Source organism: Carcharhinus amblyrhynchos, chromosome 4, assembly GCF_965287045.1.
Source record: "Carcharhinus amblyrhynchos chromosome 4, sCarAmb.v2.hapA, whole genome shotgun sequence".
Lineage (NCBI taxonomy): Eukaryota > Metazoa > Chordata > Chondrichthyes > Carcharhiniformes > Carcharhinidae > Carcharhinus > Carcharhinus amblyrhynchos.
In genome coordinates, this window is record NC_137327.1 from 135,682,751 (window position 1) to 135,754,839 (window position 72,089).

Here is a 72,089-nt window from a genome sequence, read left to right on the forward strand (position 1 = left end):
GTTCTGTACCCAGACATCTCTTCTCCAGGCCTGCCGAGCTGGGAAAAGAAATCACTCCAGTACAGTTGCCGCCTTTTTGTAAATGTGTTCATGTTCCCACCTTTCCAGTTTAAGTTTTTTTTTAAGCTTTTTAACTAAAGCGGGGGGTAGGGGGTGAATTATACTCTTCCCCATCAGCAGGTTTGCAGGTACCTTGTGGGGGCTGTGGTCACCTCCTTCAGCGACCTCCGTTCCACATGGGGAACCACACCCACACAGAGACCTCCCCTGACACCACGACCCCCCCCAAACTCCCCCTCACCAACAGGTACTCACCCCCCCACTTCCCAGGTTTCCTATCGAGACCTCCACCTCCCACTCACCCCTAACCCTCACCTCCCCCTCCCCCCAGCCATCACCTCCTCCTCTCCAAGCCCTCACCTCCCCCTCTCTCCAGCCCTCACTCTCCTCCCTAGGCCTCACCTCCCCTCCCCCTCACTCCCAACCCTCACCTCCCCTTCTCCCCAGTCATCACCTCCTGCTCTGCCAGCCCTCACCCCCATCTCCCCTAGCTCTCACCTCCCCCTCCCCCAGCCCTCACCACCCGCTCCTCCCCAGTTTCACCCGTACTCCCCCCAAGTCCTCTCCTACATTACCTGCTGTGAAACCACCCATATTTCCACATTTACCCAATCCCGGCACCAGGATTTTGGCTCTGGCCTGTAGTCCTAGCCCTGACCATGGTGCTACTGGTACCCCTGGGAATTCTAAGCTCCTAATCAGAAGATTGGGCCGATAGGTCTCTGAGATGGAACTTCTTTCTGAGAAAGAGAATATAAGAACATAAGAACTAGGAGCAGGAGTAGACCATCTGGCCCCTCGAGCCTGCTCCACCATTCAATAAGACCATGGCTGATCTTTTCGTGGACTCAGCTCCACTTACCCACCCACTCACCATAACCCTTAATTCCTTTACTGTTCAAAAATTTATCTATCCTTGCCTTAAAAACATTCAATGAGGCAGCCTCAACTGCTTCACTGGACAGGGAATTCCACAGATTCACAACCCTTTGTGTGAAGAAGTTCCTCCTCAACTCAGTCCTAAATCTTCTCCCCCTTATTTTGAGCCCATGCCCTCTAACTCTAGTTTCACCCACCAGTGGAAAAAACTTCCCTGCTTCGATCTTATCTATTCCCTTCATAATCTTACATGTTTCTGTAAGATCTCCCAATGAGTATAGCCCCAGTCTACTCAGTCTGTCCTCATAAGCCAACCCCCTCAACTCCGGAATCAACCCAGTGAATCTCCTCTGCACCCCCTCCAGTGCCACTATATCCATTCTCAAGTAAGGAGACCAAAACTGAACACAGTACTCCAGGTGCGGCCTCACCAGCACCTTACACAGCTGCAACATAACCTCGCTGTTTTTAAACTCCATCCCTCTAGCAACGAAGGACAAAATTCTATTTGCCTTCTTAATTACCTGCTGCATCTGCAAACCAACACCTTGTGATTCCTGCACAAGGACACCCAGGTCCCTCTGCACAGCAGCATGCTGCAATTTTTTACCATTTAAATAATAGTCATTTTGCTGTTATTCCCACCAAAATGGATAACCTCACATTTACCAACATTGTACTCCATCTGCCCGACCCTTGCCCACTCACTTAGACTATCTATATCCCTTTGTAGACTTTCAGCGTCCTCTCTACACTTTGCTCTGCCACTCATCTTAGTCTCATTTGCGAATTTTGACACACTACACTTGGTCCTCAACTCCAAATCATCTGTGTAAATCGTAAACAATTGCGGTCCCAACACTGATCTCTGAGGCACACCCCTAGTCACTGATCGCCAACCAGAAAAACACCCATTAACCCCCATTCTTTGCTTTCTGTTAATTAACCAATCCTCTATCCATGCTAATATATTACCCGTAACACTGTGCATCTTTATCTTATGCAGCAGTCTTTGATGCAGCACCAAGCCTGGAGAGGCAGATGTCCCGTCTCCAGCCAATTAACGTTCCTTAGGGGATGCGTTCCTCGTCACTCTTCAAGTGGTGGGAAACCCAGCCATCGAACAACCTCACCTAAGCTGTTTTCCCACACCATATGCCCCTCATTTTCCCTGGACCTCAGCCCCTGCCTTTGTGGACCCATCAGCAAGGTAGGCCTGGGGTAATTTGTCACCTGGGCCTCAGCTGCAGAATGATCCAGGCGACACGGTGACACAGTGGTTGGCGCTGCTGCCTCATAGCACCAGGGATTCAGGTTTGATCCCGGCTTAATCCGTGTGGAGTTTGCACATTCTCTCTGTGTCTGCGTGGGTTTCCTCTGGATGCTCCGATTTCCTCCCACAGTCCGAAAGACTTGCTGATTGGCCATGCTAAATTCTCCCTCAATGTACCCAAACAGGTGCCAGAGTGTGGCGACTAGGGGATTTTCACAGTAACTTTATTGCAGTGTTAATGTAACTCCACTTGTGACTAACAATAAAATAAAAACAAATTCAATCACTCCTTCTGTTGGGAGAAAATTTTTATTCAAAGCAAAACAAGAGAATTAAAAATCTTTCCAAATCTTTAGCGATAGAAGTGCAAAAGAAAGTTCCCTTTGCTGTGCTCTAACCTCATTCTCAGAAAAATGCATTTCCCATACTATTATTCTTAGCCTTCACTGAGTGAACCCGAATATAATGCCACGTAGCTAGTGGAGAACCATGAGAGATTTCATGCTGCCAAAATCTCCCCATGAGAAATTGTACTGAGGCCCCCCAGTCGTTTCATCAAAACCCCTTTACAGCCACTGCAATCTAATGTAAGTCCCTGTGGAGAGAGGGAGGTGTTCTTACTCACGGGGCTATCCTTTCTTGTCACCAGTCACAATAACACAATGCAGTTCTTCGCGAGTTTTTTGATATGGCTTCATTTTTAACCAATTTCATTGCTACAAGCGGCAATTTTGGTGTTTACAAGTCATTAACCAGATTTGACCTTAGCTTTCACCTATGTGTTTTCTGTACCTTTAAGTGCCCGTTGAAACTGTGACAGGGCATGTTCCTAACGCCTCAGTACTTGCTAGATTTCAATTCCAGCATTAGTTGCTCCTGCCTACCTGCTGTGCACTGGCCTCGTCGTCCGAGAGCCTCACTTTAGGAGAATTACCATTCTGGCAGCCGGCCAGGGTTAAGGAGGTAAGCATACTTGTCCACTCCTTGGGGAGATCTAGCGATTACTTCAACAGTGTTGTCAGAAATGTGGAGGAGTCAGCAGTCCTCTACTGCTGTCAAGGCTGCAGGTTACTTATGGCAGTTTATACATAATTATCTTTGGCTAAGACCTAAGGATGAGGAAAAATGATATTAGAGTCAGAGAGATACAAAGCACGGAAACAGGCCCTTCAGCCCAACTCATCCATGCCAACCTGGTTTCCTAAGCCAAACTAGGCCCATTTGCCTGAATTCCATCCATATCCCTCTAAACCTTTCCTACGCATGTACCTGTCCAAATATCTTTTAAATGTTATAATTGTGCCCGTCTCCACCACCTCCTCTGGCAGCTCACTCCATATACTCATCACCCTCTGTGTGAAAAAGTTGCCCCTCAGGTCCCTTTTAAATTTTTCTCCTACGCCCTCTAGGTTTGGACTCCCATACCCTGGGGAAAAGACCTTGACTATTCACCTTATCTATGCCTTTCATGATTTTATAAAAGGTCGCTTCTCATCCTCATAAGTTCCAGGGAAAAAGGTCCCAACCCACCCAGCTTCTCCTTCTAATTCAAACCTCCCAGTCCCAGTAACATCCTTGTAAATCTTTTCTGCACCCTTTCTAGTTTAATAACATCCTTCCTATAGTAGGGCGACCAGCATTGTACGCAGTGCTCCAACTGTGGCTGGACCAATGTCTTGTACATCATGTCCCAACTCATGTACTCAATGTTCTGACCGATGAAGGCAAGTGTGCCAAACGTCTTCTTCACCACCCTGTCAAACTGTGACTTTCAAGGAACCACATAGCTGCACTCCTATTAATTTGAATTCCTGTGAAGATAAATCTCAATCTTTTCCTTTCCAGCCTGTTGAATGGGTTACATGATATAAACCAATTTTCGGTTCAATTTTGCAGACTTTTCATTCCTGTTTGGTTCTCCAGAAGATGTTGATCATTTGTTGGATGCATTTCTACAATCATCAGCCATCCCTCACTGACCTGGGAAACACTCTGTGAATCTAAACTAATTGATGATAATGGAATTCAAAGTCTCAATCCCACTTCTCTTATCATCCAATCTCTGCAAGAACCTACAAAGAGTTGTGAATGTGGCCCAGTCCATCACGCAAACCAGCCTCCCATTCACTGACTCCGTCTACACCTCCTGATGCCTCGGAAGAGCAGCCAGCATAATCAAGGACCCCACACACTCCTGACATACTTTCTTCCACTTTCTTCCATCAGGAAAAAGACACATAAATATGAGATGACATATCAACCGGCACATAACAGTTTCTTCCCTGCTGCCATCAGACTTTTGAATGGTCCTATCACAAATTAAGCTGATCTTTCTCCTCACCCTGTTAGTAACTGCAATGCTTTATTCGGCATCCTCTCCTTTCCTTTTCCCCTATGTATTCTTTGAATGGAATTTTTTGCCTGTATAGCACACAGGAAAGAATAATTTTCACTGTATCCCAATACGGTGGCACAGTGGTTAGCACTGCTACCTCACAGAACCAGGGACCTGGGTACGATTACGGTTTGGGTCACTGTCTTTGTGGATTTTGCACATTCTCCCCATGTCTGCATGGGTTTCCTCCGGGTTCTCTGGTTTCCTCCCACAGTTTGAAAGATGTGATAGTTAGGAGAATTGGCCATGCTAAATTCTCCCTCAGTGTACCCGACCAGGTGCCCAATGAGGGGAATTTCACAGTAACTTTGTTGCAGTGTTAATGTCAGCGTACTTGAAACTAATAAATAAACTTTAAGTAATGAATCATGTCAAATCAAATGTCTGCAGAGCAATATTTTCCAACAGGAATCGCTAAAGGAGTAAAAATGGTATAACCACTTTTTAATCCCACTTCCCTAAACATGGATGCTGAGGACAGTTGTAAAATTCCCACCACAATCCTATCATTAACTGAGTGGAAACAGACCAGGACTGAACAGAAACTGTCTGCCTCAGTTCTGCGGTGAATATTATATTTACTAAGTGAGGCACCAGGAGATTCCGTAGTTGGATCTTTGTTGAAAGCCAGCAACCCTTTTGCTGGTTTGCAAAGACTAGTTCAGGATTACGAAAAAATATAAAATTAATAACATTTACCACTCTGCAGCACACTTCAAACTTCTAAACAGACTGAATACTGAACCTACCTTTGCATATGACATATTTTTCAATAAAACAATGTGGAATATTTTCCTCTGTGGCTAAGTATTTTAACATCTTTCATTAAACAGGATGTGGAAGCATTGAAGAGAGGGCAGACGAGATTTACCAGGATGCTGCCTGGTTTGGAGGGTAGGTCTTATGAGGAAAGATTGAGGGAGATGGGGCTTTTCTCTTTAGAGCAGAAGAGGATGAGAGGCAAATTAATAGAGGTTTATAAGATGATGAGGGGGATAGATGGAGTGGACGTTCAGAGACAATTTCCTCGGGTGGATGTAGCTGTTACTAGGGAGCATAACTAGAAGGTTCATGGTGGGAGATACAGGAGGGATGTCCAAGGTAGGTTCTTTACTCAGAAAGTGATTGGGATGTGGAATGCGTTGCCTGCTGTGATAGTGGAGTCGGACACTTTAGGAACTTTCAAGTGGTTATTGGATAGGCACATGGAGCACACCATAATGATAGGGAGTGGGATAGCTTGATCTTGGTTTTGGACAAAGCTCAGCTCAACATCGAGGGCCGAAGGGCCTGCACTGTGCTGTACTGTTCTACGTTCTATGTTCTACTTATGGGCTCACAATAGTTTGTAAAATACTTTTTGATAACTTTGCACAGAAGAAAATGTACCCCAATATTGTTTAATGAGCACAGAAGGATAGTTATGTTTTTAGACAAATTTATTGTATGATTGCTGCCAGGGCAGGCTTATTTTCTGTACTTAACTTGCTGCACATCAAGTGAAATAAAGAGAGGATAAAACTTACAGTATCCAATCCTGGCAAACGTTTTGTAGAGAAAATAGAAACCAAAGTAGACAAGACTATATGCTTCTCTTGAAATTGTTGCAGCTTGTTAAATATTTTTTAATATAAAGTTTTTTTTATCATTTTGTGTCAAAGACATAAGGCATCCGCATGATTTGAAATAAAAAGTAATTTGTCACAACGCCCTAATCTCTATCCATTTTTAAAAAATTTGAACAAAACTAAATCACATTGTTAAAAATTGCTCTAAGTGCAGTGAATGTATTGATGAAGGAGCAGCGCTTCAAAAGCTGGTGATACCAAATAAACCTGTTGGACTTTAACCTGATGTTGTGAGAATTTGTACTTTGAGTGAATATCTCAGACACATTGGCCGGAACGCTACACCTCGCTCGCCATGGAATCTGATCTCTGGCCTCCCTCCTTCCCCAACTAATCACACCTGCAGAGTGGCAGCTGGACACCCCACCCCCACTGATCACCTCCTAAGCCCCACCCCATCAGGTCTTGCCCACCCCCCCCCCCCAAGGCCCTCCCATATGCCTCCTGTCTTGGCACTGCCCCCTGCTCATTGGAACTGTGCTGATTCCCAAAACTGACCCTAACTGCATCCTTTATATGTTGGTAAAACAGTGTCTCCAACAACAAGTCTAAGAACCCCCTTTAACATTCAATGGCATTATCATCACATAAGTAGAGTACAAGGTGAGAGGCTAGGAATCCTACAGTGATTAATTCACCTCCTGACCTCCCAGCTACTGTCCATTAACTACAAGGCACAAACAGGAGTATGACAGAATACTTTCCACTTGTCTTGGCAAACGCAGTTCCAACATCACTCAAGAAACCCAATACCATCCACAGCAAAGCAGCCCATTTGACCAGAACCATATCCAATACCTTAAACGATTGCCAACGCAGTGTGTCCCATCTACTGTGCAAAATGTACTGCATTTCACCAAGCTTGCTTCAACATATTGTCAAATCCATGACTTCGACTAACTAGAAGGACAAGAGCAGCAGGCACACCACCATCTCAAAGTCCCTCTTTATGGAACACCCCATCCCTACTTGGAAATATATAGCTTTATTTATACGCTCACAGGATTCGGGCGTTACTGGCTAGGCACTGTGAGAAGTCTATCCCAGTGCACTGTGAGAAATTTACACCAGTCCTACGCCGGCATCTCCACATCATAGGCCCTGTGAGCCGAGGGTAGCATAATTGCTCTTGAAAAGCGGTAAGGAGTTGCCTCTTGAACCACTGCAGTCCATGTGGTGTAGGTGCATCCACGATGCTGTTAGGGAGGCAGTTCCTGGATTTTGCCCTGTGATAGTAATAAAAAGGCGATATATTTCAAAGTAAGGGTGTGGCATGAGGGTGAACTTGTAGGTGTTGCATATTCCCACATATCTATTTTATCTACTTATTATTAGTGTCACAAGTAGACTTACGTCAGAACTACAATGAAGTGAAAATCCCCTAGTCCCCACACTCCGGTACCTGTTCAGGTACACTGAGGGAGAATTTAGCATGGTCAATTCACCTAACCAGCACGTCTTTCCGACTATGGGAGGAAACAGGAGCATCCAGAGGAGACCCACACTGACACAGGGAGAATGTGCAGACTCCGCACAGACACTAACCCAAGCCGGGAATCGAACCCGGGTCCCTGGTGTTGTGAGGCAGCAGTGCCAACCACGGTGCCACCTGCTGCCCCCCAATGATGTTCCTTCATCATCACTAGGTCACAGTCTTGAAACTGCACATCAAACAGTGCTGTGGGTACACCAAGATGACACAGCACTTTCGACGAGGGATAGGCAATAAATGTGGACTTGTCAGTGATAATCACATTCCGTGAACAAATGGAAAAAGCCTTTCTCTGAAAACAGACGATTAACTGAAATTAACACATTTATTCCATGGACAATGAGACTCCTACCTGTAACCTTCAGTTGCCCAGGCCACCCACGTCAAGCACCTCTCCCCAGTGGCGATTCAGATATCAAGGGCAAACAGGCACTGCGTTTTGATTGTGCTGCCTATTGCTGATCCAATGTTTAAGTTTATCCATTACTGTGACAAGTAGGCTTACATTAACACTGCAATGAAGTTGCTGTGAAAATCCCCTAATTGCCACACTCCAGCACCTGTTCAAGTACACCGAGGGAGAATTTAGCACGGCCAATGCACTCTAACCAGCACGTCTTTCAGGCTGTGGGAGGAAACCCACGCAGACACGGGGATGAAGAGCAGACTCCACACTGACAGTGACCCAAGCTGGGAATCGAACCTGGCTCCCCAGTACTGTGAGGTAGCAGCGCTAACCACTATGCCACCACAGTGGACCACCTCCCACAAGGCATGTTAATGATGCCAATCATCCATAAAAATCTGTGCCCTCATGGGGGAGAAGACTGTGAAAAAGTGAGTGGTTAAATAAAAAAACTGCACCCCACTCAACAATAAAAAGCAAAGTTTGGGATGTTATGCACTGCAACTCTTCAATTAACCACCTGGTGGTGCTGCAATAAGAATTAAAATTACAAATAATCATGCACTTGTTTCATTCATTAATTAAGTTGTTTTTTTTAACTTTCCCTCTCCCTGTGCTGCTTCTCAGCCTCCTACTCATTGCATCACTGAATTATTTTTGGTGTCCTAAGGTTTGTCCTAACTTTTTCTGATTAGGTTAGGTTGATTGGCCATGCTAAAATTGCCCCTTAGTGTCCTGAGTGGGTTAGAGGGATTAGTGGGTAAATATGTAGAGATACTGGGGTAGGGGCTGGGTGGGATTGTGGTCAGTGCAAACTCGATGGGCCAAATGGCCTCTTTCTGCACTGTAGGGTTTCTATGATTCTATAATTCTTTGTGTCAAAAATATGCTCCAGTGAAGCGACTGGGAATTTTGACTATGTTTAAAGACAATTTTATAGAATGTATGACTTCATGGTTTGAGCACAAAAAGCAAGGCTGACAGTCTGGAGCATTACTGAGGGAATGCCGCACTGCCTTCTGAATGAATCGCTAAACCGAGGCTTTGTCCGCTCAGGTGGGTTGGAAGGGATCCCATGGCATAGCAGAGTTATCCTTAGTGTCCTGGCCAATAATTATCCCTCAATTAACCTCAGAAGATGTATATTATCTGATCATTGTCATCACATTGCTGTTTGTGAGCATTTCCTGTGAGCCATTTGGTTCCACACTTTCAACATTACAACAGTGGTGTTGGTTAGCTCAGTTGGTTGGGTGACTGGTTTATGATGCAGAGTAATGCTGACAGCATGGGTTCAATTCCTGTGCTGGTCGAGGTTATTCAAGGAGAGCCACTGTTTCTTAACCACTTTGGTTAAGTCACTTTGAAACTTTAGTCCTCCAGTCAGGTGAGTCTTTAGATGTGTTCTTTCAGAATGCTCCACCCTTTTCAGCAATACATGTAGCAACCTAGACAGCTGTGTGTATGACAAGCATTAAACACTCTGTGAAGTAAGCATGATATCTTGAAGGCTCATCCAAGCACTTTATAACAAATGAAGCAATTTTGGAGTTTGTAACTTGGGACTCATAAAGCTCACAGGATGCCCCAATCAATGTGATAACAGCCAGATGTGCCGTTTTTTAAAGTTGAGGAACGAGCATTAATTGGGTCAACAGGGACACTTCTGCTGCTCTTCCGAGGTACTGACATAGAACAGTGGTTTTCAACTGGTCTGCTGCGGCGCTCTAGTGTGCACTGAGAACTGACCAAGTGTGCTGTAAAACTTGTACAAAGGTAATGGAAATCAATGTAAAGCAAACATATTGGGGGGGTTGGGGGTTGAGGAGGGGTCTCTGGCCGTTCGCACGGCAGGGTTCTCTGACCCGGCTGGCAGCGCACCCCTGCCCGAGGTTTCCTGCCAGAATGGAGCATCTTCAATGGAAAATCCCACTGATAGCGGTGGGATCAGAGAATCCCACCACCAGTGAACAGCATTCCAGCATTGCCAAGAATTCCAGCTCTGGTTTCATCTTAAATAATATTCAATCCAAACAAAACTATAATTCATAAAACTTGTGAAAATCAATCAATAAATACCTTAAAAAGTGAGGTATCGGTCTTTCGATTCTAATATGTGAACATCCTAAATGCAGATGGCCAATGAGATAATGTGATAGTTTTCTACAAGTCACCATAGAAACCATGATGTGGTGTTGGATTGAGGTGGGCACAGTAAGAAGTCTCACAACACCAAGTTAAAGTCCAACAGGTTTATTTGGTATCACAAGCTTTTGGAGCACCACTCTCATCAGCTGACTCACCTAATGAAGGAGCAGTGCTCCGAAAGCTCGTGATACTAAATAAACCTGTTGGACATTAACCTGGTGTTGTGAGACTTCTTACTGTGGCCATAGAAACCAGGCCTTGATGTTAACATGCTTTTTTATTGATAGTGAAGACAAAACAAAGTAGCAGGTGCTGAGAAATCGACTGTATCCACATTTTGTCACCAGATTAATCGAAGCAGAAATGAATAAGTTTGACTCCTCTGCTTATTCAATTCGTGACTACTACCGACATATTCAATTCATAACATGAAAAGGTGCAATCCAGATTCCTGAACCGCGCGCTGAGTGAGGAACAGACTTGGGGCGGTGAATAGTTGCAGAGTTTGAAAATGTGTCTGTGCTCACTATTGAAGCTGTGTACTCTGTGGATTTGTTAGCCTGTTGTATGCACTACGTTGCAAAAATCTCTAGTAAGACCGTAACCATAGTAAATGTGACATTTATGAACAATCGATTCAGCTGAACTGGGTGTGTTGTGTTAACGTAAAGGTTGGGAACTGCTGCCCATAGAACCCTTCACGTCTGCTTAGTGTAGACCTTGAAGTTACTGAATCAAGAGAGAGGAGTCTTCATAGCTGATGACCTTTCACTCAGATTGTTCAAAGAGCTACAAAGGATAAACTACAAATAAGAATTCTGCTTAAATGATCCTTGAAGGATTATAGGGAGCGATACCTGCACTCTTGGTGTGAATGTTAATGGAGCAGCAGAGCTGGTCCTGAGGGCAGGTAGGAAAGTCGGAAGGGGGCAATCCCATTATTCCCTGAAGCTCTGACGCAATCCAATGGCCATCAGGTAATTAACCGCTTGGCGTTGGGGGTTCTGTCCCCTTAACACCTCCAGGTGCTATTGACTAGATGACGGGTAACTCTTCAGTTCCTGCACTGCCACCACGAGTGGTGGTCACTGTTGGTCACTGTTGCTGGCTAGGAGCAGCCACCATGGAGGTGGTCACGCAACCCAGATATATGGATCAGGCTTGCTGAGGTCAGAGTCCCCATCCGGCATTCTACCATTTCCTTAAGAGGCTCAGTTGGCCTGATTGGGGGTTTATTATTGAGGGAAGGGTTGGAATCCTTCTCAGAGGACTGTCCTTGCTACTGTTGGAGAGGCTGTCTGTGGGCCACAAGGTGCTCGATTTTTACTGGACAAGCTTCCCATCTTATCATTCATTTAAGGGGCTCAGTTGACCTCAAGGCTGGAAGGTCATCCTCACCCTCTCCAGCCCCTGACTTCATTGGGCAGAGAGGGGGAAGGTCAAGAAGGCAATGCGCTCTCTACCCCAAACCTTCACTCACAATTCTATGGGTCAGTCGCCAGTGACAACTGTGAGAGAACACAGTTCCACAGCTTGCGAAACCTCCCAGTTAGCAAGGTAAACAGGAAAAAAAATTACCTTTATAAATTAACAATGCATAAGGCCACCCACATATCCTCCACAATGATTGTCACAGTGCTTCAGACCAGTAGAAACTTTTTATTTAGGAAAATAAATAATAAAACAGACATAAAACAGGAACCCAAAGTAGAGATACTAGCTGGTTGTCACAAACTTATAAAAGTGACAGCATGGGACAATGCCACCTTCCTCTGTATATGTACATGGCAAGTGCCCTCACCACCAATGATACTCCAGCCTATGTGAAAAATTTAGCCTGCCCTCTCCCAACACCAATTTCCCCCTCCACCGCCACAAAAAACACTTCTATAAATAAGAACTGCCAAGTACTTGGCAACACTGAAACCTTTACAAAAAATCCCTTTCCAAATGAATTTTATCTGTCAGTGGGAGGATGATACATTTATTGCACATTATAATAACCTCGAGCACACAGGAATTTGCAATGTTATTGTGGTATCACTCCCAGCGAGGTGTAACGTGTGTTATTATATTGCCCCGAGATCCGCTTTGCTGCGCTATACTCACAGCATTTCAGTGTAAAGATTCAGAACAGATCGCCCACCTCGAGGCTATGTTTGCTCCCTCAATGCTGTGACGTGTGTCCTGTTTTAATGTTTCCCAGAGCAAGCAGCACTTCTTCGGGTTCTGTGCTCTTCTTTATCCTCCCCTTCAACAGTCAGTCATTGTTCGTCGCCGCTCTCCCCCTTCTCAATGCCATTCTCTTTCCCCAAGTCGCTGGCATTCATTCCTAAGCTGTCCCTCAGGCCACTGAACGTAGCAAAGAGACAAAAGAAGCTTTCTGATAAATGAAAATGTGTCCGTTTGCCAATCTTTTCAAAGATAATCAGCAGAGTCCGTTCCCTTGGCTCTTTAGATTTTGCCTTTATCTGCTGTTCCTTTCTTTCAGAACGGAGGTTTATCTCAATCCCACTCATTCTCTCTGTAGCATCCAAGGAATATTGGTCTTCTTTGGCAACTAGTCTCCAGCCTTTTTAAATTCTCCCTACACTTTATGTTCTCAGTTTAGTCTAGTGCTATGATGCCATTTGGTACAAGTATGGTCCTTGGCAGTTACTTACACACATACCTTTCTGCAGTCCTCTCACACTTTTTGCAGGTTACATAGCAGCACCAGTGATACTTGCAACTACATCTCTCTATTATTGTCTCTGTGTATGCATTGTATCCCCGGCCGCAGCACATCAGGTTACAGCTGTCGCTGCCTGCAGAAGTCTTGTTGCACTGTCTATAGGTGAAACAGATAAGGGAGATCAATTAAAAATCATTTCAATCTCCAACAACACGCTGCACTATATATACCATGAACCTATAAGTCACAGGACACATCTACTGACTTGAAAGGGTGTTAGCGTGGATAGAGGATTGGTTGTCAAATAGGAGGCAGAGAGTGGGGGTCAATGGGTGCTATTCGGATTGGCGGTTGGTGACTAGTGGGGTGCCCCAGGGGTCGGTGCTGGGGCCTCAGCTATTTACCATTTATATAGATGATCTGGAGGAGGGAACCGAGTGTAGGGTGTCGAAATTTGCTGATGACACCAAGATTGGGGGAAAGGCAAATTGTGCGGAGGGTGTGGAGAGTCTGCAGAAGGATCTAGATAGGCTGGGCGAATGGGCCAGGAAATGGCAAATGGAATTTAATGTTGGCAAGTGTGAGGTGGTCCACTTTGGTAGGAAGAATGGTAGGAAGGACTATTACTTACATGGCGAAAAACTGCAGCAGGCGACGGTGCAGAGGGACCTCGGGGTCCTTGTGCATGAGTCGCAAAAACCCAGCCTGCAAGTGCAGCAGGTGGTCAGGAAGGCGAATGGGATGCTGGCCTTCATAGCGAGGGGGATTGAATATAAAAGTAGGGAGGTCTTGCTGCAGCTGTATAGGGCATTGGTGAGGCCGCAGCTGGAGTACTGTGTGCAGTTTTGGGCGCCGCACCTGCGCAAGGATATTTTGGCCCTGGAGGGAGTGCAGAGGAGGTTTACTAGGCTGATACCGGAGTTGAGGGGGTTGAGCTATGAGGAGAGGCTGAATAAACTAGGCTTGTACTCGTTAGAGTTTAGAAGAATGAGGGGAGATCTCATTGAGACGTATAAGATGATGAATGGGATGGATAGGATAGAGGTGGAAAGACTCTTCCCGCTCAAAAAAGACAGTAGGACTAGGGGGCACAGCCTCAAGATAAAGGGGGGGCGGTTCAGAACGGAGTTGAGGAGGAACTTCTTCACTCAAAGGGTGGTGAATCTCTGGAATTCTCTGCCCATTGAAGTGGTGGAGGCTGCCTCGCTAAATATTTTTAAGAAGCGGGTTGATGGGTTTTTGATAAGAGAGGGGATTAAGGGTTATGGGGAGAGGGCGGGAAAGTGGAACTGAGCCACGACAGATCAGCCATGATCTTATTGAATGGCGGGGCAGGCTCGAAGGGCCAGATGGCCTACTCCTGCTCCTATTTCTTATGTTCTTATGTTCTTATGAAAGACAGAGCCACTAGGTGCTCACACTCAGGCAAATGCGTGGTCCTGAATCTATAACTGGTAAAAAATCTCACATCAAGGGCATTTCACAAAGCAGATCTTCACCCAGGGAGGGGTGAATCTGTGGAATTCATCATCACAGAAAATAGAAGGGAAGAATAGAACAGAATCCCTATAGTGTAGAAGAAGGCCATTTGGCCCATTGAGCCTGCACCGACTACAATCCCATCCAGGCCCTATCTCCATACATTTACACTAGCTTGGCCCCCTGACACTGAGGCGCAATTTAGCATGGCCAACACACCTAACCTGCACATCTTTGGACCGTGGGAGGAAACTGGAGCACCCGGAGGAAACCCACGCAGACACGGGGAGAATGTGCAAACTCCACACAGACAAGTCACTTCCACCGGGAATCGAATCCAGGTTCCAGGCACTGTGAGGCAGCAGTGCTAACGTGTACAGTGGACAATGGGGAACCTGTGGATATGGTGTATCTGGATTTCCAGAATTTGACAAGATGCCGCACCAAAGACTGCTACATAAGATAAAGGTGCACAGTTTTACGGGTAATGTATTAGCGTGGATAGGGGAGTGGTTAACTAACAGAAAGCAAAGAGTGGCAGTAAATGGGTGTTTTTCTGGTGTGTCTCAGGGATCAGTGTTGGGACTTCAATTGTTTATGATTTACACAGATGATTTGGAGTTGGGGATTAAGTGTAGTGTGTCAAAATTGGCAGGTGACACTAAGATGGGTGGAAGAGCAAAGTGTGCAGAGGATGCTGAAAGTCTGCAAAGAGATATACATATACTAAGTGAGTGGGCGATGGTCTGGCAGATGGAGTACAATGTTGGTAAATGTGAGGTCATCCATTTTGGTAGCAATAACAGCAAAATGGACTATTATTTAAATGGTAAAAAATTGCAGCATGCTGCTGTGCAGAGGGACCTGGGTGCCCTTGTGCACGAATCTCAAGGTGTTGGTTTGCAGGTGCAGCAGGTAATTAAGAAGGCAAATGGAATTTTGTCATTCCTCGCTAGAGGGATGGAGTTTAAAAACAGTGAGGTTATGTTGCAGCTGTATAAGGTGCTGGTGAGGCCGCACCTGGAGTACTGTGTACAGTTTTGGTCTCCCTCCTTGAGAAAGGATATACTGGCACTGGAGGGGGTGCAGAGGAGATTCACTAGGTTGATTCTGGAGTTGAGAGGGTTGGCTTATGGGGACAGACTGAGTAGACTGGGGCTATACTCATTGGAATTCAGAAGAATGAGGGGAGATTGTATAGAAACGTATAAGATTATGAAGGGAATAGATAAGATAGAAGCAGGGAAGATATTTCCACTGGTGGGTGAAACTACACCTAGGGGGCATGACCTCAAAATAAGGGGAAACAGATTTAGGACTGAGTTGAGGAGGAACTTCTTCACACAAAGTGAATCTGTGGAATTCCCTGCCCAGTGAAGCAGTTGAGGCCACCTCATTGAATGTTTTTAAGGCAAGGATTTTTGAACAGTAAAGGAATTAAGGGTTATGGTGAGCGGGCAGATAAGTGGAGCTGAGTCCACAAAAAGATCAGCCATGATCTTACTGAATGGCGGAGCAGGCTCGAGGGGCCAGATGGCCTACTCCTGCTCCTAGTTATTATGTTCTAACCACTGTTCTGCCGTTAAAGTAGTTGAAGCCAAAATGTTGTCTGATTTCAAGAAGAAACTAGATATAGCTCTTGAGGCTAAAGGGATCAAACGATATGGGGGGGGGGGGGGAGAAGGGATCAGGATGCTGAATTTGGTAATCAGCCATGATCATAATGAATGTCGGTGCAGTCTCAAAGGGCTGAATGGCCTATTTGTTCTTCTATTTTGTATGTAGATCTCTTGGCCTGTGCTATTATCAGGATTTAGGTGGGACGTTACAATTAGATGTTGTGGCCCTTAACTATTCTGGGGGTGAATGAGTGAGGTTTCACATTCCTGACACTGAGCTGGTGGCCTGTGTTTGATTGTACAAGTTTGCAGACATTTGGTGAAGAGAGAGTCTGTCGGCTGTGGTCTCTGCAGAAAGGTTCATCCCACATTCCCACAATTCCTAACTGCGAGCCATGAATTTTATACAAATGTTGCTTAAGTCACAAGGTGCATCAGGGGGTGATCAAGCAATAATCAGGTATTTTGCTTTGACGCAGGGTTATCTGAACTCAAAACATCAGCTCTTTTCTCTCCTTACAGATGCTGCCAGATCTGTTGAGATTTCCCAGCATTTCCTCTTTTTGGTTTCATATAATTTGCCCTCTTTTCTCCCTTTTTTTTTCTCTTTCGGTTTCTCTTTGCAATTCCTTTCCTTGTGAGATTTGAGAACGATAATCACAAATAATTAAGCTTTTGGCCATTCAGTGACGTAGTATAAGCTCGCGCTTAACGGTATGAATCTTTATAAATGTTTTACAATCCTTGTGATGGCTGTTAAATCAGATCGTAGGGTGGTAGAGATCTCCCATTCTACTCTAATGAGAGAACAAAATAATACTGAGTTATTAATGCAGTGCATTTTAAAGAACAGATTACATCCTTCAGAACTGAGACAAGAACTGGAATTCTCCAGCTGTTCACGCCCTGCTGCTGCTGCCAGCATGAACGGAGAACTTGGCGCTCAGCTAAATCTCTGTTCACAGCAGCGAGACTGGAGAATCCCAGCTGCAGGCAAAGTTGGAGAATCCGGCCCAAGATACATTGAAATCATTACCCAAAGTGGGTCAGCCAATAAGCTGTTGATTTTCAACATCTGAACTCTCACATGAGGAATGGTCACTGTGCAAAGACCTGGGGGACAGGCAGTACCCACAGAATTGCACCTCAACAACATTGTGGGCAGCACGGTGGCACAATGGTTAGCACTGCTGCCCCACAGTGCCACGGATCTGGGTTTGAGTCCCCGCTTGGGTCACTGTGCGGAGTTTCCATGTTCTCCCCATGTCTGCGTGGGTTTCCTCCGGGTGCTCCGGTTTTCCTCCCACGGTCTAAAGATGTTAGGTGGACTGGCCCGTGCTAAATTGCCCCTTAGTGTCGGGGGGAATAGCTAGCGTAAGTGCATAGGGTTATGGGATAGGACTTGGGTGGGATGGTGGTTGGTGCAGACACGATGGGCCAAATGGCCTCCTTCTGTAGGATTCTGTGACTGAATCCCAATGGAGAGGAATAAATCCATCACGTCCAGTACAATTGGCAATGAATAAATACAGAAGCTGAAGATGTTGCAAGAAGCCCCTACCTCTCGTGAGTGCCGTAGGAGCCTTGCTTTTCACTTGCTGTGCAGTAGTCAGGTGAGCCCACGAGGTAGATCAGTTCACTCTCCCTAACTGGTCTGATGTCAAGCTCTTTTGGCACCAGCTGTTTCCTTGTGCCAACATAGCGGTGAATCACTCTGGTGGCTGCCAGGTATTTTGACTTCAGGGTCACAGCAATCTTGTTGAGTTCCTGTAATCCCTTCCAGCAGGTTTTTACTGAACATGAGCCAGAAACACCGTGGCACTTGCACTTGGTTTCCAAAGAATTTATCAATGTCTAGGAAGAGAGAATACAGGTTAGCAAGGCTAGGTTACGGTGCAATTCTTTTTCTGTGCTTTATACAAGGGGCACCCAATACTGGGGAGAATTATTTTGAATCATAGAACCCTACAGTGCAGAAGGTGGCCATTCGGCCCATTGCGTCTGCACTGACCACAATCCCACCCAGGCCCTATCCCCATAACACCATACATTTACCCTAGCTAGTCTTCCTGACACTAAAACGCAATTTACCATGGCCAATCCACCTAACCCGGACATCTTTGGACTGTGGGAGGAAACTGGAGCACCAGGAGGAAACCCACGCTGACATGGGGAGAATACGTAAACTCCACACAAGACAGTGGCCCAAGCCGGGAATTGAACCCAAGTCCCTGGCGTTGTGAGGCAGCAGTGCCAACCACAGTGTACAGTCAGAGCCATAGTGTCATACACTACAGAAAAGGCCCTTCAGCCCATCAAGTCTGCACCAAAAGTAACTACCACTAAAGGAGGACTAATCCCATTTTCCCGCACTTTTCTCATATCCTTGAAGTATGGAATAAGATGATTCATTGACCCCAGGCCGTGTACTTACAATCTAGCCTACACTTTACCCATTTAATCTCCCATAATAAAGGTCAACATAAACCTTCCTGGTCACTATTAAGCATATCGATCAATTCTCACAACTATCTAACTGTGCTCCAAACAATATTCCCTCGTCCCACTTCTCCCCTGGCCCCATAGGCAGAAGAATCCTAGTGCCACAGAGAATTTGTATCATCTCAGATTCAGGAAGTCATCAGCCTATTCCAAAACACCCATTGTAACAGAGAATTCTACGTCAGGTTTGGATGAAGGTTCAGGTAAAGAAAGTCCTTTGACCTAACTAACTTCCTTCCTTTGCAATACAAACCCAATGTGTGCTGCAGCTGACATTTCTGACAACATGACTTAATGCTTTCAATGCTTAATTTAAGTTTAAAAGATCATTGACGTGACAATGTCACTATTTTCTCTATTGTTCCACCAAATTACGTTAGTATCGAGCTCAGATGACACCATGTTCCTCATTGACAGCACAATTGAAGATCAGGCCACCTCTGGCAATGCTTCTTTTGGATTAAAACATGTCCCACAAAGGCCCACGTGCTGGGATTTTGGGATTTTTTTTCTTCCTTCGCTTCTGAAAGCTGCCTCCCTGGGAAAGTGTGGCCAAGGACTGATAATTACTGACTTGTAGTGGATTAATCCGAGTTATACTTTAAGGAGTGGGGCTACCCTGGGTGCACTATATTTTCTCAGTATGTGGGGACGTTGTGGTTATATTGTAAACCCTCTGTACTTGGAACTGTTCTGTAAGTTCTCAATAGGTGGGAGTTGCCCTCCCTGTGTACCTTATATACTCTTACAGGTGGTGCTGTTCCATTGTGCAGTATACATTTGTGGGAGTGTTGGTCCAAAGTTACCCAGGTCATGGGTATATGCTCAATGTGAATCTGATCAGGGGTTCTCTCCATCTCACCAATGCTCTCCTTGTTGCCTTCTCAACTCCTCCATCCTACATAATTCCAACTTGTCTAAACCTCTACTGCTCTTCATTGCAGAGATGGAAATATCAGCAGTGTATCATAGATCATAGAACCCTGCAGTGCAGAAAGAGGCCCTTCGGCCCATCGAATCTGCACTGACCACAATCCCACCCAGGCCCTACCCCCACATCCCTACATATTTTACCTGCTAATCCCTCTACCCTAAGCATCCCAGGACACTAAGGGGCAATTTTAGCATGGCCAATCAACCTAACCCACACATCTTTGGACTGTGGGAGGAAACCAGAGCACCTGGAGGAAACCCACACAGACACAAGGAGAATGTGCAAACTCCACACTGACCCGAGCTGGGAATCGAACCCAGGTCCCTGGAGCTGTGAAGCAGCAGTGCTAACCACTGTGCTACCGTGCCGCCCATAATAGAGAGGAGTTGCCCTGGTTACACTGTGTAGAAGGAAGAGTTCTTATATGGCATGTGATGAGAATGAAGTAGATAAAATGATAGCATTTGCTGTTCCAGTACACTCATGGATTTGGCCTTGACCTGTAAATTTGACACCGATTTGAAATTACTTGTTGAAGACTTGTTAGACTGGCACTGATTTAGATCAGATTAACTTATGGACATTAGCTTTTTTTTTGGGGTGCAGCCTAACTATGGAATATGATGCAGGAAAAATATGCCTCAGCCTTTTATCCGTTTACCTGTCTGCCAACGTCATTGTTATGCTTGTTCATCAGCCGGTTTGCCTGTGTTCCAGCCCTGTTGCCTTTCACTGGTGCATCTGCAAAGACGGAGCCAAGCTGCAGGCCGTAGCGGAGGTTGTCCCCGCAACCACCCCACCTGAAGTCAGGCCCGGGAACCTCGGCTGGCGTGAGACCACAGGAGCAGGTTGGCAACTCACCAGAGGCACAGAAGCGAGCAATAGAGTGACTGAGTGCAGCAGAGGAGAGGGCGTACACGAAGGATGATTCCCTTGTTCCTGAGATACACGCAAAATAAAACAAACAAAAGATGCATGAAGACCAGTCAAACCTCACAGCTATTATAAACACGTATGTTAGGACATCAAAGCTGTCATATGGCACTAAAAAAAATCACATGGCAATATTTTGAACTGTATACTCCCTCACCTAACAACAGTACTACAAAACAGATTAACTGGCCATTATTACATTGCTGTTTGTGGGACCGTGCTGTATGGCTTAAATGGTATACAACCAATTTGCGCATATTGTGTGACTTTTATGTAATAAACTCGCTCATGGTGCATTGTAGGGCAACAGTTGGAAAAATGGAAGAATGTGTTTAAAAGCACTATTTCTTTCCTTTATGAGGATTCAGCAGAATGGCAGCAAGACCACGGGATTTGAGAGACGGAATTCCAAACGGCAAAGGAATGAGGGCGGAAAGCCAGACTGCAGATGACAGTGCAAAGGGAACTGGAATGCTAGATGTCCTGAAATTAGGGCCTGCATTCTTTAGTTGTAGAATTGGAGGTGTTTGCAGAGGCATGGGGGAGCAAGGCCATCGGTGCATTTCATGATGAGGACAATGATTTTAAAAGTGAATGAATTTCAGGCGCAGTTTCCTGAAATGTGGATGCAATATTTTATGAATACCCACCAGCAAGAAGGATCTACTTTGCTCAAGTGAAGAAACCCTTACTTTCAAAACTAACAGGGAACGTTCAAGGATATTTAGCACCTTTTTGGAGTGAATCTCGCAACCAAATTCTGGGTTGACTGTGCAGTGATTTTGATAAAACCAGACAGCAAGAACAAAAGTCTGTTGTTTGATTGCTGCCCTTTATAAAATCCTGTGCAGAGGCACAGTTAAGCACATTTCCCATTTCACTCATGCAAAACTAAAACTACTTTGCTCATGCACCCTTTGTTTTAAATGTCCTGTCTTATTCCAGCTTTGCAGAGTGTAAAAGGTTACCAGGCTTTTGTTTTATTTAAAAAAAAACGCCCATTCAATGGCGGACAATACAATGAAAGACATTATTCAGTGCGATTCTACCTAAAGCGATAGTAAATGCACGTACATAGTGTTAGTAAGCTACGTTTAGGTATCAACATATCATTTTAATTTAATCTTAAAAATTAATATTCGATTTTCATTTATGTAACATGGGATATTATAGAACAGAGACCATAAACCCATTAAATTTGCGTGGCCTTTTTGAAGCATAATTTTTTTAATTCCTGTATCTCAATTGTTTTCTTTATTTATCCAATTCCCTTATGAAAGCTGCTATTGAATCTGTGTTCACTACATAAGGCAGCGCACTCCAAATCCTAATCGCTCACTGCATAAAAAAACCTTTCCTTTACATCACCTCTTTTTATGCTAAACATTAATCTGTGCCTTTTGGTTATTGACCCTTTAGCTGCTTAAAACAATTATCTTTATTTTCCTCAACTTAACCTTCACGATTCTAAACACATTTATCAAATCTTCTGTTAAGCTTTCTGTTCTCTTAAAGAGAATTTCCCAGGTTCTCCAGTCTACTTATATAGTTGTAATCCTTCATCCCTGGAACCATTCGAGTAAATCTCTTCCGTACCCTCTCCAAAGTCATCACTTCCTTCCTATAGTGCAGTGCCCAGAATTGGGTACAATAATCCAGCTGGGGTCAAATTAAATAAGATTTAGCACAACTTCCTGGCTTTTGTATTACAAGTCTCTTATTTATAAAACCTAGGATTACTGAAACTTTACTAATTGGTTTGCTAACCTTTCCTAATGCCTTTAACAAAGTTGCTCTCTCCTTGCATCTCCTTAACTTGTACAATCTTTGCTCAAATTCTCTCTCCTCAATCTTCTGACCAAAATGTATTACCTCACACATTTTTGCATTGACTTCTATCTGCCATGAGTCCACTCATTTCAACTCAGATAAGTCCTCTTCTCCACTGCTTAATACAGTTCCAAGTTCAGTGTCATTTGCAATTTTTGACCCTCAAGTGCAAGTCATTAATAATCCAAACCACCACTACTGAACCCTAGGAAGTAACACTCTACTCTATGCCCCCCCCACCTCCCTCCACCTCAGTCTAAAATACAGCCTTTCCTGATAACTGTCTTGTTTTTTGCTACTTAGCCAATTTGGTGTCCATGCTGCTAATCTTATCTCCTGAATTTCAATTTTGCTGACAAGTCTAGATGGATATTATTAAATGTTAGATCTAGCACTCAGCAAAGAGTAACTTCTCTTTTGAAGAATAATCAGTATCCTACTGGTTGGTCACTTCTGCTCCACCCTCTGTAAGCTCTCATCTATTTTAACATCCTGCTGCTTATATCCTATCTCACACCCAAGCTCACTGACTATCACCCTTGGCCTTTCTGACCTAGATTGTCCGCTGATCCCCGACACTTTGGATTTAAATTTTCATCTGTATGTTTAAATCCCTTCATGGCCTTGACCCTTCCCATCTCTATGGTTTCAACAAGTCCTGCAATAGCCTTTTAAAACTCCATTCCTCTTGTTCATCCAACCCAACACCCTACCATTGGTAGCCATACCTTAAGGCCCTCCTGCACTCAAGTTCCCTGTGTAAGCTTCCCCTTCTCTCTATCTCCCTCTCCATAAAATCTACCTTCTTGGACCAAACCTTAAAATATTTTTCTTTGGCTAAATGGTCAGTTTTTTAAAATTAATTACACTACTGTAAATCGCTCGCAGAAATGTTTCCCTGTTAAAGATGTTAAATAAATGCAAGTTTATTGCATTATGTAAGGGCGGCATGGTGGCACAGTAATTAGTACTTCTGCCTCACAGCGTCAGGGACCCAGGTTCAAATCTGGCCTCAGGACATTGTAAAAAGTCTGACAACACCAGGTTTTAGTCCAACCTATTTATTTGATAATAATATGATGGTGTTGTCTGACTTTTTACTGTGTTTACGCCAGTCCAACGCTGGCAGACCCACCTCAGGACATTGGCCATATTAACTTGCTCCTTATTGTCAGGGGAGCTAGCAAGATAAATACATAGAGTTACCAATATACCTGGGTAGGATTGTTGTCTGTGCAGGCCTGATAAACGGCCTTCTTCTGTACTGCAGGGATTCTATGATTCTAAGCTGTCAGCGCTACATTTTTGGGAAAGGCATGACTTTTATTGATTTAATATCATTCATGACCACTAACATTCCAAGGCATTTTATAGTTGGAATGCATGAAACGTGGCAGGAATTGGAGCATGAGAAACTCCCGCAAACAGCAATGTGATGAGGACCAATTGTTTGTTAATACTGATTGAAGGATAAATATTGACCAGGACAGTGGGGAGAACTCCACTGTTCTGCTTCAAAATGGTGCTGAGGAATCTTTTACATTCATCTAAGGTGGCAAACAGGACCCATTGGTTTAACCTCTGACACTGCAGCACTCCCTCAGTATGCACTGAAGTATAAAGTCCTAACTTTGGAACTTAAGTCCTAGAGTGGGCTTGGCCCCACGGCCTTGCAGCTACCAGCTGAACCATGATATTGGGTAAGATGTTAAAGACAAGGACCCATCTGTTCAGCAAGATGTTGAAGTCTCCGAGGTGGCAATATCTGAAGATCAGCAAGTTTTCTCAATGCACTGACCAACATTCCTCCCTCAATCAACACAGTAACTTCATTGCAGTGTTAATGTAAGCCACCTTGTCACACTATTAAACAAACTTTTAAAAAAACTTTAAAACACTGCCAAAAGATATTATGTTTCCACCTTATGTTTAATGATGCTAGTGTGAAAAATCAGCTGCTGTACTCACATTTCAAAAATAATAATTATTGAATAAATTAAATAATAGCCAATAATAATGAGGTTCAATGAGATTCTGAGCATGGATGGCACTATATAAAGTTCCTTACACTCATAACATTTATTAATTACACTGATGATGGAATGATATCCAGAATAATAGAATTCTTCTTCAAAATAAGCCCTGGGTATCAGCCATACGGTTAGGTTCTCTCCTCAAGGACATGACTACACAATCTAAGTTGGTATTCCTGTGTAGCAGTGAGGCAGTGCTACAAAGTCAGAAATGCCAACTATTGGGTACAATTTAAACTGAGGCCTCTTCCAGTAGATTCCATGTCATCACTGGAAGGGCAGAGGGCTCGCACAGTGACCTGGCTAATATTTATCTCTTAACCAATATTATTGAAGCTGGTTGTGAGAGGTGCTATATAACTAACTAAGTCAGTGAAGTGCAACGTATCCCACCACCTTGGCACTGCAACTTGAAGCATAGAATCCCATCCGGCCCATCGAGTCTACAGCAACTACAATCCCACCCAGACCCAACTCCTATAGTCCCACGCACTTACCCTACTAGTCCCCCTGACACCAGGGTCAATTTATTTAGCATGGCCAATCAACTTAACCCGCACACATCTTTGGGACTGTGGGAGGAAACCGGAGCACCCGTTGGAAACCCACCCAGACATGGGGAGAATGTGCAAACACTGCACAGACAGTGACCCAAGGCCGGAATTACCTGGGACCCTGGTGCTGTGAGGCAGTAGTGCGAACCACTGTGCCAACCCTTTGACTGTGTGCTCAAAAGTCTTGAGATTAAAACTTTTTAATTGGGGGGGGGGGGGCGAGTAAAAAGTGTCGCTTATCCTGTATCAGGGGGAAATGTACTTTATTCTCTATCAGGGAGAAATGTACTTTATTCTCTATCAGGGAGAAATGTACTTTATTCTCTATCGGGGGAAATGTACTTTATTCCCTATCAGGGAGAAATGTACTTTATTCTCTATCGGGGGAAATGTACTTTATTCTCTATCAGGGGGAAATGCACTTTATTCTCTATCAGGGAGAAATGTACTTTATTCTCTATCGGGGGAAATGTACTTTATTCTCTATCAGGGGGAAATATACTTTATTCCCTATCAGGGAGAAATGTACTTTACCTCTGCCCAGGTCTGGCTTGAAGTGGGGTGCTAAGTGGATGGAGGAGCAGTTCCACCTCATGTCTGACATGGTCTTCTGGCACAGCAGCCGTGTCTGTTTGGCCGCGAACACTATGCTCTGCATGAGCTCCAGGTTCCGGCGGCAGAGCTGCTGCTGATCCGGGACTAAACCAGCCAGTTTACAATGTTGAGTCTGGTTCCAGCCGACAGCAGAGCCGCTGACAGCGATGGCACTGTTAAAAAGAAAGGAGGCGTTAGAAAGTGTGTGTGTGTGTTCAATTTCTACTGCAATATTTCAGAACTACTCAATCAGCAAGACTTTACAACCACTTGTTCAAATGGATAGGATGCAGTCTATTAAATCCACCCACTATTTAAACCCACGAGTTTTCAATTTGCATTATTTATAAATACCTTTCTCCTCAAGTGTAAACACAAATTAATGCGGTTCCTTTTTTTTCCTATTTAAATGTTCTGGTTTCTATCAGAAAATAACCCCAAGCCCCGGCGTGTCTCTATTTTAATACAATTAAAGCTGTTTGTACTCACAGCCACTGTATAGCGCCGCACAGCCGCCACTCAAACAGCAACAGGAGAACTATGCAGCGAATTCCAATCTCCATTTTCAGTCTGGACAAGAGGAGATGCTGACGGTGACAGCACTCCCCACACACAAAGCCCTCTGTCTGCCTGTCTGTCTGTCTGGGGGTGAGCGAGACCTGCGAACAAGATCGAGAAAGTTTGTAAATTAAGTGGAGCAGTTGTTTGGACTCGTGTCCAAGCTGACTGAACAGGCATCGCCGCGGGAAGGTTTTACTTTTACAACCCTCTCCTGCTGTAGGGACCTGATCAGTGATCCAGATGTAAGGGAAATGCACCGAATCCAGTCTTCTCCCGATTGATCCAGTTGCAAAATTGGGTTGTAAAAAGGCACACAGTCTCAGAGTTGGGAGTATCCTCCTGTGTTGTTTCCGTTTATTACTTTGACCCAGTGCAGTTGTCGGTCCCAAATTCCGCTCTGGAACGATTGGGATTTTTGTAAATTAGATAAAGAGGGGTCGGTGCTCCGGGAGCTCCGTTTTGCTGTAAGAGGGATCTTCTCCCCCCCACTCCCCCCCCCTCCTCCTGAAGTTTATAACTAACCCGGAATCCCCCCTCCCTTCCTCCTCTCTGCTTTTATACCTCAAGAGTGACGCGGACTGTGTCCCAGTCCAGTCTTGTGGGTCAGGTGAAATGAATGGGGCTGACGGCAGCTGCGGGACATCAAAAGGTGGAAGGTTTGGGAGGGGAGTGGGGGGAGAGAGAGAGAGAGAGAGACGGATTCCTATTCATTTTAATCTTAGCACTGGCCAAATACACATAGCCACAAGCACCAATCCCCCTGGGGTTTGCCCCGGGACAGAGCGGTAAAACAAAGGTCTATTTATTGTTCTGGAGGCACGGAATCTGACTTTGAAATTCATTCACAGTTTGCAAAAAGCACCCCAGACCGAGTGAACATCCACCCTGCACTGCCCCCTTGATCATCTATGAACACCACCCGATGTTTAGGTCTGGCTTTTTTTTGCGCTGAAGCAGACGGTTTTAAAATCCGTCACCTCTCAGCAGTCAAAATGCCAAGAGCATGTTATGCAAAAGGTAAACAACTCGCTCCCTCACGCTTTCACCCCCTTCTGTAATTTAGAATCGGAAAAAAAATCACTTTAATCGCTCCCCAGTACCAGATTGAATTGTTGTCCGGTATTATATCGTTTACTTAATCTTTCTTATTTTAAAGACAACTCCTGGTTAGGGACAGACAAAAGAGACATTATATTTGTTCCAATATACACTTCTGACTGGATGCACACAAAACTATAAACAGAAAATGCTGGAAAATCTCAGCAGGTCTGACAGCATCTGTGGAGAGAGAACAGAGCCAACGTTTGGAGTCTAGATGACCCTTCCTCCGAGCTCCGATGAAGCACTGACGGAGACTTGAAACCTTGATTTGATTTGGATTATTATTGTCACATGTATTAGTATACAGCGAAAAGTCTTGTTCCTTCCGCGCTGTACAAAGCATCCTGTTGATAGAGAAGGAAAGGAGAGAGTGCAGAATGTAGTGTTACAGTCATAGCTAGGGTGTAGAGAAAGATCAACTTAATGCAAGTTAAGTCCATTCAAAAGTCTGACAGCAGCAGGGAAGAAGCTGTTCTTGAGTCGGCTGGGACGTGACCTCAGTTTTTGTATCTTTTTCCCCAGGGAAGAAGGTGGCTCTATTCTCTCTCCACAAACCTATTGAAGTTTTGCAGCATTTTCTGTTTTTGATTCAGATCCCTGTATCACAGACTATAAACCCTGGGTATCTGCTCCTCATGCCATTTTATGTCCCTCTCGAGCTGTTTTGTATCAGTTTTGTGATAATGGAGATTTGGGAATAGCCTTTTTGTTGCAAATGTGTACTTTCTTCAGAAAATATTTCAAAGGACATTACAAAACATTTCTGTTTGTCATAACAGGAAAGTGCAACCACTTTCACAAATATCTACATAGAAGATGCTGCACTGGGAGGTCTTTCAACACAATAACAAGAGCAGACAGTGCAGTGATGTTCAAATAATTTACATAGACCATGTTGCACCCTGGGGTGCTTTCAACACCTTTTAATGTCTCCGGTCAAGAAATGCTGACAGTCCTTCCCACTTAGAAAGGACAGCAGGACTAGAGGGCACAGCCTCAAGATAAATGGGGGGTGGGGGGTCAGTTTAGATCGGAGTTGAGGAGGAACTTCTTCACTCAAAGTGAATATCTGGAATTCTCTGCCCGTTGAAGTGGTGGAGGCTGCCTCGCTAAATATATTTAAGTCACGGGTAGATAGGTTTCTGATAGACAGGGGAATTAAGGGTTGTGGGGAGAAAGCGGGAAAATGGAACTGATCCACTTCAGATCAGCCATGATCTTATTGAATGGCGGAGCAGGCTCGAAGGGCTTGATGGCCTACTCCTGCTCCTATTTCTTATGTTCTTATTAAGTTCCTGGGGTTTCACACAGATTCTCAGGGGGCTTGACAGGATAGATGCTGAGATTTTTTTCCCCCAAACGGGAGAGTCTAGGAGCAGACAGCATAATCCCAGAATAAGGAGTTGCCTATTTAAAATAGAGGTGAGGATGAATTTCTTCTCAGAGGCTGAATTCTGCAGAATTCTTTACCGGAAAGAGCTGTGGAGGCTGGATCATTAAGTGTGGTAAGAAGTCTCACAACACCAGGTTAAAGTCCAACAGGTTTATTTGGTAGCACAAGCCACTAGCTTTTGGAGCGCTGCTCCTTCATCTGGTAAGTGGGAGTTCGTTCACAAACAGGGCATATAAAGACACAAACTCAATTAACAAAATAATGGTTGGATGTGGGATGGTGTTGTGAGACTTCTTACTGTGTTTACCCCAGTCCAATGCTGGCATCTCCACATCATTAAGTATGTCCAAGGCTCAGACAGACAAATTTTTAACCAGGAAGAGAATCAAGGGTTACGGGGAAAAGGCAGCAAAGTGGAGCTTGAGGATGATCACATCAGATCAGCCATGATCTCATTGAATGATGCATGGGTAGCACAATGGCACAGTGGTTAGCACTGCTGCCTCACAGTGCCAGGGAGCTGGATTCAATTCTGGCCTGGAGTCACTGTCTGTGTTTGCACATTCTCCCTGTGCCTGTGTGTGTATTTCGTCCCACGGTTCAAAAATGTGTGGGTTAGGTTGCTCGTCCATGCTAAATTGTCCCTAGTGTCAGGGAGATTAGTAGAGTAAATATGAGGGGTTACAGGAATAGGGCCTGGGTGGGACTGTGGTTGGTGCAGACTTGATGGGCTGAATGGCCTCCTTTTGCACAGTAGGGATTCTATGATGAATGGTCCTCGATGGGCTGAATGGCCTACTTCTGCTCTTGGGGTCCTGTGGTGCGTTACCAACCTCCCAGTTTATCAAAACTGAAACATTGGCCTTTCCCCAATGCGAGATTAGGGGAGGGCTATTTTTAGTGCCGTTGTCTCACTAATCGGTAAAATCTGGCAGGTTCAGTGACTTGCATAAGCCAATTAATGAGAATATGAAACATTATATCCCGTCCCCCCCCTCCCCGGCCAGGCTCTGTGCTACATATCTGAGTAAGGCAAGAGATTTGGGAGTTTTGAAGGGTGAGGGGCGGTGCTCTGCTCAGATCTGCCGTACCTTTGAAGTGTTTTTGAACTGAAGGTCGCCAAACTCGGAATTAGCATGAGAATGGCCCAGAGAAAGAAGCAAACAGCGGCGGTGTTATCACAGCGAAAAGCAGCAGACAGGACCTGGCCGGCATTAATACATATTAACAATACTTCGTGTGTTCCTAGCAGATTAACTGTAGACAGGGTGGAGGGGTTAAGGTAAATTCGTGTCTCGTCCCCCCCCCGCCACCTCCCCGATGTGGAAAGGGGCTGTTTAAAGTCTTACTCTGATTTCGATGCGGGGGTCGTTTTGTTATATTTTTCCCCATCATCATTTCTGTCTTTGACTCTTACAGGAATGAACATCTAAACGAACATCCAGATGAAATGCCCAAATCTTTGTGAAAAAGAAGGTTTAAGAATAGAAACGGACCCATTATGAAAATAAATGTGTTGATTGGAGGCTGGAGTAACTGGTTGAACAATAATCTCGTGGTTTAAATGTTAAATGTAGATTGTGCTGTCAATGAATCCCTCTCTTCTGGTACTCAGTACATCCCCCTGAAAAGCCCCCGTCAGCACCCGTTCCAAAAACACTACTCCTAACCTCCCCCTCCAGTCTCTCGTACATGTTACCACCTCGCAGATGTGCATTTAAACTTAGCCGCAACTGCATTACCGAATCCCTTCCCAATGTGAGACCTAACAGCACTGAAATGGCCCCAGTCAAGCTCACAACTGACATACTTCATTGTGACATTAATATTGTGGATTATCTCTCCTAACCTTTCTCGAACTCCCTGAAACCTTTGGTACAGAGGACCATCTCCCTCCCCCCCCTCCCCCCACCCCCAACACCACTCCTCTGTTATCCAGCTCAGTCATGATGTGGATATGCCGGCGTTGGACTGGGGTAATAAACACAGTAAAAAGTCTGACAACACCAGGTTTCAACTGAAACTCCTCTCTGTTTCTACACCAGAACTGTACACAATACTCACTGGTTGTGGCCTAACGAGCATCTTCTACAGCTCTATCATAACCTCCCTGCTCTTATATTCTGTAAGAAGTCTCACAACACCAGACTAAAGTCCAATAGGTTTATTTGAAATCACAAACTTTTGGAGAGCCGCTCCTTCATCAGGTGAGTGGCATTTCTTACTGTGCCCACCCCAGTCCAATGCTGGCATCTCCACATCATGGCTTATATTCTATGCCTCAGCTAATAAAGAGAAATATCCCATATGCCTTCTTATCCATTTTATCTACACGTCCTGCTGCCTTCAGCGATCTACAGACATGCATCCCAAGGTCGCTCGGCCTTTGTGTTTCCTAATACTCTGCAGTTCATTGTATATTTCTGTGCCTTGTTGGTCTTCCCAAAATGTATCGCCTCACACAATTCAGGGTTAAATTCCATTTGCCACTGCCCCTCTAGCCCGTCTATATCGTCCTGTAATCTAAGACTTTCCTCCTTGTTATATACCACTCTGCCAATTTTCATGTCATCAGTGAATTTACTAATGATATCTCCCACATTCATGCCTCGATCATTAATGTACATTACTAACAGCAAGGAATCCAGCACTGGTCCCTGCCAATATCACCGGATATTGGCTTCCAGTCACAAAAGCAACCTTTGACTATCACCCTCAGCTTCCTACCGCTAAGCCAATTTTGGATCTAATTTTCCAAATTGTCCTGGATCACATGGACTTTTATCTTCTTGACCATCTCCCATGTGGGACCTTTTCAAAAGTCTTACTGAAATCCATGTAGACTACATCAACTGCACTGCCCTCATCTACACACCTAGTCACCTCCTCAAAAAATCAATCAGATTTATTCCACATGATCTCCTCCTGACAAAGCCATGCTGACTGTTCTTGCGTTTCCAAGTGAAGACTAATTTTGTCTCTCAGAATTTATTCCAATGATTTCTCTACCACTGATGTTAGACTCACTGGCCTGTAATTACCTGCTTTTTCCTTACTTCCCTTCGTTAATAATGGTATAACATTAGCTGTGGTCCTGTCCTCTGATACCTCTCCTAGTGGCCAGAGAGGATTAGAAAATTAATGCCTCCTCTCAAGCTTCACACAACAGCCTACGATACATCTCATCTGGGCCTGGGAGTTTATCCATTTTTAAACCTGCTGAAACTGCTAATGCCTCCTCTCTCCCAGTGCTAATTTGTTCAATTATATCACAGCCCCCTCCTTCATTTCAATATATGTATCATCCTTCTCCATAGTGAACTCAAATATAAAACAACTCATTTAAAACCTCACCAGCATCTTCTGGCTCCACACACAGATTGCCTCTTTGGTCCCTAATACATAAGAACATAAGAAATAGGAGCAGGAGTAGGCCATCTAGCCCTTCGAGCCTGCCCCGCCATTCAATAAGATCATGGCTGATCTGTCGTGGCTCAGTTCCACTTTCCCGCCCTCTCCCCATAACCCTTAATCCCCTCTCTTATCAAAAACCCATCAACCCGCGTCTTAAAAATATTTAGCGAGGCAGCCTCCACCACTTCAACGGGCAGAGAATTCCAGAGATTCACCACCCTTTGAGTGAAGAAGTTCCTCCTCAACTCCGTGCTAAACCGCCCCCCCTTTATCTTGAGGCTGTGCCCCCTAGTCCTACTGTCTTTTTTGAGCGGGAAGAGTCTCTCCACCTCTATCCTATCCATCCCATTCATCATCTTATATGTCTCAATGAGATCTCCCCTCATTCTTCTAAACTCTAACGAGTACAAGCCTAGTTTATTCAGCCTCTCCTCATAGCTCAACCCCCTCAACTCCGGTATCAGCCTAGTAAACCTCCTCTGCACTCCCTCCAAGGCCAAAATATCTTTGCGCAGGTGCGGCACCCAAAACTGCACACAGTACTCCAGCTGTGGCCTCACCAATGCCCTATACAGCTGCAGCAAGACCTCCCTACTTTTATATTCAATCCCCCTCGCTATGAAGGCCAGCATCCCATTCGCCTTCCTGACCACATGCTGCACCTGTAAGCTGGGTTTTTGCGACTCATGCACAAGGACCCCGAGGTCCCTCTGCACCGTCGCCTGCTGCAGTTTTTCGCCACGTAAATAATAGTCCTTCCTATCATTATTCCTACCAAAGTGGACCACCTCACACTTGCCAACATTAAATTCCATTTGCCATTTCCTGGCCCATTCGCCCAGCCTATCTAGATCCTTCTGCAGACTCTCCACACCCTCCGCACAATTTGCCGTTCCCCCAATCTTGGTGTCATCAGCAAATTTCGACACCCTACACTCGGTTCCCTCCTCCAGATCATCTATATAAATGGTAAAAAGCTGAGGCCCCAGCACCGACCCCTGGGGCACTCCACTAGTCACCATCCGCCAATCCGAATAGCACCCGTTGACCCCCACTCTCTGCCTCCTATTTGACAACCAATCCTCTATCCACGCTAACACCCTACCCCCAACTCCATGTCCCTCGACCTTCTGCAATAACCTCTTGTGAGGTACTTTGTCAAACGCCTTCTGAAAATCCAGAAAGACCACATCCACCGGCTCTCCTCTATCCACCGCCCTAGACACATCCTCATAGATGTGCCCTAATGGGCCCTACTCTTTGAGAAAAACAAAATTTTGCGGATGCTGGAATCTGAAACAAAAACAGAAAATGCTGAAAAATCTCAGCAGGTCTGACAGCATCTGTGGAGAGGGAGTAGAGCCAACTTTTCAAATCTAGATGACCTTTTGGATGAAGGATCATCCTGACTCAAAACATTTGCTCTGTTCTTTCTCCACAGATGCTGTCAGACCTGCTGAGATTTTCCAGCATTTTTTGTTTTTTTGTGGGCCTTACTCTTTCCCTAGCTACCCTTTTGCCTTAAATTTCCTTATTAAAAATATTGGGATTTTCCTTTATTTTACCTGCCAGCATTTTCTCATGCCCCCTCTTTGCTTTTCTAATTTCTTTTGAAGCACTCTGTTGCATTTTCTATACTCCCCTAGGACTCCCACTATTTGAGCCCCATGCATCAGCAATGACCCTCCCTTTTTTCCTGATCCAATTAAAAGAAAAAGATACAAGAGATATAAAAAAATCAAAAAAATTAAAGAACCTCCAACAATAATTAGAATCTGAAGGAATGAGATTTCATTCTTTTGAAAATAAATTTTCAATGCAAAAGAGGCAATAATTAATAAAATTCTTACAGCGCAATTATTGCTTTGTTTAAAATGAACCTGCATGTAAATGGATAAGCCTAACTTTTTCTGAAGTTTTTATTGAGTAATGGGTAGGTACTGCAAATTCATGCCCTTAAAGGTGTTTTAATGACAAATCTATCAACAAGTGTAGCTTGTGGTGGAGCAAGTTACTCGGATAACAGTCTTTGGATTTCCGCATTTAATTGTGCACATGCAGATGCCAAAATCTTCTGTGTAATATTCTCCATAATAATGGCAAATAATGATAGCTTCACTTTTTTTATTACCACAAAATATTGTCCCTTGGTTTAAATCTCTTTATGGTCTGGGTGGTATGATAGCACAATGATTAGCACTGCTGCCTCACAGTGCCAGGGGCCTGAGTTCAATTCCAACCTTGGGTGACTGTCTATGTGGAGTTTGCACGTTCTTCCCTTGTCTGCGTGGGTTTCCCCTGGGTGTTCCGATTTCCTCCCACAGTCCAAAAGATGCGCTGGTTAGGTGGATTGGCCATGCTAAATTCTCCCTCAGTGTACCCGAACAGGCACCAGAATGTGGCAACTAGGGGATTTTCAGAGAAACTTCATTGCAGTGTTAATGTAAGCCTACTCGTGACAATAATAAATCAGTTTAAATACTTAACTTCCTACCTTTGTATGCAATGCTAGAAATCCCTGACAACAATATTCTTCTAGCTCTGTCTTCCTGTAGATCCCCACTCTCTTCACTCCATCAGTGGCAGCCTTTTCAGTTGTCTAGGCTGTAACCATACAATTTCCCCTATAACTCTGCACCTCTTTTTTTTTAAGGCTCTCCTTAAGACCACTTCTTTGACACAAGTCTCAGCTACCTCTATATAGCCTCATTTTCTGAGTCACTATTGATTTTTGTCTATGCTTCTATCATGCACCTGGGGATGTTTTCCATCTTAAAAGTGCTGTACGCTTCTGTGATTGTTGAATGAGTTTTGCGTGGTTCACAATCATTGTGAAACTGCTGTGTGAATTACATTGATCAGACTTTGTGATCAGTGATGAGTGAATGGTGCTTACCATAAGATGTAGAAGCACAATCAGGTCATTTGGCTCATCATTATGCTTCCAGCTGTCCACAAGCTTTTCATGGACTTTTAAGGAGCAATTTATGCTCACTGGGTTTCTGGTACAGGGCTTTTTCCATAACAAGTAACGTTGAAACAGTTGAAAGGACAAACAACAATGAGGCTCTTCAACCAATCAGATTGAAGAATCTTCACTGAGACACGCAGAGTCTAAACCAGGAAATATAATACAAGAAAAAATAAATTTCAATTCATATACAGAAAGTGACATACAGAGGGAAAAGAAAGGTGGGATTTAAAAAAGAGAAAAAGAAATTGAAAAAGCAATATTAAATACTCAATGTTTTTATTACTCAACAATTGAAATCTATAGGAATCAGACTCCACACTTGTAAAATAAAAATTTCAATGTAGTAATTAAGGTTTACTATGTAATTAAAAAGAGATACATTTCAATGGATAAACCTTAACTTTTTTCTGGATGTTTATGCATTTAGTGGAAAGTACTGCAAAATTCATATCCTTTAATGTATTTTAAATTCGGATCCTTTGGCAATGTACTGATGTAGCACAACATATAGGAAGGATGGGCAAAATGAACCCTGAGCTTCTGAGATACATGGTGCATATACATATGTGTGCATATGTGCAGATGCTAAAAGTTGTTGCCCTTACCACAAAGTTTGGGCCATTACACTCCTGAAGTAAAAAATAGGCATTTTGTCCTTGAATTATAAATGTTTGTCAATACATCATTCAAAAGGATAACTTTTGGTCATGAAAACCAAATCCAGAAGAATGGTGCGCCATTTTTGTTACAGTGATGGTAATTATCACACAAAGGTGTCACTGCCCTTTATATTAATCTTATTTATATGATTAAATCAGGGATTTGTAACAAAATGAAAACAATATGTACGCTATTCCTTAGTTAACGTGGAGTTGGAGTGTTGTGTTCTGCTGTGGAAACTTAATTATAGGGAGCATGCTGTGTAGATTCACTAGGATGTTAACATCCATGGGTATAGGAATACAATTATGAAAGATTTTAGAAATTAGAGCTAGTTTCATGAGAACAGAGGACGACAGTAGGTTACTTGCAGGAGTCTTTGAGCCATCAAGGGGAAAGGTCGCTGTCTAAGATCTTTCAGCCAGGAAAGGGGCTAAGAATTGTACGGACCCCTTGGGCTGTATGAATATGTATAGTGAATATTACAATTGCATTAAAGCACCTCAGAATGAAACTTGTTCTAATAGACAACTTAAACACAATTTGTAATGACCATTTTGAAATGTCTGTGATGCTCTATTTATTAAATCGAAGCCCCTCAGTGTGCATCATCTTCTATGTAGAAATATTATTGCACTTTGTGTGATGGTCATTTTGAAATGTTTGTAATTTTTTTCAGATATTTTATGAATAAAATATATTTTTACAAAAGTCTTTAGGATTGGGAAAGGTCACGATATGTTCAAAGTGAGAGATTGTTTCCACTAATTGAGGTGATGATGACAAGAGTGCATTACCTTAAAAAAAAAGCAAGGGGGGAGCTAGAAAGAATGTTCTTCATGTCGAGGATGGTTAGAATTTATAATTCTCTGTTACAAATGATCGGTGAAGCTAAGTCATTTAATTAATTCAACAATGAAGTATGCAAAGCAGAGGAATATTTGAGGTTATGGAGATTGAGCAGAGAAGTGGTTTTAGACTAGTTACATTCTTAGGAGAAAAATAGCGACACAAACTTAATGGGCTCAATGCTGCTTCCATTCAATGGATTTGAATATAGAAATCAAGGCTGATACTTCAGTGCAGTACTGAAGGAGTGCTGCACTGTCAGATGGGCTATCTTTCAGATGATTAGTAAATCAAGGCCACTTATGCCTTCATAGATGGATGTAAAAGATCCTATAGCCACTATTTTGAAGAAGAGTGAGGGAGTATCCTGGCCAACATTTATCCTTCACCAAAAATCCCAGAAACAGATTGTTTGCTTATTAACACTTTGCTGTCTATGAGAACACACTTGTACAAATTGGCTGCCAAACAAAGAACAAAGAACAAAGACCAAAGAAAAGTACAGCACAGGAAAAGCAAATTCCTGCAGATGCTGGAATCTGAAACCAAAAGGAAAATGCTGGAAAATCTCAGCAGGCCTGGTTAGGAGAGAAAACAGCTAATGTTTCGAGTCCAAAGGACTCTTTGTCGAAACCAAAAGGCAGAGAAAGTGAGAAATATTTAAACCGCTGGGGAGGGAATGAAAGATGAGTCATAGCCACAGAAACCACGGGAAAAGGCTGCTAATGGCAGCCCAGAGAGAGAATAAAGAGTCTGAGTGGCCAAACGGCAGAGAAGCTAAAAGCAGAGGGTAAGCTGTGACAGGTGAAGATGTAGGAGGATCGGGCAGAGAGGGGGACGGATAGGAGAGAGGTACAATTTAAAAAAAGGGTGAAAGGGGAAGCAAAGGGGAAGAGAAGGTAAGGAAAGGGGGGATAAAATAGAGGGAAAGAACAATGGGAAGAAAAATGAAGTAAGACAATATAGAAATACAAAAAATTAAACGGAATGAAAACAAAAGGGTTGAGGTGGGGTAGAGCTAATCATCTAAAGTTACTGAACTCGATATTGAGACTGGCAGGCTGTAACGTGCCCAGCCAGAAGATGAGATGCTGTTCCTTCAGTTTGTGTTGAGTTTCACTGGAACATTGCAACAGGCCAAGGGCAGACATAAGGGCATGGGAGCAGGATCATGTGACAAAATGGCAAACAGCAGGAAGGTCAGGGTCCTGACTGCACACAGATTGAAGGTGCTCAGCAAAGCGATCACTCAATCTACGCTTGGTCTCTCTGATATAGAGGAGACCACATTGGGAGCAGCGAATGCAATAGAGGTGCAAGTGAAACGCTGCTTAACCTGGAATGAATGTTTTGGACCTTGGATGGTGAGAGGTAAAGGGGCAGGTGTTACACCTTCTGCGATTGCATGGGAAGGTGCCATGAGTGACGGGAGAGGCGGTTGGATACAGTGGAGGAGTGGACTATATTATTCCGGAGGGAACAGTCTCTGTGGAATGCTGACAGAGGGAGTGAAAGGAAGATGTGTTTGGTGGTGGCATCATGCTGGAGTTGGTGAAATTGGTGGATGATTATGCTTTGCATGCGGAGGCTGGTGGGCCCTTCAGCCCACTATGTTTGTGACAATCATAATGCCCTAACTAAATCAAAAAAAACCTCCTGCTCTTACTCGGACCGTATCTCTCTATTCCCTCCCTACTAGTATACCCACCCAGATGCCGCTGAAATTCTGCTAATGTGCCTGCTTCCACCACCTCCTTTGGAGTACCAACTATTCTCTGTGTGAAAAACTTCCCCCGCATACCTCCCTTAAACCTTCCCCCCCTCCACCCTCGTCCCCCCTTGTAATTGACATCTCCACCCTGGGAAAAACATACTGAAAAAAGCCTCTGATATCCACTCGGTTTATGCCTCTCATAATTTTGTAGACCTCTATCAGGTCTCCCCTCAGCCTCCAGCTTTCCAGTGAGAACAATCCTATTTTATTCAACCCCTCCTCATAGCCAACGCCCTCGAGACCAGGCAACTCCCTGGTGAACATCCCTTGCACTTTTTCCAACGCTTCCCCATCCTTCTGCTAGTTGGCAGCCTGAAATGCACATAATACTCCAAATGCGGCCTAACCAAGATTTTATATAGCTGCACCATGATTTGCCTCCTTCCACAAAACAACAGTGACTACACTTCAAAAATACAAGCACTTCAAGACATTCTGTGGCCATGAAAGGTGCTATATAAATGCTGTAATATTTGATGACTCATTGAAACAAGTATTTCATTGAAAGTCCGATAGCTGTGCCAAATGTTTATTCTCCATGAGAGAGTATAGCCAGTAATTGTGAATTTTATATTAGATACATAATATGCTGTGAACTGAAAGTCTGTTTCAGCCTGAGGGAGTGACTGGGACAGCAGAGGATGAGGGGTAGGTGCGGGGATAATGAAGGTTGTGGAGATGGCTCCTTTGCTACAGTGCAGTCACTGGGAAAAGAAAGCTCGCACTACCTGGTTCGAGAAGATGTGGGGAAAGGTACTGAGTCATACAAACTACCAATAGGAATTTTACCAACCTCAGTCAGACCCTGTGGAGTGCTGGTGACTATTTCTGTTTTGTTTGCAGTCTAGATTCTTCACAATTACGCATGCAGAAAGATTTATTTGATCTAAAGGGATAAAAGAGCCAGATAGGCTCATCCTCACAGTTGCCGGAATAGCAGCTGAATGGTGAATGTGCTGACATGACTGTTCTTAGCTATTTTAGCAGGTTAACATCATTGTTACAATATTGCTCAGAGGAATATCATAAAAACATGTCAAGCATTCATGTATCATTGTGGCCAACAGAAATAGCAAAGCCCGTGTGCTTTAAAAATAGGAAATGTCTGAAAGGAACAGGTTGATCAACATCTAAAGAAGAAAGAGATAAGTTAATGTTTGTCAGCATCATCTGATAACACATTGTAAGGTAAGGTTTATTTATTTGTCACAAGTAAGGCTTACATTAACATTGCAATGAAGTTACTGTGAAATTCCCCTAGTCACCACAGTTTGGGTCAATGCACCTAGTCTTTCAGACTGCAGGAGGAAACTGGAGTATCCAGAGGAAACCCACACAGACACAGCAAGGGCATACAGACTCTGCACAGACAGTGACCCAAGCCAGGAATTGAACCTGGGGCCCTGGCATTACAAGGCAGCAGTGCTAACCACTGTACCACCATGCCGTTCTGTGTGTACACTGATGTCACCCAGTTCTGCCCCATCACCACCCCTCTCTCGAGTTCTCTGTGCCTCTCCATTGTCAAACTGCTCATGTCACACCCATTCCGAACTGAGCCAATATTCCCTCCAATGAAACATTAGGAAGACTGTACCTTCAGTCACAATACAAACTCCATTCCCTAGGCACTAATTCCATCTTTGATTGGACACTCAAGGCAGGACTTTACGGCCTCGCTCGTCCTGAAGCTGTAAAATCCTGCCCGAGGTCAAGGGACCTTCCTGTTGCCCGCCCCTCACCCGCTCCGATTCCGTACTGGGTGGAACGGTATAATTCCGGCTTCACTGTGTCACGTGCAGTGCTTGGGTCTGGTACTTCCAGGGTTAATGTGGGACTGAGTGATGTTAGACAACACACAACCCAGAGCCAAGGTCAGTCTGGAAAAAATGAACAGAGATGTGGAAAGACCGAGACTGAAGTCAACTCCATAGCTGTATTCTCCACTGTATATATGTGGTGTGTGTGTTTGTGTGTGTGTGTGTGTAGTTATGAGTTAATAAGGATTTGCTGTAATACTCAGGTCAATGAAGCCTACTTCATGGTGTCCGAAGTAAGATTCTTCATGGTGGCAGCATCTCCATCAAAAACCTTTATCCCCCAACAGACAAGGAGAATATTCACCAGAAAGAATTAAACACCAGAGACAGAAGAGTCTGGAAGCAGAAAGAAGTTTTATTCCAGCACAGATATTCCATTGAATCTCTCCTGGAAGTCCAGCTTCAGTAAGCAGACTCACATTCTGCAAGGTTGAGATGTATTTTCTTTAATTCAAGGCCAGCCAGTCCTGCAAAACTCCTTTTCATTTGTTCAGTCATAGCACTGTTTGAAAGAAACCCATCACTAATCCCAATCCCCGGTTCCATAGATCCACAGAATCCCCACAATGCAGAAAGAGGCCATTCAGCCCATCGAGTCTGAACCGACTCTGAGAAGGAGCCTTCCACTCAGACTCTCCCTTTTACCCTATCCCTGTAACCCTGTGCATTTAGCATGTCCAATCCACCTAACTTGGACTGTGAGAGGAAACTAGAGCACCCGGAGGAAACCTATGCAGACACGGGGAGAATGTGCAGACTCTGTGAGACAGCAGTGCTAATCATTGTGCCACTGTGCTGTTAGTCTAAACACGTGGTTCATGAGTTCAGCAAAGAAAAAAATGAATAGTTAATTTTGTCCATACCTCACAATCATCTGATTTGCTAGCCTGTGGTTCTTCTCTCTGTCTTCTGATTAAATTAAGTCAACAGTGGGTTGATCCATCATCATACTGAACAGAACGGATTACTGTAAAGAAGTGTACCGACAACTAAACAATGAGGAACACTACAGACAGTTACCCACAGATCCGACCAAAGAACACACTCGTCAACTCAACAATCTGATCAAGACCTTTGATCCGGACCTTCAGAGCACCCTCCGTGCTCTCATTCCACGTACTCCCCGCATTGGAGATCTCTACTGCCTCCCAAAGATACACAAGGCAAACACACCTGGCCGTCCCATCGTATCGGGCAATGGGACTCTGTGTGAGAACCTCTCCGGCTACGTTGAGGGCATCCTGAAACCCATTGTACAAAGAACCCCCAGCTTTTGTCGCGACACTACGGACTTCCTACTGAAACTCAGCACACATAGAGCAGTTGAACCAGGGACACTCCTCGTCACAATGGATGTCTCGGCGCTCTACACCAACATCCCCCACAATGATGGCATTGCTGCGACTGCCTCAGTACTCAATGCTGACAACTGCCAGTTTCCAGATGCAATTTTACAACTCATCCGCTTTATCCTGGACCACAATGTCTTCACCTTCAACAACCAGTTTTTCATCCAGACACATGGAACAGCCATGGGGACCAAATTTGCACCTCAATATGCCAACATCTTCATGCACAGGTTCGAACAAGACTTCTTCACTGCACAGAATCTTCAACCAATGCTATATACTAGATACATCGATGACATTTTCTTCCTTTGGCCTCATGGTGAACAATCACTGAAACAACTATATGATGATATCAACAAATTCCACCCCACCATCAGACTCACCATGGACTATTCCCCAGAATCAGTTGCATTCTTGGACACACGCATCTCCATTAAGGACGGTCACCTCAGCACCTCACTGTACCGCAAGCCCACAGACAATCTCACAATGCTCCACTTCTCCAGTTTCCACCCTAAACATATTAAAGAAGCCATTCCCTATGGACAAGCCCTCCGTATACACAGGATTTGCTCAGATGAGGAGGATCGTGACAGACACCTCCAGACCCTGAAAGATGCCCTCATAAGAACAGGGTATGGTGCTCGACTTATAGATCGACAGTTCCGATGCGCCACAGTGAAAAACCGCACCGATCTCCTTAGAAGGCAAACACGGGACACAGTGGACAGAGTACCCTTCGTCGTCCAGTACTTCCCCGGAGCGGAGAAGCTACGACATCTTCTCCGGAGTCTTCAACATATCATTGATGAAGACGAACATCTCGCCAGGGCTATCCCCACACCCCCACTTCTTGCCTTCAGACAACCACAAAACCTCAAACAGACCATTGTTCGCAGCAAACTACCCAGCCTTCAGGAGAACAGTGACCACAACACCACACAACCCTGCCACAGCAACCTCTGCAAGACATGCCGGATCATTGACATGGATACCACCATCACACGTGAGAATACCATCCACCAGGTACATGGTAAATACTCTTGCAACTCGGCCAACATTGTCTACCTGATACGTTGCAAGAAAGGATGTCCCGAAGCATGGTACACTGGGGAGACCATGCAGATGCTACGACAACGGATGAATGAACATTGCTCGACAATCACCAGGCAAGACTGTTCCCTTCCTGTTGGCGAACACTTCAGTGGTCACGGGCATTCAGCCTCTGACCTTCGGGTAAGCATTCTCCAAGGTGGCCTTCATGACACACGACAGCGCAGAGTCACTGAGCAGAGACTGATAGCCAAGTTCCGCACACATGAGGACGGTCTCAACAGGGATCTTGGGTTCATGTCGCACTATCTGTAACCCCCGTGACTTGCCTGGTTTTACAAAACCTCACTTACTGTACTGTCTGGAGACAATACACATCTCTGTAACCTGTGATCAGTGCTCCTTCCACTCACACTGTTGGCCACTTCAGGTCTTGAACAGCAGGTTAGGTGTAAGGATTCGCATTCTAATCAGTAATCTCTAAACTGTCTGTGCTTTATATGCTCTGTCTGAGGCCAGACCTCTCCATTCACCTGAAGAAGGGACTAACCCGAAAGCTTGTGAGTCTACTATCAGATAAATCGGTTGGACTAAAACCTGGTGTTGTCAGACTTTTTACTGTGTTGATCCACAGAGCCATCCCAGATCTTTCTTTGACATGTGGAAGTGCGTTTTTGGAAAGCTCGCTGAAAACCATAGGCATGGGAAGATCCATCGTTTGGCAGTGAACAGGGACATCATCTTGGAGGCCTGTAATCTCTTAAAGGTGTACCCACACTTCTGAAAATCTTCAAAACGGTTCACAATTGCATACTCCCACAGCTCTGCTGGGATTCACCCATTTCCCAGACTCACCACAGAATTGGAGACCTTGGCTGGAAATACTACGTGGGACAACATTGCTCTAAACTGCGGTAAAAATTCAGCAGACCAGTGAGATGAGGGCTATCTTGGCCTGGACAAGGCAACCCAGCTTGATGGACCTTCTGGACTACGTGAACAGCACAAGGCCATCCTCAGGGGTGAAACCAACTCTCAGTTCATGATATCAGGTCACAGAAATGCAGGGACCACCCATGTCAAGAAAAGCAGTACTGCAGCAGAGAGACTTTGCCAGCGCTGTAGTGCAAAGTGCCCTCATAGGAAAGATTAACATCCTGCAGGCATTGCTCAGTGCTCCCACTTGAATGGACAGGGACACCTTGGTAAACTGTGCAAGTCAAAACCCCAGCACCGCAGAGGTAACCCAGAGGGAATTCATGAGGCTGAGACTGAAAACTCAGAAGACATGTGGCCATGGAGATCAAAGAATGTGGCACTTCATTTTGCAGTGTTGACATCCTGTTAATTGGTCATCTAACAAATTTGCAGTAGATTTGTGAGCCAGCGTGACAGTCCTGTTAAACAATGACCCAAGGCTAAAGACCTCAAACGTCTAACAATGGACGCTGTGCTCTACACAGCAGGAGAACTTCACCTTCCAGTAAAGTACATCCTGCAGACCACTCAGCCGTACAAGAATAAAACGATCCAAGCAACTCGCTTTGTGATCCACAATCAGGACTAACCCTGTGAAAACACAATGCCTATATCAAGCTTATCTCCTGCAATAGAGTTTTAAAAATGTTCAGAGGATGTGGATATTGCTGGCTGGGCCAACATTTATTGCCCATTCCTAATTGGCCTTGAGGAGATAGTTAAGAGTCAACCACGTTGATGTGGATCTGGAGGTACATGTAGGCCAGATTAGGTAAAAGATGGCATAACTTCGCCATCCCCATTTCTGTAATGTCTCTCTCCCTGGCCTTGCTTCAGCTTCTAAAACATATATCCATGCACTTGTCCATCTCCAAACCCAACTATTAATATGTTTGCTTGGCCAGCCTTCCCTCGTTCACCGTCTGTAAATATATGCTCATCCAAAATTATAATCCTTTAACTCTGGCCTCCTTGTGTATCCCCATTTTCTTCACTCCACCAGACATGACCAGCCACAAGGTCTGAATTCCCCCTCCAACCTTTCCATTTCATAGAATCCCTACAGTGCAGAAGGAAGCCATTTGGCCCATCGAGCCTGCATTGTCAACAATCCCACCCAGGCTCTATCCCCATAACTCCATGTATTTATGCTGACACTAAGCAACTTGGTATGGCCAATCCACCTAACCTGCATATCTTTGGACTCTGGGAGGACACTACCCTGAAGAACGCTGTCAAGATGCCACGGGACTGAGATGACTGATGTCCACCAAAATCCTTCGTGCAGGTATAACTCCAACCAGTGGAGATTTTTCACTGTGATTTCCATTGATTCCAATGTTATCAAGCCTCTTTGATCCCATACTGGGTTAAATACTGCCCTATAGTCAAGGCCATTGACTCACACTCTGATCTTGAGTTCAGCTCTCTTATCCATGTTTGGACCAAGGCTGGGATAAGTTCAGGAACTGCGTTCCAGTTGTTGGAAGAGTTACCATTCACAAATTAACACAATCTACTGAGATTAGGTTCCCGATGAAAGCTTTTTTATCTTTGTGTTTAAATATATGTAATTTTATTTGGTTTGATATAATAAGCTTCAATAATTCATTAGAATCCACCCAATTGCCATGACCAGGTGGGGAGAGGCTGAATGGCTTCACTCTCAGTCCACTTCTTGTTTGACTATTACAGCTTTTTTTTGAAAGGATATATTTGCCAGCTCAGTGAGCACTTTTAGCACAGTGGCACAGTGGTTAGTACTGCTGCCTCATAGTGCCAGGTAGCTGGGTTCAATTGCCAGCTTGGGTCATTGTCTGTGTGGAGTTCACATATTCTCCAGGTGTCTGCATGGTTTCCCCCTACAGCCCAAAGATGTGCAGGTAAGGTGCACTGAACATACTAAATTCTCCCTCAGTGTACCTGAACAGGTGCTGGAGCGTAGCAACTAGGGGATTTTCGCAGTAACTTCATTGCACTGTGAATGTAAGGCTAATTGTGACTAATAAATAAACTTCTTAACTGTTTATGCACTGTGATCATAAAAGAACTAATGGGAGAGGATTTCTTGAATTTAACAAAGAGGATAGTTTTTTTAATCTTAAACCAATCAAAGTAAAATAATAAAGTACACACCAACTTTTGAACACACACTCAAAGTTTACACACACACAAACACAGCTTGGTATGGTGCCTGCTCTGTCCAAGACCGCAAGGAGCTACAAAGAGAAGCCCAATCCCTCCAGCAAACCAGCCTCCCATCCATTGACTTTGTCAACACTTCCCGTTGCCTCGCCAAAGCAGCCAGCATAATTAAGGGCCCCACACTCCCCAGATATTCTCTCTTCCACCTTCTTCCGTTGGGAAAAAGATACAACAGTCTGAGGTCACGTACCAACTGACTCAAAAACAGCTTCTTCCCTGCCGCCATCAGATTTTTGAATAGACTACATTAAGTTGATCTTTCTCTACACCCTAGCTATGACTGTAACACTACATTTTACACTCTGTCATTTCCTTCTCTATGAACAGTATGCTTTGTCTGTATAGTGCGCAAGAAACAATGAAGCCGCTGATACTGTTTGCTCTCTCTCTCTCACTTGGAAGTTTCATGTCCAGAATTGCAAAGTAACCATTCTGAGAAGAGAAGTTTACTGCAAACTGAGGTTTTTTGGGAATAAAATATGGAAATCTGCTCCATATAACTCCACCCAGGAAAGCAACAGAAAAGAACAGCTGCAACATCATCATTATTGTCACTGTATAACAATACATGCGATAATAATAAATCAGATCAAATCAAACAGATTACAGCTTACAGTTTAGCCAAATTAAGATCCATATTTTTACAACCCCCATGAGGAAGGATGAAATCACTCCCCTATTCTCCCTCTCCAGGTATGACCGTAACAGGATTTTGAGGACGTGCTCTGCCAGTTCTGCAAGACTCCCGCTATTTAAGATTTCAGATGGGAAATAATTAGTCAGACGCTTTCTTTCTGTTAAATAAAGAACAAGCTATGTTTATTGAAAGTATATCCTGAGAGAAATCACAACCATCACTCATACGTCATGCACAAATTCACCTGGGCACACACTTGTACAAATAGCAGAATTAGAGTATGGCTTAAGGGTTCTTTATAGTTTGTGAAGAAGATTAAAGAACAGAGCATATGGTCCTTTGGTTGGTCTCAATACAATGATGTGGTGATTCCATGTTGCAGCTGTTCTTTTTATTTGCTTTCCTGGGCAGACTTGTATGATAAGAAGTCTCACAACACCAGGTTAAAGTCCAACCAATTTATCTGATTGGACTTTATATTGGTTGGGCTTTAACCTGGTGTTGTGAGACTTCTTACTGCGTTTACCCCAGTCCAACGCCAGCATCTCCACATCGGACTTCTATGGAGCAGATTTCCATATTTTATTCCCAGAAAATTTCAGGTTGCAGTAAATATCTCAGAATGGTTACTTTGCAATTCTGGACATGAAACTTCCGAGAGAGAGGGAAGGAGAGAGCGAGAGAGTAAACAGCATCAGCAGCTTCATTTGGGGGACGATGAGCACGAAGAGGGGGTCCTCTCCCTGGCACCCCTCCCCCCCCCCAACACTGGGTGCCTTCTCCAGCCATTAGGGGATTCAAAGAAGGACATTGTGACTTGATTGGCTCATATCTGGAAGTTAATTTAGCTCGGGACTCATTATCCATATAATTAGTCTTAATGACCTGTCTCCAACAGTTGAATACCTCCGGTGGTTGCCATTTATACATATATATATATATATATATACCATGCCACTGAAACAGGAGATATGAGTCCTTCTCACTCCCCTGAAGTCATTGTCTTTGGCTGATTTGCAGACAGATTGACTCCACTCCAAAGAATTGGAATGTGAAACATAAAACAAACTGGGGCTACCCATCTTGGACTGTGTGTCCAAGCCATTTGAGTCTTTGTGTTTTTTAAAAACCATCCATTAAAGTTTCCAGCATTGGATTAAAAATTGTTATTTGACATAAAGCAAAACTTCATGACATAATATAATGTCATTTATCTGAATTTCCTGGACAGGGGTTAAGGTCAGCACAAGACTAGTTGAATCTTCATGTAAATTTAGAACAAAATTTCTATTTGGACTGCAACAAATAAATCACATGCACTTCCTCCCATCTCCATTCAGTAATTTTTAAGTCCACCAGTGTTGCATCTTGCTGTACTTTAGTTATCCCTATTCTGTAGTAAAATTAATGGAACGTTGATCCCCACCTTATCTTCTGATAAGCTTGTCAATGTCCTGTGAGTATAAATCCTTACTTTTACTTGTTGCAGGTTGAATATAGTCAAGGTGGCACAATGGTTAGCAGTACTGTCTCACACTGCCAAGAACCTGAGTTCAATTCTGGCCTTGGGTGATTATCTGTGTAGAGCTTGCACCTTCCCTCTGTGTCTGCATGGGTTTCTTTTGGATGTTCCAATTTCCTCCCACAGCCCAAAGATGTACAGGTTAGGAGGACTGGCCATGCTAAATTGCTTCTTCCCAGCTGCCATCAGACTTTTAAATGGACTCACCCTGATTAAATTGATCTTTCTCTGCGCCCTAGCTATGACATTCTGCACTCTCGTTTCCTTCTCTACGAACGGTATGCTTTGTCTGCATAGCGCACAAGAAACAATACTTTTCATTTAATGTTAATACATGTAACAATAATAATCAATAATCTTAGTATCCAAAGATATGTAGGTAGGAGGATTAGCAAGGTAAAAACCGTGGAGTTATAGGGATGGAATGGGCTTGGATAAGAATTGATGCAGACTTAATGAGCCAAATAGCCTCTTCCTGCACTTTAGGGATTCTAAGATTTTAAGGCTGTATCTGAATTAGCAGCCTTTAGGCAGTAATAGCTTTCACCAGGTCTAACGGTGGGAATACTAATAATATAAGATTAATTCATCTAGATAAGTGGCCAGTTCTCATGAATCTCATTGTACATACAGACATTTTGTTGAATTCTTAGTGCAGAAAGGAAACAGGTTGTTCAGGACAACTTACAGAGTGGCATTAATTTCCTGAAGCAATTTTATGGATCTAAGCTACTTTTTATTTTCTGTACTTTTAAAAAACATATAATTGAACTTTTGTTCTAGTCTTTGTGTGTTCAACACTGTATTCGATTAATTCAGCCCTCTAGACTTAGTACATTGTTACAGAGTCAAAAACATTCTTCACTGCATCATTTGAGGTCCTAATGGGAACAAAATACCTAATAAACATTAAAGCCATAGCAATGGAGGGGACCGCCTAATGGGATGTGAAAGGAGAAATTGGATGACAGCAATTTCCACAACCTCAAGCAGAAATATGGGGAATGTGTTGGGTTTGGTGGCCAACAGCTCAATTGGGTAGCTTCTGGAGAGAACTGCGATGAACTGGAATCACTTGCATAAGGATTCTAGTGAAGGTTCTGCCTCAATAGTGGATTAGAGGGAAGGCAGACACATAAGAAACAACCAGGATTAACTTGAAAGGGTGGACAGTGTACTGAGATACACAGCTGGAAAAACATGCAATGGTACGATGAGGTACCCAACAGGAATGAGGAAGTCATTAGGGTCAGAGACATGGGCATATATCCTCAATCTGTATAGTGCTTTGATTAGATCACACCTCAGTGTACTCAATGATCCTCAAGACAGACATTCAAGCTTTTGACACTGGGACTGATTGCCACTGTTAAGATTTTGAGGAAAGTCATGAAAAATTGGGCTTTTGAGCACAAAATGATGTGGCTGACTGGAGACCTCTTTGATTTGTCATTTTGAAATTTGGCATGTCAGCTACGACTCTCACCAACTTTTACAAATGCACCATAGAAAGCATTCTCACCAGTATCACACTTGGTATGGCTCCTGCTATGCCCAAGACCACAAGGAACTACAAAGATCATGAATGTAGTCCAATCCATCACACAAATCAGCCTCCCATCCATTGATTCTGTCTACACTTCCTGCGCCCTTGGAAAAGCAGCCAGCATAATTAAAGACCCCAAGCTCCCTGGACTCTCTCTCTTCTACCTCCTTCCCTTGGGAAAGAGATACAAAAGTCTGAAATCCGAACCAACTGACACAAGAACAGCTTCTTCCCTGCTGCCATCAGACTTTTGAACGGACTTACGTCGATTAAGTTGATCTTTCTCTGCGCCCTAGCTGTGACTGTAACACTACATTCTGCACTCTCATTTCCTTCTCTATGAACAGTATGCTTTGTCTGTATAGCGCGCAAGAAACAATACTTTTCATCGAATGTTAATACATGTGACAATAATAAATCAGATCAAAAGCTTTTGTCCCGATACCTTACCAATCGCAAAGGGCATTAGCTTCCATCTCTGTGATACAATATTTTAAGGCATTACAGAGTAAAGTTCAATTGTAAAGAATTGTTTCCACCCTCCTCAGCACATCAACTGGCCAAATCCTTATTCTTGCTGTTTATCTCCATCTACTCTACTGGCTGGCATTGCACCTTCCACCTTCAAAACTGCTGCCCACATCCGAACTTGCACCAGGTTCCTTTTACCCATCACTGGGTGTGTATATATTCACTGAGCTACATTAGCTCCTGGTCCAGCCACACCTTGATTTTAAAACATTCTTATCTTCATGTTTAAATTGCTCCATGGTCTCACCTCTTCCTATTTTTGTAATACGTCCCAAGAACTCTACACTCCCCCAATTCTGATTCTGTTCAGTGTGGGTGGTATGGTGGTACAGTGGTTAGCACTGCTGCCTCATAGCTGCCTGGGTTTGATTCCCACTTGGGTTGCTGCCTGTCTGGAGTTTGCATGTCCTCCTTGTGTCTGTGTGGGTTTCCTCCGGGTGCTCCAGTTCCTCCCACCATCCAAAGATGTGTGGGTTAGGTGCATTAACTATGCTAAATTGTCTCTTAGTGTCCTGGGGTGTGTAGGTTAATATGCGTGGTTATGGGGATAGGGCCTAGTTGGGATTGTTGTCAGTGCAGACCTGATAGGCCAACTGGCCTCTTTCTGCACTGTCGAGATTCTATGCTCTCCCATTTTTATTGTCTCAGCATTGATATCTGTGCTTTCAGCTGTACAGGTCCTAAGTTCTCAAATTCCCTCCCTGAGCTGCTCTGTTTTTCCATCTCTCACTCTCTCCATCCAAGTTTCACTCACCCATCCCAATTTATCCTCCCTAAGGCTTGGTATCAAGTTATAACTGATCACATTACTATGAAGCATCTTGGGACATTTCCCTATGGTAAAGGCACTATATAAAGTTATTATGTGATTCAAGGCCTCAAGAACAGCTTCTTCCCTGCTGCCATCAGACTTTTGAATGGGCCTACTTTATATTAAATTGATCTTTCTCTACACCCTAGGTATGATTGTAACATTACATTCTGCATCCTCTCCTTTTCGTCTCTATGAATGATATACTTTGCCTGTACTGCGCAAGAAAGAAGACTTTTCACTGTTACGGAGGGAAGATTACGAGGATGTTGCCAGAACGAGTGGGCCTGAGTTATAGGAAGCGGTTGGCCAGGCTAGGACTTTATTCCTTGGGATGTAAGAGAATGAGGAGTGACCTTACTGAGGTGTATAAAATCATGAAGGGCATAGATAAGATGAACACACATAGTTTTTTCCCCCTGGGTATGGAAATTGAAATCTAGAGAGCATAGGTTTAAGGTGAGAGGGGAAAGGTTTAAAAGGGACCCGAGAGGCAACTTCTTCATACAGAGGGTGGTGTGAAAATGGAATGAGCTGCCAGAGAAAGTAGTTGAGGTTGGTGCAATATCAACACTTAAAAAGCATGTGGGTAAGTACATGGATGGGAAAGGATTAGAGCGATATGGGCCAAATGCAGGCAATTGGGCTTAGCTGGGAGGAGGGCACCAATGTCAGCATGGACTGGTTGGGCCGAAGGGCCTATTTTGATGCTGTATTGCTTTATAAGAACATAAGAAATAGGAGCAGGAGTAGGCCATCTAGCCCTTCAAGCCTGCCCCACCATTCAATAAGATCATGGCTGATCTGTCGTGGCTCAGCTCCGCATTCCTGCCCTCTCCCCATAACCCTTAATCCCCTCTCTTATCAAAAACCCATCAACCCGCGTCTTAAAAATATTTAGCGAGGTAGCCTCCACCACTTCAACGGGCAGAGAATTCCAGAGATTCACCACCCTTTGAGTGAAGAAGTTCCTCCTCAACTCTATGACTCTATGATTCTATCATAATAACTCAAATCAAATCAAGAGCCATTATTCTGCTTCTTCTGCTACAGGAGATTGGATTGTGAGAACCGTAGTTCCTGACAGTGTGAACAGCAGGTGATGTAAGGTCACATACCTGAAATGGCAGGCAGCCTGTTCTTCATAATGATGCACTCACACTGGTGCAAAGCCAAAAAAAAAGTCACACTTGTGCTAAACTTGAAATGTAAATCAGGTGTGAATGGGTGAGCTTACATCTCTTCCAGACAATTCCACATTCTCCGGATGTTTTCAAGGTTTTCACATTGGATAAGGGCTGCGTTCACACTGTAGTTACTAAGTCACCAGCGCTACAGTGGGATAAATGCACCCTCAGATGTCAATCAACTAACGTACACTTTGGGGAAATTTACCAATCTTATGCCTGAATGAGCTTTAGTTTTCGCAAACACTTTTTAACATGTTTCCTTCATTGCCAAGTGAATAAATCCCTTCAGTAATAAGTTTGATTAACTCAATAAAACAAGAGCAAAATACTGCGGATGCTGGAATCCGAAACAAAGATAGAAAATGCTGGAGAAACTCAGCGGGTCTGACAGCGTCTCTCTCCTCAGGTGCTGTCAGACCTGCTGAGTTTAGTTTCTCCATTCATTAATTACAATGTGGGGAGGATCGTTTTGGACTGCTATGTACAGAACACAATTAACACATAACAAGGAAAGAAAACTTCCTGTCAAAATTCGGCAGACCTGGGTCTGATCAAAAGCCTTGAATTGTTACTTGACAGATGCTGCTGAGGTGTTTCCAAAAAAACACTGCATTTTAGGTACCGTGCACCTTAAAGCAGGAAAAATGCAAATGAAACATCCATTCGCATAAAAGGGATTAATGTCATTACCTTAAAATCCATGGAGTGGCAATGTAGGGGGCGTCCGGATCGTTAAACTAACGACAAAGTGGTAAGATACATGTTAGTGCGTAGTGCTGCAGCAACAAGGTTTAATTGTACAAATGTCTTATCATTATTATTAATAAATTGGTCCGTGCAATTTTACTCAGATTGAACGGCAAGAATCAAATCTTAGAATCATTACAGCACAGAAGGAGGTCCATCAGTGGCACTGAGGCCAACATCCTAGAACAATAACTGCAATCTCACAATAGAATGACATCTCCAGCGGGACTAATGTAGCGTTTGCAATGCGGTGTCCCAAATGTGTTGGTCTAGGGGTGATGTTCTTACCGAAGGTGTGGAAAGCAATGGGTTCAAATCCCCGGCAGCCTCTGCTTTCTTTTTCAGTTTTAACTATATATATATTAAAAAATCAGTAAAGTCCCTCGAAAATGATTCCTGGGAATTTAGTTGAAAATTATTCCCGGGAACCTGATTTTAAAACATGGGGCTCGTCCGGGATTTGAACCCGGGACCTCTCGGACCCAAACCGAGAATCATGCCCCTAGACCAACGAGCCGACTCCTAAGCGTTACTGCCGCACTAAAGTTAATGGTACTACACTGTGATCAGGGAGAATTATGCGGCATGTTTTTGGAAGGAGCAGTTGAATGTGAGCAGTCATTATAAAAGGAGAACTCAAGCTTCTGGCTGCCCGGATCGGCCAGCGGGAAACTGGACACCTCTTTCTGAGCCAGGGCTCAATGTAGCACTTCTCACAATGATACAAATTCCAGCGAGACTGGAAACATTTAGCTTTGTGGCACACTCAACGTGGCAGCGCTCTGAGTCCTGGGCAGGCACTGTTAATGCTGTGGAGGGAGCTGTTATATTCCCCGCCATATGCGGGGTAAAAAAAAAACCCAGTGGAATTGATAAAAGAAAGTATTTGGGGGTTGGACTTGCAGCAACAACAGTATCCGGTTTTTGGGAGCGAACATCACAGCTACCCTGCAGTGTTGTGTTACTGAGGACAGAGAGTTGCTGCAGTGATGCTAAAATTGCAGAGGATACAGAAACAGGATCCCCAGCAACATGCATCGGTTCACAGCAACTTACTCAGATGGGAAAGAGTCACAAACCCAACCTGGCGTTTTTATAAGTTTAAATTCCCTTACACACACCGGGGGGAGTATCGGTTTCTTTACCGGTTTTAATTTAAATAAGAAACTTGCTTGATCACATTTAGCGGTGTTCACTCAGAGAGGGAATAGTATTACGTTTCGCTGCCAAGGGAAATGAGTGAACCTTCCCTGCTGCCAACATCAGCCGCGGTCTCTCAGCAAAGCAAGGTGCATGACAAGCAGGAAATACAAAATACAGATTGCAGGGGAATAGCAATATCGCAGGATAATACTAAAAATGAAATACTAGCGATACTTTTTCAGTGCGTTGGCTCGTTGGTCTAGGGGTATGATTCTCGCTTAGGGTGCGAGAGGTCCCGGGTTCAAATCCCGGACGAGCCCCGTTTTAATTTCCTCTTTTGTGCTTTCAGCCAAACAAGGAGAGCAGCAGCGGTGCAGGCGACTGAATTTAGCAAATCGAGCATGTCGAATAGTATGGAGAGACGCGGTCTGAGATTGTTATGGGAGAGGGCAAAGAACTGTGGAATGTTAGAAAATATTCAAGTGAAGGAGGGCTGATTTCAATTAAATTAGATTTATTTGGTAGACAATAAGATCACAGGTTTCAGGTGGTCATAGATGAAATTGAAGACTTTGAAAAAACACAACATGCATTTACATAGTGTCTTCAACCAAACATGTCTTTACAGCAAGACAGGACAGATGGCCAAGATAGTTAAAAATGAGAAGAGGTTATATAACTAAATGGGTCAATTTTAAAGGTGAACTACCAGCCCTCTCATTGGGCAGGCCTAATTAATTAGCTGCTGCTGCCAAATATGATCCTGGGCCTTGCGACAGCCAAAGTGGGTGTGCCCCCTCACTTTAGGCCCTGGCCACCTCCATGAAATGCAGCCTGTGTAGTGACTGGTTGTTTTCCTGTGAGCAGAGAATGCTAAGGGATCTGATAGGCGTGTTTGAAATCATGAAGCAGTTGGCTAGAGTAAATAAAGAAAAATTATCCAATGGTTGAAAGCACAGTGTCAGTTTACACATGAGGGTGTGCAGAGGAGTGGAACTGATTGAATAGCTCCTTCATAGGAGTATTGGAAACACATGTGGGTTCCAGCAATTCATAGAAGCATAGAATTCCTACAGTGCAGAAGAAGCTATTCGGCCCATTGAGTCTGCACCAACTCTCTGGCAGAGTATCTTACCCAGACCATTCCCCCGCCCTATCCCTGCAACCCTATGCTTGAGCATCACTGGCAAGGCCAGCATTTGTTAGTCATTCTTAATTGCCCTTGAGAAGGTGGTGATGAGCTGCCTTCTTGAACCGCTGCAGTCCACCTGGTACACCTATGGCTGACCTGTGACCCAACTCCATATATCATTTGTTTCATATCATATAATACAAAAATCTATCAGGGTTAAAATTACTAATTGATCTGACATCAATTGCTATTTGTGGAAAGGTGTTCTACATTCTTTGTGTGTAGAAATGTTTCCTAATTCTTGTAAGATCTGGTTCCGATTTTTAGACCCCCCCCCAGTTCCAGATTCCACAACCAGCAGAAATAGTTACTCTCCCTCTGTTCAGAAATAGTTACTCTCCCTCTTCAGAAATAGTTACTCTCCCTCTGTTCAGAAATAGTTACTCTCCCTCTGTTCTATGTATTCCCTTAATGTCCTGAAAACTTGGAACAAATCGCCCCCAAACCTTTTAATTTCCAGGAAATACCTAATTTGTGGCCTTCATAGCGAGGGGGATTGAATATAAAAGTAGGGAGGTCTTGCTGCAGCTGTATAGGGCATTGGTGAGGCCGCAGCTGGAGTACTGTGTGCAGTTTTGGGCGCCGCACCTGCGCAAGGATATTTTGGTCCTGGAGGGAGTGCAGAGGAGGTTTACTAGGCTGATACCGGAGTTGAGGGGGTTGAGCTATGAGGAGAGGCTGAATAAACTAGGCTTGTACTCGTTAGAGTTTAGAAGAATGAGGGGAGATCTCATTGAGACGTATAAGATGATGAATGGGATGGATAGGATAGAGGTGGAGAGACTCTTCCCGCTCAAAAAAGACAGTAGGACTAGGGGGCACAGCCTCAAGATAAAGGGGAGGCGGTTTAGAACGGAGTTGAGGAGGAACTTCTTCACTCAAAGGGTGGTGAATCTCTGGAATTCTCTGCCCGTTGAAGTGGTGGAGGCTGCCTCGCTAAATATTTTTAAGAAGCGGGTTGATGGGTTCTTGATAAGAGAGGGGATTAAGGGTTATGGGGAGAGGGCGGGAAAGTGGAACTGAGCCACAACAGATCAGCCATGATCTTATTGAATGGCGGGGCAGGCTCGAGGGGCTAGATGGCCTACTCCTGCTCCTATTTCTTGTGTTCTTATGTTCTTATGTCTAATCGCTCCTCGTAATTTAACTTTGGGGAGTCCGGGTATCAATCTGCTCTGTACTCTCTCCAAGGCCAATGTATCCATCCCAAGGTGTGGTGCCCAGAACTGCTCGGAATACTCTGGGTATGGTCTAACCAGGTCTTTGCTTGGCTGTAAATAATTGCTACCCCTTGTATTCTATTCCTTTGGATATAAAGGCCAACATTCTGTCAGATTTTTTGACTTTTTTTCTTCCAGTTCTTGACATTTTAAACATCTATGTATCATAGATTCAATGCAGAAGAGGCCATTCAGCCCATCAAGTCTGTCCGAACTCTCTACCTGGAACCTGAAGTCTCTTTGCATTTTCACTGTTCCTAGTTATTTTTTTCATCCTGTTCTATCCTTTTAAGCTCCAAAGTGGGCGACCTCATCTTTGCCATTTACTTAATTTGTCAGTGTCTTGTTACAATTTTCTGTTTCAAAGAGCCAGCACAGGCATAAATGGCCAAATGGCCTCGTACTGTACTGTAAGATCCAATGCTTCCATAATAATACCCTCACCTATAAACACAAATATCTCACTAAGCCTGAAAGACCAGAGTACAAAAACTTGTAGCAGTGAACAGTACATGTCTGAGTCTTCATAATGTTATGAAATTTTTGTCATGCTTCCAGTTAAGTTCTATTGCGAAAGTAAAGAAAAGCAACCTGTTACTAAACACATAACCTCAGACCACCTTAATCTGCTTTACAGTCAACTAAGCATTTGTGGCGTATTAATGTTAACATCGATCGAATTGTGCACAACGATGTCCACTACAGGAGTTATAAAGTTTTGCTATTTAAAAAATTCCTACTCAGATATATATTTGCTCAGCTGCCAGGATGTTTAACCCATGCGGCCCCACCAACAAATATTTCACTTTTGATGATTTCCAGTCTCATTTTCTATCCTACTCCAGCCACGTATACTCTGTGACCTTTCTCAGTCACTCCAGTTTACACTGTCAGTTTTCAATGGGAGACTTCCCTGTGACATTTCATGACTACCTTTAAATCCCGTTTCACTTGTCGAGAATCAGGCCGATAAGAGATTTGATTTATTATTGTCACATCTATTAGGTTACAGTGACAAGTTTTGTCTTTTATGTGGTATACAGACAAAGCGTACCGTTGATAGAGAAGGAAAGCAGCGAACGTAGTGTTACAGTCATAGCTAGGGTGTAGAGAAACATCAACTTAGTGTGAATTGGGTCCATTCAAGTGTCTGACAGCAGCAGCGAAGAAGCTTTTCTTGAGTCAGTTGGTGCATGACCTCAGACTTTTGTATCTTTTTCTTGACGGAGGAAAGTGGAAGAGAGTATACCTGGGGTGCGTGGGGTCCTTAATTATACTGGCTGCTTTTCCAAGGCAGCGGGAAGTGTGGACAGAGTCAATGGATGGGAGGCTGGTTTGTGCGATGGATTGGGCTACATTCACAATATTTTGTAGTTTCTTGCGATCTTGGGCAGAGTAGGAGCCCATACCAAGCTGTGATACAACCGGAAAGGATGCTTTCTATGGTGCATCCTAAAAGTTGGTGAGAGTCATAGCAGACATGCCAAATTTCCTTAGTCTTCTGAGAAAGTAGAGGCATTGATGGGCTTTCTTAACAGGAGTGTTGGCAGGGGGGGACCAGGAGAGGTTGTTGGTGATCTGGATACCTAAAACCCGAAGCTCTCGATCATTTCTACTTCAACGCAGAGCAAGCACCTGCAAATAAAACTGTGACCCTGGTCATACTTATGCTGCAGTCAAGTCAACCGTGTTGAGGTCATAAAGAATGGTGCTGGGACACAAAGACTGGAAAAGAATGAGTCGAGCAAAGTTTTATTTCTGCAGGCTCTGTAAATGTTCTCTATCCTATCCATCTGGCCCATCTCTTGTTCTGATGTATGACTATGGTGAGTATTTTTGCCATGATGTGGAGATGCCGGCATTGGACTGGGGTAAACACAGTAAGAAGTCTGACAACACCAGGTTTAAGTCCAACCGATTTATTTGATAATAAACTCGCAACCCCGAAAGCTTGCGAGTTTACTATCAAATAAATCGGTTGGACTTAAACCTGGTGTTGTCAGGCTTCTTAGAGTATTTTTGCACCATAAACAGATATCTTTTGCTAGCCTTTGTAATTAGTCTATTCATGGTTTATGGTGACAATCCTAAATAATAATTCTGAAAAATCATAGCCCTAAAATTGCACAGGGCTGCCATTGTTGCTGTGGTAACAGCAGCCTACTGATAACTCTATGGGGAGTTTGCACGTTGCCTCTGTCTCTATGTGGGTTTCTTCTGGGTTCTCTTGTTTCTTTCCACAGAGTGAAAGACTTGGAGATTAAGTGGATTGGCAATGCTAAATTGTCTTTTAGTGTCTGAAAATGTTCAGGTTAAGCGGATTGGCCGTGGTAAATTGCCCGTTAGTGTCTCAAGACGTGTAGATTGGGTGGATTGGCCATGCTAAATTGTCCCCTTAGTGTCCAAAGATGTGCATCTCACAAAGAGAGAATTAGGATTGAACCTTTAGCTGCCCACAGCCAAAATCCTCATCAATAAAATCTTTACCAGGAATAACAGTACAGTCATTTAGAGTAGGAATTTGAACAAATTTCTCAAAGTGGATTTACCATTAGACATCAGAGATCTATTCAGGACACGGGGTTATCTGAGGTCGTATTTCAGAAACCATTTACTATCTAAAATAAAAACTCACTATTTGATATCACACTTAGCACCTCAAAATTATGGGTCATCTGCCTTGCTCAACCTGTCCCTTGAAATCTATAAGCTTTACAAAGGGAAATTCTGCAGTAACAGGAGCAGGAGCCCCTCGAACCAGTCCCAATATTCAATTAAATCAGAGCTGATCTGTATCTCAACTCCATTTAACCGCATTGGGTTTTTTTATCCTTTAACATCCTACCTACCAAAAAGCTCAACACTGCTGCCATCTAATCACCATCATTTCATTTCTCTTGCTTCTATTCTTGGTGGTGTTCTGCACAGAGATCTTTCCATTCATCAGATATGTCAAAATCCAGCCATTTCTGTGGAAGCCTCCTGTACATTTGTATAATGGAAAAGTCAGCCAGCAGCATGACAAACAGAGGTTAGGAGGTACACTTGACATTGTGCAGTACCATTTCTGTACCCCGCAGCCTCCTTCATGTCTGCCAGCCGACAACACTGGGGAGGAGGTGGCATAGTGGCATTGTCACTAGAGTAGTAATCCAGAGACCCCTGTCAAGAACTGGAGACCTGGGTATAAAGATGTGTCGATTACATGCATTGGCCATGCTACATTCTCCCTCAGTGTATCTGAACAGGCACTGGAGTGTGCCAATTAAGGGATTTTCACAGTAACTTAATTGCATTGTTAATGTAAGCCTACTTGTGACACTAATAAATAAACTTAACAATTCCCAACACGGAAGATGCCGAAATTTGAATTCACTAAAAATCTGGAATTAAAAGCCTACTGATGACCATGAAACCATTGCCAATTGTAAAGACGCATCTGGTTCACTAATGTCCGTTAGGGAAAGAAATCTGCCATCCTCTTCTAGTCTGACCTACATGTGATTCCAGATCCTCAACAGAACGGTTGACTCTCAAATTCCCTCTGAATTGGAGAGCATTTCGGGATAGGCAGTAAATGCCGGCCCAGCCAATGACATCCACATCCCATAAATAGAAAAAAACATTTGTAATGAAGAGGTTTCAAGAGCCCTCTTCAAAACTGGGGCTCTGTCACTTTGACAAAACCAACATTAATAGTCAATACGAGTATGATAAATTATAAACTTGGATCATGTTTCAAGCACTTTGGTTGCCTTTTAAGGATGCAGAGGCCCCGATGCTTTCCCAGTGCAACAGAAACTTGTCTCATTAAAGATCATGGGTCAATCTAATATCTCAATATTTCCACAGTGTCTGACTTGGTTGCCAGAGTGAAGGCAATTAGTTTGATTGAGAATTATTATTTTTTCTTTTTTTTCAGAGAATGTTTAATAGGGGTTAAAATGACATAAACTGGCCAGACTCAGGCTTTTGTAATAAAATGAATGACTGGGGTGATTGCAAGTGGATTCCAAATTTTCAGCAACTTTATAAATCCTTTCTTGAAAATAAAACCAAACATATAGGTCACTGTTTTTCATTTCCCTTCAACAATCTGGGCCTGAGGATCCGATAGCCCCTTCAGAGCCCGCTTCCTCTCCTCTCCTCTTGCTCCCCCTTTAAGAGTCTCCTTAAAACCGAGCAGTTTGAAAAAAGCTTTTAATTAACTTCTCACAGTACCCTCTATGTGCCAATCTTTGTGCATCAAGCTCTTGTGAAGTGCCTTGTTAATTAAAAGTTTTCCTACATTAACGGGAGCTATATAAATGCAAATGATTCTGGTGTATTTACAGATGCATTATGCAGTAGTCCACATTGCGAAGATTTGACTCTAAAAGTGCAGAGAAAACTGTGTCAAATATATCAGGTTAGTAAGATACTTTGTGTGCAAGCATGGAGTTGGTTAGTTTAGCTGGCGAGAGCAGTGGTCCCCAAACTTTTATACATCATAACACACCTCTGTAATATAAAACATTTTTGAGGCATACCTCCTGCTTTCTGTCTTTTCCCTTATTGGGAATTTCATTTTTAACTTCTCCCTGTCCTCTCGCCTGTTTTTTTAATCTCTTCCAGTCTCTCTTGCTTCTCCCAGGGTTTTTGCAGCCTTTTTGAGTTTTTGTGTTTTGTGCGGCATACGGGACATCTGTTTCAGCACCAGGTCCCATTGGTCATGCATATGGACCTGACCAACAAAAATTTAAACCACGCACGTGTGGCCCTTTCCCAGCCTGTGGGGAGGCCTGAGGTTCGACGAGTCTTGGAGATGCCAACCACACAATTGAAAATGAAGGTTAGTTCTGGTTTAATCACGTGTACTTTGAATAATTTTGAATCTTTTTTCGCAGCACTCCAGAATGTGTAATGACCACAACGAGGCCCTCAAGGTTGGCCTCTTGGAGTATGAGCTCCCTGGTTGAGGTAATGAGTGTATCACAGCTTGTTATGGGCTCCTGCTCTGCCCAAGACTGCAAGGAACTAGAAAAGGTTGTGAATGTAGCCCAATCCATCACACAAATCAGCCTCCCATCCATTGACTCTGTCTACATTTCCTGCCACCTCGGCAAAGCAGCCAGTATAATTAAGGACCCCACGCACCCCGGACATTCTCTCTTCCACCTTCTTCCATCTGGAAAAAAATACAAAAGTCTGAGGTCACGTTAGGTGTAGACTAAAATCATGAATAGGTCACTGAGACAGGGGGACGGCGGCGCGGGCTCGTTGGGCCGAAGGGCCTGTTTCCCGTGCTGTGTTGTTCTTTGTTCTTTGTTCTTTGTACCAACTGACTCAAGAACAGCTTCTTCCCTGCTGCTGCCAGACTTTTGAATAGACCTACCTTGTATTAAGTTGATTTTTCTCTACACCCTAGCTATGACTGTAACATTACATTCTACACTCTCTCATTTCCTTCCCTATGAACGGTATAGCACACAAGAAACAATACTTTTCACTGTACGTCAATACATGTGAAAATACATTCAGGGAGTGCCTCCTGTATATAAATATTGATGAGTGTCAGGTCTGCTGGCACCCCGTATTCTGACTTTGTACCTGAAGCACTCTTAGGAGTGGAATTGAGTTTATCAATAAAGGGAACCTGGTGAAGGGACACTGGCCCCTGAGGGGGTCTTTATACTGATTGGGATCCACTAGCCTAGAGAAAGGTGTAGCATGGTACCAAAGGTAAACATTCAGTTCTTATACAGGGTCTGGTCATTTTTGGAGGGATACCTCCTTTCCTTGCCCTTTGCTTAATGCAATGTAGTGTCCCTCAAGGTATAAAACCATTATTTTTTTTCTCTAATAGTGATGCATACAGTCCCTGGTGGGCTATGCCCACTTAACTTATCACATTTAAAAGAATGACGGCAACTTAAAGAATTCTTTTCAACATCAATCATTTGGGCAAAGGGCATATATAAAATCATCGCATTTTAACTGAAGGAGTTAGATATAGTATAACTCTTGGGGCTAAAAGGATCAAAGGATACGGGGGGGGGGGTGTGGGAACAGGTTACTGAGTTGGATGATCAGTCATGACCATAATGAGTAGCAGAGCAGGCTTGAAGGGCCAAATGGCCTTCCCCTGCTCCTATTTTCGATGTACGTTTCTGTGTTTCTATTTTCCTTTCAACATCCTTCTATATCTCTCAGCATTGCAGATATTCAAATGCCCTCAACGTTCCAGTATCTGATGAAGTGTATCAGGTCATGAGGATTACTGTGGGGCAACCGTAGTGTAGCTCAGTCCTGTCCTCGCCAGCAAAGAGCATAGAAACACAGAAACTAGGAGCAGGAGTAGGCCATTTGGCCCTTTGAGCCTGCTCGACCATTTATTTTGATCATGGCTGATCATCAAGTTCAATGTCCTGATCCCCCTTCCCCCCATACCCCTTGATCGCTTTAGTCCCTAGTGCTATATCTAGTTCCTTCTTGAAATCAGATAACGTTTTGGCCTCAACTACATTCTGTGGTAGTGAATTCCACACATTCACCACTCTCTGGACACCATCTGGAATCTAATTTCTCTGCTCCAAACTCCATTCCCGAGTTACTGACTCCTTCCTGGCAACAACCTAAGCCAGTCTGTTTACAACTTTGGTATCATATTTGACGCTGAGGAACTTACAAAGGCAGCGAGGTGTACTTCTGCCATTACGAAGAGCCTATTTCCATTTTGGTAATGATGATGACTTGTCCCAGCTCATCTTATTGATTTGATTTTGATTTGATTTATTATTGTCATATGTATTAACATACAGTGAATCTATAAATTCTGCCCAATGCTTTCTTATTTGGCTCAGTGTCATACTTTGGTAATGCTCCTGGGAAGCACCTTGGGACGATCCATTACATTATAGGCGCTAATATAAGTTGTTGTTGTCGTTGAAGTGGTTTCAGACCTGGAAAATCCATAACTGACAGATCTTCTCAGCAACAGAAAGCCTGTGAACACAATAGATCACTGTATATCCTCGCTGGGTGGTATGGTGGCACAATTGTTAGCACTGCTGCCTGACAGCGCCAGGGATCTGTGTTCAATTCTGGCCATGGTCAGTGTTGGTGTGGTGTTTGCCCATTCTCCCCGTGCCCGTGTGGGTTTCCTCTGGGCGCATTGGTTTCCTCCTACACTCCAAAGATGTGCGGGTTAGCTGGATTGGCCATGCTGAATTGGCCCTTAGTGTCAGGGGGATTAGCAGTGTTAACGCTTGGCGTTACGGGGATAGGGCCTGGGTGGGCTTGTTGTCAATGCAGTCTCGATGGGCAGAATGGCCTCCTTCTGCATTGAAGAATTCTATAATTCTATGATTTCACCAAGACACCCGACCATGTTGGCATTGATGGCAAATTTAAGCAACTGGAGAAAATTGGCCACCTGCCTAAGCTGCTCAATGTGATCTCATCCTTCCTGGACAACATGATGTGTAAGGTCAGCTATGACAGGGCAATATTGGAACCCTTTCAGATCCACATGGTAAGGGTTGTGTTTTGATACTGACACCTGTTGGTATATTTATTGCTAGGGTTACAAATTTGGATTGGCTTGGCCACATTCAGTGGATGGATGATGGCTGTTTACCCCAAAACCTAAAGAGTTGGCTCCTGCTCTGCCCAAGACTGAAGGAAACTACAAAGGGTCATGAATGTAGCCCAGTCCATCACGCAAACCAGCCTCCCATCCACTGACTCTACCTACACTTCCCACTGCCTCGGCAAAGCAGCCAGCCTAATTAAGGATCCCATGCACCCCGGACATTCTCTCTTCCAGCTTCTTCCATTGGGAAAAAGGTACAAAAGTCTGAAGTCACATACCAAACGGCTCAACAACAGCTTTTTTCCTGCTGCTGTCAAACTTTTGAATGGACCTACCTTGCATTAAGTTGTTCTTTCCCTACACCCTAGTATGACTGTAACACTACATTCTGCACTCTCTTGTTTCCTTCTCTATGAACGATATGCTTTGTCTGTATAGCACGCAAGAAACAATACTTTTCACTGTAAGTTAATACATGTGATGATAATAAATCAAATCAAATCAAAAAGGGCCCAGAGAAAACAGAGGCCAGCAAATCACACACCTTCTCAGCCCACTGTCTTTGTTCTGCAGCAACTGTGGCAGAGACTGTCAAGGCAGAGTGGGGCTCCTGAAATACAGTAAGAAGTCTGACAACACCAGGTTTAAGTCCAACCAATTTATTTGATAGCAAACTCACAAACTATCAAATAAATTGGTTGGACTTAAACCTGGTGTTGTCAGACTTCTTACTGTGTTTACCCCAGTCCAACGCCGGCATCTCCACATCATGACTCCTGAGACACACCAGGCAATGCTTAAACACAGTATTGACCAGAACAGCTTAAACTATTTTCTTACGTGGCTGTAACAAGCTTGTTGAACTGTAGTCAAGGCAGCTCTAGGAGTTTGATGGTAGATACTGATTGACAGCCTATTCCAGAAACGGAGCTTGGTGCTGTCTGACCGTCTCAGTATTTCCAGCACTTCCTACTTTTATTCTAAATTTTCAGCATCTGCAGTATTTTGCGTTTGTATAAATCTAAACTTGGATAGATACGTAGATTAGTAAATCCATGCCTATACTAAGAGGCATTGTAATTAGGACATCTATTCATGAATTTGTATATATTCTTGCCTTTGCTATTTTAACATGTGGAAACATGAGTCTGTGCTTTTTCAGAAGTGGGGTAACTACAAGTTGAGACCAGGTTGTTTAGTTTTCTGAAGGATGTTGCATTTAGTAAATTAGCATGCAAGTGCAACATCCTTTTACAATGCTTTTCACACTACAAAAAATTGTGTTGCATCTCACACTCCTTTTTTTCTGACCTTTACCATTCGCCATCAACAATGACCGGTAATTACATTACAAATGTGTCCGAATATATCAATAACTTTAACTCGTTGAAGGTGAGAATAGACTTGTGTATCACTTACTTCAAAGAAGTGTTTAGTTACGTCTAGGATGTCCCACCCCAATGAGATGTGTAATGTTTACAGTAACACTTGGAGTGAAACTGATACATGATCCGTCACATAGAGCAATTTAATTCATCCAGACACCCTCAGAGACTCAGCTATCTCACCACTTACTCAAAAATTCTCTAGACAATGCCTATAGCACTCACAGATAATTAAGTATTCCTTCCCAATGGTCAACAGCAATTTCCATTTGCTCAGAACTTTCAGTGCAAAGTACGTCTCAAAACAGTTCATGGATAGGATCAGGAAAGGAAGAGGTAAGGAAAGCTGATTGAAGACTTGGTCAAAGAGATGGACTTTGGGAAAGTATATTTTTAAACATTGTGTGCCTCAGAGTTTTGAAAATGGTGGAAGTTGTGGAGCATGGGGGAGGGGAGGATTGGAAGGAATGATTTGAAGTAGTTAAAGGCAAGTGTATCTTACATTACACAGAATATACAACCCCCAAACAAGCTATTCGGCCAAATCAGTCCACTTGGACTTTATGCTCCACTCATCCCAACAAAACTACTAATTGTTGCTGAAAGGAAAGACCTTTGCTGAAGCTTTGCACTCACCAGGACAAATACAAGAATGCCAAATTTTAAACAATCACAACAATTTATACTCCTGGACGAAAGAGTGTTAATTGGTTCACAAGCCAACTCTATCACGCATTGTGTATAATTTCAATGCCAGTGTGATGCCAGTTACATCGGCAGCACGTCCCAATGATTGGTTGATTGAATCAAACAACATTTTTCTTCGCAACCAAAAACAGAAAATCCGGGAAAATGTTAGCAAGTCTGACAGCATCTGTGGAGAAAGAATAGATTAAAGAAGAGAGGAAGATCAGAACTCCCACCCACCTGACGAAGGAACAGCCACTCCCGAAAGCTAGTGGCGTTTGCTACAAATAAACCTGTTAGACTTTAACCAGGTGTTGTGAGACTTCTTTCTGTGTTTACCCCAGTCCAAAGCCGGCATCTCCACATTGAGAAAGAATAGAACCAACATTTCGAGTCAGGATGACCCTTTGTCAGAGGGGACCTAGTACTCAACCAGTCTGTATTGGCAAAACCCAAAACAAAATGTAACTGTTAGGTGTGATTCCACAATTTGGCAACACTAGTTGATCAATCCTGAGTGTGCCAACGACGACACAAACAGCCAATTTAAGTTAGTCGAGTTGAGTGACACCCATTCATATGAAGGGACTCATTCTCTGAGGAAATAAGCTTAAGCCTTGTGCCTTTGTTAAATTACAAAGGAATTTGGGGAGCGTATCGTTCTTTGTTGCTTTTTTCATGGCAATGTCTCGATGAACCAGCATTGATTTGCCAATCAGTCAGTACCCTCAATATATTTTTTAGATGATTCAGAGACTGGTATGTATGCAGCCATATTCACTGCACCATGGATATGATATGTCTTGTCTGACACATGGGAGAGACATTATCTTGCAGAGTCTGAATTAAAAGTCTCAGAATTTAAACTGGAGGGTGTATCAACTCACCAAACATGACCTAGCCACAGACTGCAGTTCAGTCTTGAAGAAGTACAACATAGTAGTTTTCAGCAGTAGGTTTTAGTTTGATTGAAAATGGGACAACTTAATTACAATGTAGAAATGCATAGCTTTTTGAGGATGTAATACAATCTCCTGTTCTCTATTCATACCGCTCATTCTATCCCAGCAATAACTTTTATTTATGTTACACCTTTAATGCGATGAAACAAGGTTAGAGCCTGGGCTGAGTAAAAGCAAAAGCCACTGATAGTGGAGCAATTAAACTCAGGCAATCTCAAGAGGCCAGAATTAAGAAACACAGATATCTTGGAAGGTCTTCAGGCTGAAGGGGGTTACAGAGATAGGGGTGTGACTATGGAGCAAAACTGAAAACAAGAATGCCATTTTTAAACTCAAATCATTGCTTAACCAGGAGTCAATATTGATCAGTGAGTCCAGGACTGATGGGTAAATCAGACTATTGTGTGAGTTAGGACGTGGCAGGAGAGTTTAAAGTTTATTTATTAGGATCACAAGTAGGCTTACATTAACACTGAAATGAAGTTCCAGTGAAAATTCCCTAGTCACCACACTCTGGGGCCTGTTCCGGTACATTGAAGGAGAATTTGGCATGGCCAATGCACCTAACCAACGCATCTTTCAGACTGTAGGAGGAAACCCATGCAGACATGGGGAGAACATGCAGATTCCACACAGACAGTGATCCAAGCCGGGAATCAAACCTGGGTCCCTGGTGCTGTGAGGTAATAGTGCTAACCACTGTGCCACCCTAAAGTTTAAGTGCGATTTCAAGTTTGCAAAGCGTAGCGCTTGGGAAGTTGACCAAGACTGCATTGGAATGGTCAAGTCTAGAGGTAACAAAGGCTTTCCAAAATAGATGACTTGAGGCAGAGGCAGAGGCTGGAATTGTGATGATGATGGAAAAAAGTTAAGAATGGAACGAGGGGAGTGCAGTCTCACCCAGTTGGATGGTGGCGCAGAGGTGTTGGAGGAGGTCAGTGCAGTGCGATCCTCCCTGCCCTCGAACATTCTACACGGCTTGTTATAGCATTGTGGAGAATGGCATGTTACAGAAGGAACCTAACAGCGCACACAAGTTATTTGAAGTATTTTACTATATCTAAAATGGAAAGCTTTGATCTCAATCACCCCTGATAGGGAAGGCTGTAACTCTCAAGATGATGCAGACATTGTGAGCTAACACTCTGCAGACCGATGGTTGATACATGATGTGATTCAGGCAGTGATCGACACTGCTTTCTTTTTAAAACAGGGTCTCTGTTACGTTTAAATGTTGTTCATTGGTGTCTGACTAACGTAATCATTGTTGGGGACATTTTCTCACATTCTGGCTTGTTCCTGCCTTAAATATTTTTTGCATTGCAAAAGCAATCTGAGAACTTGTGTAGTTTTTAATTCCCGTTGCTCCTGTTTTATTTGATGTTTACTGCGAATGATAACAAGTCTCTCGCCAGTGTGTCTGTGTAACTTTTTATTACAGGACTGTGTTTTCTCACGTTAAGTACTGATGTTAGAAGTTCAGATTGCCAGCATATTCATGTAGAATTCTTAGAGTATTGTGGACTTCTTAACCTTCCTTTACACTTCTATCTGTTTGGGAATGGCTTCAATTAGATACATTCAAAAGAAAATCATGAAAATGAACAAAAGCAGAGAAAATTGGAACATGCCATGCCTATTTTCTGAAGATGTACTCATTCCTAAAGTTTGAATGGATCTTCATGGGCTCATTTCTCAGGAATTCATGTGAACGTAGGAATGTGACAGTGTAGGGCGAATTTTAAACATGACTAACAATCATCCTCGAAGCTGCCACATCCTTTCAAACTGTCGCTCGAGCTTTCTTTGTGCTGCTTAGGTAAAGAGACAGAATCTGTATTCAGGATGAAACTTATCAGAGCTTCACAGCATCTCAATATGCATCACACAGTGAGACCTAATTGGAGTGCCGTGATTAAGGCAGATACAGCAACCATTTTGTGGCAGCAGAGTTCCATAGTGAGATAAGGGTCACTTAACAGGCTTTTTTTGGAGGCCAGGAGAATCCCCCAGTGCTCCTCATGGGATGAGATCTTAAACATCCAGCTAAGCAGGGAATTATAGAGCAGTTTTTGACTGTTGCGCGAATCTTCAATCGGAATCTGATTTTTCCCTTTTTCAGCAGATGAATCTTTTGCATTGTTAAAGGTATTTTGCCCAGAGCTGGCAATCATTTCTTCAATCACAATATCTACTGAGGTTCACACCCAAGCCGTGCTTTTCTCTCTATCTCGAGTCTTATTTGTATCATCCCCCATACCCCAGAATTCTCAATTCTGGATGTCCCATGCCCTATCTGGTGTCCAGTGTCACCCCGAGCCCTCGTGTGCCTAACCTTCCTGCTCAATGTCTTCTCAATATTTTGCAAAGTCCCAAGTCTGTCTTCATAATACTGCAACTTCTGATCATAGGAATAGGAGGCCATTCAGCCTCTCAAATCTGTACCATCATTCAATAAGATCATGGCTGATCTGTGGGCCTAACTCTATATACCTACCTTTGGCCCATATCCCTTAATACATTTGCTTAACAAAAATTTATTTATCTCAGATTTAAAATTAGCAACTGATCCACCATTAACTGCCATTTGTGGAAGAGAGTCGCAATCACCTTTGTGTGTGTAGAAGTGCTTCTTAACATCTCTCCTGAATGGTCTGGCCCTAATCTTTAGACTATGCCCTTTAGTTCTAGAACCTCCAACCAGTGGAAATGGTTTATCTTTATCCACCCTGTCTTTTTCTGTTAGTACCTTGTAGACTTTGATCTGATCTTCCCTTAACCTTCTGAATTCAGGAGAAAACAGGCTTAATTTGGATAATCTCTTCACATAACTTAACCTCTGAAGTCATTCTTGTAAAACTACATGTTGTACCCCCTCCAAGGCCAACATATCCTTTCTAAGGTCTCCCATTGGTGTCTAACAAGGGCAGCCGTCACAACACATGATAGCACAGAGTCGCTGAGCAGAGACTGATAGTCAAGTTCTGCACACATGAGGACGGCCTCAACTGGGATCTTGGGTTCATGTCACACTATTTGTAACTCCTATGATTTGTCTGAGCTTGCAAAATCTCACTTACTGTCCTGTCTGGAGACAATACACATCTCTTTAACCTGTGCTTAATGCTATCTCCACTCACATTGTCTGCACCTGTAAGACTCAATGAGTTGTAAAGACTTGCATTCTAATCAGTATTCAGTAAACTGAGTGTGTACCTTTACATCCCCTGTTTGTGATCAGAACTCCCCACCCACCTGACGAAGGGACAGAGCCCTGAAAGCTAGTGGCGTTTGCTACCAAATAAACCTGTTGGACTTTAAGCTGGTGTTGTGAGACTTCTTACTGCACCCAAGACCTCAGAGTACACGGTCTATATGCGTTCTGGCTGGTGCTGCTGACAGACAGGAAAAGGCGACATTAGAAAGAAGGGGACTATTTGAATATATATTATGGAAAATGTCATACTCTTGAAACAGAGCCAGCATTTGAGAAGAGAGACACCCACAAAGAAACTCAGTAATAAGGCAGCTTGAATTATAGTCCAATTCAGAGTCTCAACAAGTTGGGACGTTCCCGATCCAAGCTGACAAGACAGGGATCTCACCTCCTGTCTTGGGCTTGATCTACATGATCCAAGCTGATTGGAGTAGGCATAGCTCCTTCTCCAAGGCTTGGTCTCATTTGCATCTTAGCCAAAAGGCCGAGATGCCTCTTTTAAAAATCGCTTCAAATGAAGCTGAAATGTAACCTGATGACTTCAACCAAGTACAGCATGTCGATACTACACTTGGTCTCAGCCTTTTCTACACTTGGTCTTAGCCAAAAGGCTGGGAAGCGATTCCATCTTTTTTTTTAAACTTTATTCCAATCCAATCAAGTCAAATTAAACCCAATTCAGAGTCCCAACAAGTTGGGACATTCCCGATCCAAGCTGACAAGACAGGGCTCTCACCTCCTGTCTTGGGCTTGATCTACATGATCCAAGCTGTTTGGAGTAGGTGTAGCTCCTCCTCCAGGGCTTGATCTTATTTGCATCTTAGGCAAATGGCTGAGATGCCGCTTTAAAAAATTGCTTCAAATGAAGCTGAAATGTAACCTAATGACTTCAACCAAGTGCAGCATGTTGATACTACACTTGATCTTAGCCAAAAGGCCTGGCTCTGATCAGGCCCATGTTCACACATCACATTTAATTGAACCCTTGGCTATCAGTAGCGATCCTTTTTGTGGATCGCTACTGATAGCTTCTCGGCCTTTTGGCTAAGATCAAGTGTAGTATCGACATGCTGCACTTGGTTGAAGTCATTAGGTTACATTTCAGCTTCATTTGAAGCAATTTTTTAAAGCGGCATCTCGGCCATTTGGCTAAGATGCAAATAAGATCAAGCCCTGGAGGAGGAGCTACACCTACTCCAGTCAGCTTGGATCATGTAGATCAAGCCCAAGACAGGAGGTGAGAGCCCTGTCTTGTCAGCTTGGATCGGGAATGTCCCAACTTGTTGGGACTCTGAATTGGGTTTAATTTGACTTGATTGGATTGGAATAAAGTTTAAAAAAAAATTCAGTAGCGATCCTTTTTGTTAAAATGAGGTGCTCTTTGTGAATTATCTTCATTGGTTTAACAAAATAAAGTACTGAATAATATTGACACTGGTGTGGAAAAGTATTGATATTTTTTCTATTTTGAGTATAGCCAATACAGGGACAAATATTCCTGCCAATGTTCTCCTTCCATGTGTGGAGTGAACTTTATTATGTTCACCAATATTGAGGTAATGTGCGGAGAAGTGCCACAATATATTTTAAAAGTTATTATAGAATACAAAGTTTAATTTTATTTATTAGTGCCTCAAATAGGCTTACATTAACACTGCAATAAAGCTATCGTGGAAATCCCCTAGTCGCCACTCTCCAATGCCTGTTCATGTACACTGAGGGAGAATTTAACACAGCCAATGCACCTAACCAGCATGTCTTTCGGTCTGTGGGAGAAAACCCGGAAGAAACCCACTCAGGCACGGGGAGAATGTGTAGACTCCGCATAGACAGTGACTCAAGTACAGGAATCGAACCTGGGTCCCTGACACTGTGAGGCAGCAGCGCTAACCACTGTGCCACAATACAATCCCCAGCTATGGCAACACGCTGGTCCACAAATGATCAATTTACAGAATTCAACCTGACAATGTACCATGATGACGTTTGAGCTCATGACCTCGGCTTTCAGTTATAGAGTCATAGAGGTTTACAGCATGGAAACAGGCCCTTCAGCCCAAATTGTACATACTACCCATTTTTTTTCAAATCCCAAGTAGAGTACCATAAGAGATAGGGCCTGGGTGGGATTGTAGTCGGTGCAGACTCGATGGGCCAAATGG

At 43.6% G+C, this 72,089-nt stretch overlaps 1 protein-coding gene and 3 non-coding genes across 4 annotated transcripts; 2 read left to right on the plus strand and 2 right to left on the minus strand.

Annotated features, from left to right (window-relative positions):
• Positions 1–12,250: 12,250 nt before the first annotated feature.
• LOC145342716 (protein Wnt-11b-like) lies at positions 12,251–26,047 on the minus strand. The gene is made up of 5 exons (XM_080188276.1): positions 25,923–26,047; positions 25,374–25,606; positions 20,151–20,428; positions 17,615–17,907; positions 12,251–13,111 (listed from the first exon to the last, which is right to left on the minus strand). Exons 1-5 carry the CDS (start codon positions 25,994–25,996, stop codon positions 12,937–12,939), a joined length of 1,053 nt encoding a protein of 350 aa, XP_080044402.1. The 5' UTR covers positions 25,997–26,047; the 3' UTR covers positions 12,251–12,936.
• A 26,946-nt stretch (positions 26,048–52,993) lies between these two features.
• Positions 52,994–53,065, minus strand: trnap-ugg (transfer RNA proline (anticodon UGG)). Its single transcript has one exon. It is a non-coding gene; the product is annotated as a tRNA-Pro (tRNA).
• An 874-nt stretch (positions 53,066–53,939) lies between these two features.
• Positions 53,940–54,011, plus strand: trnap-agg (transfer RNA proline (anticodon AGG)). The gene has a single exon. It is a non-coding gene; the product is annotated as a tRNA-Pro (tRNA).
• A 16,940-nt stretch (positions 54,012–70,951) lies between these two features.
• Positions 70,952–71,143, plus strand: LOC145342782 (U2 spliceosomal RNA). Its single transcript, XR_013886632.1, has one exon. It is a non-coding gene; the product is annotated as a U2 spliceosomal RNA (small nuclear RNA).
• Positions 71,144–72,089: the final 946 nt, after the last annotated feature.

Excerpts from the sequence above, each read along its gene's own strand:
- LOC145342716 (XM_080188276.1), bottom strand. The coding sequence starts at position 25,996 with ATGGAGATTGGAATTCGCTGCATAGTTCTCCTGTTGCTGTTTGAGTGG. Across the intron at positions 25,607-25,922 it reads TGCGGCGCTATACAGTGGCT|TGCCATCGCTGTCAGCGGCT; the intron begins GTGAGTACAAAC and ends TCTTTTTAACAG. Across the intron at positions 17,908-20,150 it reads ACAATGACGTTGGCAGACAG|ACATTGATAAATTCTTTGGA; the intron begins GTAAACGGATAA and ends CTCTCTTCCTAG.